The 72,089-nt window shown below is 39.4% G+C and overlaps 1 protein-coding gene and 1 long non-coding RNA gene across 2 annotated transcripts; one reads left to right on the forward strand and one right to left on the reverse strand.

The window, feature by feature from the left end:
- The first annotated feature begins 7,008 nt into the window (after positions 1 to 7,008).
- On the forward strand, positions 7,009 to 29,167 carry LOC132145675 (delta-type opioid receptor-like). The gene is made up of 3 exons (XM_059556858.1): positions 7,009 to 7,484; positions 27,500 to 27,855; positions 28,013 to 29,167. Exons 1-3 carry the CDS (start codon positions 7,246 to 7,248, stop codon positions 28,540 to 28,542), a joined length of 1,125 nt encoding a protein of 374 aa, XP_059412841.1. The 5' UTR covers positions 7,009 to 7,245; the 3' UTR covers positions 28,543 to 29,167.
- Positions 29,168 to 36,780: 7,613 nt separating this feature from the next.
- Positions 36,781 to 38,888, reverse strand: LOC132144795 (uncharacterized). Its single transcript, XR_009434406.1, has 3 exons — positions 38,638 to 38,888; positions 37,829 to 37,912; positions 36,781 to 37,244 (listed from the first exon to the last, which is right to left on the reverse strand). It is a non-coding gene; the product is annotated as an uncharacterized LOC132144795 (long non-coding RNA).
- Positions 38,889 to 72,089: the final 33,201 nt, after the last annotated feature.

A 72,089-nucleotide genomic window follows, 5' to 3' on the forward strand; every position in this document is an offset into this window, starting at 1 on the left:
CACCGACTATCTTCATGGGCAAAGGCAAGTCACCATTGATCTTCATGAACAAATGCAAGTCACCATTGATCTTCATGAGCAGAGTCAGGTCACCAATGATCTTCATGAGCAGAGTCAAGGCACCAATGATCTTCATGAGCAGAGTCAAGTCATCATTGATCTTCCTGAATACAGTCTTAACACCACGGAATTACCAGAGCCTCCCCACGTCTCTGCGTAACTACCAGAGCCTCCCCACGTCTCTGCTGAACTACCAGAGCATCTCCACGTCTCTTCTGAACTACCAGAGCCTCTCCTTGTCTCGGCTGAACTACCAGAGCCTCGTTACGCCTCAGCCGAACTCTCTGAGCGCTCGACTGATCCTGTTGTGGCCATGGAGGCCACCCTTAACTTGTTCATGTTCTCTGTTTCAGACTTGCCTAACCAGACTTGCTCTCCTGTGTCATCGATCCCACTGTGGTGGTCTTCTGCGCCGCCTGGCTGGGCTTCTGTCTCGACCACACGGATGTGGAGGTCTTCTTCGCCGCCCTGGTGGGCTTCTGTCTCGACCGCACGGAGGTGGTGGTCTTCTGCACCGCCCGGGTGGGCTTCTGTCCCGACCGCACGGATGTGGTGGTCTTCTGCGCCGCTCTGGTGGGCTTCTGTCTCGACTGCACGGTTGTGGTGGTCTTCTGCGCCGCCCTGGTGGGCTTCTGTCTCGACTGCACAGATGTGGTGGTCTTCTGTGCCCCCTTGTGGGCTTCTGTCTCGACCGCACGGATGTGGTGGTCTTCTGCGCCGCCCTGGTGGGCTTCTGTCTCGACCGCACGGATGTGGTGGTCTTCTGCACCACCTTGGTGGGTTTCTGTCTCGACCGCATGGCTCCAATTCCACCTTACTCCACCCTGGATTTCTGCCCTGTCGGTTAGGCCCTTGGCCACTGAACGTTATATTCCTTCCTGGACTTGTGTTTTGTTGTTGTTTTGTTTTGTTTTTTTGTTTTTTTGTTTGCTCTTCTTCTCTCTGTTTCCATCTATCGACCTAGCCCTCCATCCCTCCCCCTGATCCTCCGCCGGTCCACCTCCCTCCTGGGCTCCTTGTTTTTTTTTTCTCTCTGTTTCCCTCTATGGACCTGGCACTCCGTCCCTCCCACTAATCCTCCGCCGGTCCACCTCCCTCCTGGTCTCCTTGTTTTTGTTTTTTGCACTTCTTGTCTCTGTTTCCCCATTTTACCTGGCCCTCTGTCCCTCCCCCTGGTCCTCCGCCACTCCACCTCCCTCCTGGTCTCTGTGTTCCTTGGTCTCCTGGTGTCCTGGTGTCCGGGTGGAGCATCAGATAGCTTCTCCGTGGAGGAGGGGGTAATGTCACGCTGTCTGGTCTCTGTTTCCCTGAGTCTCCACTAGTGGTCTTACTTCCCCATAGGCACCTCACCGTAGGCACTACAATTCCTACAAAGCCTTGTCCCTTCATCACAGTAATTGCACTCATGGTAATTGCACTCAGGTGTCTTCACTTGATAGTCATTACCCTGCCTATATTAACCTGTCTTTTTCTGTTTGTCTTCATGGAGTCGTTTCATTCCGTCACCCAGTTTCCTCGCCTTCCGAGTTTCCTGTTCCAGTTTCTATTCCCATTCCTGTTCCTATCTCTGTTGTTTGTTTTGGATTGATTTCTGGTTTTGACCCCTGCTTGTTTGATTTCTGATTTGGATCACCCATTAAATACCACACTGCGGTTGGATCTCTCGTCTCCTGTGTTTCTCTGGGTTCCGATCCTAACAAATGTATGAAATAGCCTAACCTAAAAGAATGACTTGTGGATTGATGTGAACACCAACAAGTGGGAATAACACTCAGAATGCTTGTGGAATAAACATCTCCGATGACGTTCTCCATGGATTGATTTTTTCGGGTTACAAGAAAAGGTAGGATATAAAATGAACTGCGAATGGTTATAGGCTACTGATTTTATTATTGATCATGCTAGCTACAGCATTCGAGTCCACACGCGTCCAACTAGAGGTTATAGACTGGTGAATAATCTGCATCACAAAAAGAAAGAAAACAAATCTTTAAAGGTTATTTACGCTTGCGTATTGCTGCCAAGGTATCTGATAATCAGATAATCAGAAACCTGAAAAAGTTTCCAGTAGGCAGAGATAACAGCACATGCTTCAACATCACAAGCCAAAATCTCTGGTTTGGTTATCTTCACGATAACACTGCAACCAGAGTTTTTGAAAATCTTCAACCTGGCAGGAGTTTTCAAAAAAATAGTTTCAGTGACCTGGCGCTGCATTTGCATGTGGACGAATGGCCAACAGCGTAGAAAAAAGCTGGGGTTCATGTGAATAGGGTCTGCACGGTAATAACCATGAGCTGGAGTCGAGTTACCAAAGTCCTAGTCAAACTTTAAAAAGTTTTAATAGTTGGTGATTTTAATATCCATGTTGATAATGAAAACGATGCATTGGGATCAGCATTTATAGACATTCTGAACTCTATTGGTGTTAGACAACACGTTTCAGGACCTACTCATTGTCGAAATCATACTCTAGATTTAATACTGTCACATGGAATTGATGTTGATGGTGTTGAAATTATTCAGCCAAGTGATGATATCTCAGATCATTATTTAGTTCTTTGCAAAATTCATATAGCCAAAATTGTAAATTCTACTTCTTGTTACAAGTATGGAAGAACCATCACTTCTAACACAAAAGACTGCTTTTTAAGTTATCTTCCTGATGTATCCAAATTCCTTAGCATATCCAAAACCTCAGAACAACTTGATGATGTAACAGAAACTATGGACTCTCTCTTTTCTAGCACTTTAAATAAAGTTGCTCCTTTACGCTTAAGGAAGGTTAAGGAAAACAGTTTGACACCATGGTATAATGAGCATACTCGCACCCTAAAGAGAGCAGCCCGAAAAATGGAGCGCAGCTGGAGGAAAACAAAACTAGAGGTATTTCGTATTGCTTGGCGGGAAAGTAACATATCCTACAGAAAAGCATTAAAAACTGCTAGATCCGATTACTTTTCTTCTCTTTTAGAAGAAAACAAACATAACCCCAGGTATTTATTCAATACAGTGGCTAAATTAACGAAAAATAAAGCCTCAACAAGTGTTGACATTTCCCAACACCACAGCAGTAATGAGTTTATGAACTACTTTACTTCTAAAATCGATACTATTAGAGATAAAATTGCAACCATTCAGCCGTCAGCTACAGTATCACATCAGACAGTGCACTATAGACCCCCTGAGGAACTCACTCATTCTCTACCATAGGAGAGGAAGAATTGTATAAACTTGTTAAATCATCTAAACCAACAACATGTATGTTAGACCCTATACCATCTAAGCTCCTGAAAGAGGTGCTTCCAGAAGTCATAGATCCTATTCTGACTATTATTAATTCCTCATTGTCATTAGGACATGTCCCCAAAACCTTCAAACTGGCTGTTATTAAGCCTCTCATCAAAAAACCACAACTTGACCCCAAAGAACTAGTTAATTATAAACCAATCTCGAATCTCCCTTTTCTGTCCAAGATACTAGAAAAGGTGGTATCCACACAATTATATTCCTTCTTAGAGAAATATGGTATATGTGAGGATTTCCAGTCAGGATTTAGACCGTATCATAGTACTGAGACTGCTCTTCTTAGAGTTACAAATGATCTGCTCTTATCATCTGATCGTGGGTGTATCTCTCTATTAGTTTTATTGGATCTTAGTGCTGCGTTTGACACAATTGACCACAACATTCTTTTGCATAGACTTGAATACTTTGTTGGCATCAGTGGAAGTGCATTAGCATGGTTTAAATCGTACTTATATGACCGCCATCAGTTCGTAGCAGTGAATGAAGATGTATCCTATCGATCACAAGTGCAGTATGGAGTACCTCAAGGCTCAGTACTAGGGCCGCTACTCTTCACGCTTTATATGTTACCCTTGGGAGATATAATCAGGAAACATGGTGTTAGCTTTCACTGTTATGCTGATGATACTCAGCTCTATATTTCTTCGCAGCCCGGTGAAACACACCAATTTGAAAAACTAATGGAATGCATAGTCGATATAAAAAACTGGATGACGAGTAATTTCTTACTGCTAAATTCTGAAAAAACAGAGGTGTTAATTATAGGACCTAAAAACTCTGCTTGTAATAACCTAGAACACTGTCTTAGACTTGATGGTTGCTCTGTAAATTCTTCGTCATCAGTTAGGAACCTAGGTGTGCTACTTGATCGCAATCTTTCCTTAGAAAGCCACGTTTCTAGCATTTGTAAAACTGCATTTTTCCATCTCAAAAATTATTCTAAATTATGGCCTATGCTCTCAATGTCAAATGCAGAAATGTTAATCCATGCATTTATGACCTCAAGGTTAGATTATTGTAATGCTTTATTGGGTGGTGGTTCTGCACGCTTAGTAAACAAACTACAGCTAGTCCAAAATGCAGCAGCAAGAGTTCTTACTAGAACCAGGAAGTATGACCATATTAGCCCGGTCCTGTCAACACTGCACTGGCTCCCTATCAAGCATTGCATAGATTTTAAAATATTGCTTATTACTTATAAAGCCCTGAATGGTTTAGCACCTCAGTATTTGAATGAGCTCCTTTTACATTATAATCCTCTACGTCCGCTACGTTCTCAAAACTCAGGCAATTTGATAATACCTAGAATATCAAAATCAACTGCAGGCGGCAGATCCTTTTCCTATTTGGCGCCCAAACTCTGGAATAACCTACCTAACATTGTTCGGGAGGCAGACACACTCTTGCAGTTTAAATCTAGATTAAAGACCCATCTCTTTAACCTGGCATACACATAACATACTAATATGCTTTTATTATCCAAATCCGTTAAAGGATTTTTAGGCTGCATTAATTAGGTAAACCGGAACCGGAAACACTTCCCATAACAACCTATGTACTTGCTACATCATTAGAAGAATGGCATCTACGCTAATATTTGTCTGTTTCTCTCTTGTTCCGAGGTCACCGTGGCCACCAGATCCAGTCTGTGTCCAGATCAGAGGGTCACTGCAGTCACCCGGATCCAGTACGTATCCAGACCAGATGCTGGATCAGCACCTAGAAAGGACCTCTACATCCCTGAAAGACAGCGGAGACCAGGACAACTAGAGCCCCAGATACAGATCCCCTGTAAAGACCTTGTCTCAAGAGGAGCACCAGGACAAGACCACAGGAAACAGATGATTCTTCTGCACAATCTGACTTTGCTGCAGCCTGGAATTGAACTACTGGTTTCGTCTGGTCAGAGGAGAACTGGCCCCCCAACTGAGCCTGGTTTCTCCCAAGGTTTTTTTTCTCCATTCTGTCACCGATGGAGTTTCGGTTCCTTGCCGCTGTCGCCTCTGGCTTGCTTAGTTGGGGACACTTCATCTACAGCGATATCGTTGACTTGATTGCAAATAAATGCACAGACACTATTTAACTGAACAGAGATGACATAACTGAATCCAATGATGAACTGCCTTTAACTATCATTTTTGCATTATTGACACTGTTTTCCTAATGAATGTTGTTCAGTTGCTTTGACGCAATGTATTTTGTTTAAAGCGCTATATAAATAAAGGTGACATTGACATTAAAGGTGACTTCTGCAGGCTTAATTGCAAGCTCATAGTCATGATACCACACCCTGCATCAAATAACTTACTAAATGTAAACTTGTTAGAAAAATAAACACTAAAACAAAGATCAGCACAAGAACAATTACCTAAAATGATGGATTTTAGGCACACCTGGTTTATTCAATGAATATAGAATGCTAACAACAGACTGGAGAAATAAATCTCTGAACATTACATGGAAATGTTAGTCTAATCTTCCAAATTTGCTGAACTAATCACTGTCATGGCTGAAATGACAATGATTCTGTTACTGTTCATTCAAGCCAATGATGATAAAGGACATGACATTTATCATCTGACTAAAATGATTAAGATAGTAACAATGTTGTTAACAGTGAAATTAAATTCAAGATTTAGTCAGAACACAGTCTTGAATTAAAGGCTAAAATCAAGGATGTTATCATTAGCCTACTTGACAGTGAATACTGGGGTGCAGTTAGATTTTGTACTTGCGTCCTGTTTGCACTGGTTTGCATTAATTCGTAAGCCAGTCAAGGAGATACAAACTTCATTTATTTGCTTTTGCGGGTCTTAAAATCCAGAATTTTTTCAGTCAGAAAGCCTTTCAGACATTGGCAATCTAAGTGTTAGGGAGTCATTTTAGTAAAATGTTTTTGGATGAAAAAGGTAAAGAAGAAAATAAAACATTACAGTGAAAAGGGATCTGAGCATAACAGCATAACCAGACTTGGCTACTCTTTTGACTTTGTCAAACTGGCACCCATACAGTAAACACTTACCCCAACATCTGCCTAGCAATGCATTAGCAACCATCCAGAACATCCTAGCAACCACACACTCAGAAAACCCCTGCAACTACAGTAGCCTACATTGCAACCCACTTGAAAATACCAACAAGACCCCTAGCCTACATTGTGGCAGTGTATTTTGTGTATTAATTATATGATTTGCTTGATGGTCCCCACAAAGACTTTAATACCAATAAACATTGACCTTGTGGGGACATGCATTTATTTATGTATTTAGTCCCCATAAGGAAAAAGCTTATGATTCATAAATAAAACATATAAGTTACTGTTGATACTAAAATGAGAGATGTGCGAATCGCAAAGTATCCTAAGCAATAAAAAGCATATACTAGCATAAGCTAGGTTTTATGCTATAGGTTTTACATATTTACAGACCACAAATGCAACCGTTTTTTCGACTGCTATTTAGTGTCACGAAGGCTAAACGTGTTTTTATGCTTAAGTTCTCTGCTTGTTCTGTGGCTGCTGTTAAATATGCCATGTCGGTCATAAATCTCACGGGTCGTTTAATTATGTGTCGGGAATCCGAATAATGCAGGTTGACGTAGTGAAGCTCAACTTCTACTCGCCTCCCTCACATAAAAAAGCGCAAGTTTGAGGCTGAGATCAGATCCGTTCAGAGAGCAGAGCGCATCTCACACCTGTAGACGAGAGAAACTTTCATTCCTGCTGTCTCTAACCCCGGCTGGACGCGAGTTTATACTGACCGCTTACGATTCCTGCACAAACCGAGCTCATATTAGCCTATAGCTTCTCATACATTTTCCCGGTTTCAGATCGAGTTCAAACAGTGAAGCGCAACTTTGGGCAGCGACGCTGAAGCGATGGAGCCGTCCGTCATCCCCGGCGCCGACATGTCCGATCTCTACTCCATTAACCCGTTTAATGTCTCTTTCCCCGACGAGGTGATGGGCTTCGTTCCCGACGGGAGGAACTACACCGAGCCTAACCCGGTAAAGAGCCCCGCGGGAATCATCATCGCCATTTCCATCACTGCTCTGTACTCCGTTATCTGCGTGGTGGGACTCTTGGGAAACATCCTCGTGATGTATGGAGTGGTCAGGTAAGAGAGACAAAACATAAACGCGTGTGGAATCTATCTATCTATCTATCTATCTATCTATCTATCTATCTATCTATCTATCTATCTATCTATCTATCTATCTAGAGTCTATTCAGTTTCAACTGAACCATTTTCCACAGTTAGCTATTGCCTTGAAACAATACAGTTTATTAAATACACACTGATCTTTTATGACATTTTAGTGATGCAAGTATATGTGTGACACTGGAACACAAAACCAGTAATAATGATCATCATCATCATCTGAAAGCGTTATAAATAAGCCTTCCATTGATGCATGGTTTGTTAGGATGGGATAATATTCGGCTGAGATACAACTATTGGAAAATCTGGAATCTGAGGGTGCAAAATAACAAAACAAACAATTTTCTAAATAATGAAAACAATCACCTTTAAAGTTGTCCAAATTAATTTCTTAGCAGTGCATATTATTACTCAATAATTAAGTTTTGATATATTTACGGTAGGAAATTTACAACATATCGTCATGGAACATTATCTTTACTTAATTTCCTAATGATTTTTAGCAAAATCTTGAGAACAGTTATTTCTGTTAAATCATCAATATATAGTTGACTCTTGTTTGACCGTTTAGGTTTACCATGTTTACTTGTTTACATAAAAGCGGTTATAAAACTATGATGAATTATGAAATATAAGAACATATTCAAAGTAGGTGCCTGATATAAAAACCACTGCTAGAGAAAACAAGCATGTGTGAAATTGGTCTTTGTGACAACTTGCCCCGGTCACCTCTTTTTCACTTTATGTGTTGGTTTTGGGTAAATTAATGTGTGAATCAGATATCCGGCTTAAAGGAGCAAATGCACAATGTGAAAAATGATTCATTAGAGCAAACTCCTCACCATTTGTGAACACACAGCGTGCAAGTCATGTATTAATGTACATCTGTAATTAGTTTCATGCCTTAGACCCTGGGGATCAGCAATCTTAGATGATTGTCATAGGGTTTTTTTTTTGGTTTTTTTTTCTCAGGTTGCAATGAGTAGTGTGGACGAACACAAAAACATGTTATCAGGTATTGATTGGTGGTGCTGTCCCTGATTGTAATATATGTGCATCTCCCCCCCATGTTAATTGGGCTGCTGACGGGTGGCTGTGCTAGAGCTCTGCTTATTTATCAGGTGTCAAGTCTTGAGAGAGGAGATGCTCACTGCTGTGCTCCTGCCCAAACTATCAGTTAGGAGAGCTAGGACAGGAAACGACCTAATTTCAGGACCATCTGATGGAAATAGCATTATGGGCACAACCATAGCTATCTCAAGAGGCATCTAGTGTGCACTCTGATCCATTTTATTCCAGAGTGTGGCATTCAGATGCGATAAATATCTCTCTATGAGGTAATATACGCTCTCGGTGAGTAGAGGCGAAGAGGTAACTGACATATCTAACCTTACCCATTTAAACTAAAGATCTATCAAACACCACTGTGGGCCTTGACTCATCATTTTAATAGCCTTTCATTATTTTCAAAAAGCTTTTTGTGTGTGTGTGTGTGTGTGCAAAGCAGAATATCTTTTTAATTTATCAGCTTGAAGTTGACAGCCACAGCGAGAGTCTTGAAGTCGCCGGGATGTCTGGAAAATGACTGTAAAAAGGAGCCGCCGCAGCTGTGGGTCGTCACAATGACAGTAATTGTTCTATTCTCCTGATACTGAGGTGCTTCTACACAGACAGCTTTAATCAACATAATAATTGAGTGCTAATTCTTCTCTGCCTCAGAGTACAGTAGAGCTTAGCTTTAACATGAGGTGCTTTCACTTTGAATAATTAGACAATTGTAAGTTGCACACTGATAAAGATATATTAAGTGTGCAGTGGAAACATAAGCAAAAATTATTATGATTGGCAGTTTATGATTAACTGATTTTTTTTTCATAATTAGATTAAAAGGTACTAAGATATGGATGGATCTTTTTTTTTCCTAGCAATGATAAATGATTGTTAAAAAAAAAGAAAGTAAAATAAATTAAACAAAATTTAAGTAAATAAATAAGCATCAAATAAAAGTTTGTGTTTACATGATATTTGTGTGTTTACAGTGTGTGTGTGTGTGTGTGTATGTATACATATACATACACACACACACACACATATATAGATAGATAGATAGATAGATAGAGAACAACATAGATAGATAGATAGATAGATAGATAGATAGATAGATAGATAGATAGATAGATAGATAGATAGATAGATAGAGAACAACATAGATAGATAGATAGATAGATAGATAGATAGATAGATAGATAGATAGATAGCTTCTATATTCGTTGTTGAATACAAGTGTGCACATATAAAAATACACACTGAACACATATTATGAAACAAAATTCTTTATTTTGAATATGAGGAATATTGACAAAATAAATAAATGTGTTAATTTAAATATGAATTTAAGGAAATAGAATTAAAACATAATTTATATGTATTTATGCACATTATTGCAATTTAAAAGAACCCTTTTCTGTTTGAATATAATTAAAAATGTAATTTATTCCCTGTGATGCAAAGTAGAATTTTCAGAAAGCCTTCAGAAATTATTCTAAATTAGAATAAAAATAAATATTTACAAATTTTAATGATTTCAAATAATGTAATAATCATTATAATATTTATTTATTTATTTACTTACTTTTATTTTCCATGGTGTAAAATCTGTTCTTGGTAAATCTGCTTTTATTTGATTGGTAACATTTATCTTTAGAGGGAAACTCATTGCTTTTTTTTATTTTTTTTATTTTTTTTTTTATTGCAATTACATAAATTCCTCTTTTTGAATTCAAATTCCAATTCAGCATCATTTCATTTATGGTGTAACAAATTGAGTTTCTGAGAGCCTTATATTATACTCAACCCTGCATCAAAATATTTTCAAGGTTTGGAAGCTCTTCTCTGACACAAGATAAGATAAGAAAGAAATATACAGTCATTTAGCAGCAGCGGTCACCAGCAACTCGGAGTAGACCAATTGTACTGAATTTGCAGCAGTAAAAATTCAATCCTCTTAGCATTATTTTATGAGCAAGCCTGTAAACAGGAAATGATAGACTGAACAAGAAGCAAGAAAGACACAAAATGAGTTCATTTTGGAATGAAGGCAAAGAAAAATCTGTTGAAATACAACCAGGTTTTACCCTCGTGCAGGCGGACATCAGAAGATGGTGGGAGTCTGTGCCGTATGACTGATAATGATGGCGGCTCACACAATTGAGTTAAAGCTGAAGGCACTTGTCAGTCGTCTGTCTGAGGGTCTTTTCATCACCCGTCACTGAGACCTCTGTGACTGAGGAGACCTGCAAATGATTATTAAGGCTGCACTAGAAAGCCTGTAGTGCTGGTACATTCTTTAAAACAACAACATCATTATTCTGCAAATGAGTCTCTATGGTAAAAGTGCAGCATCACTACACAGGTTATGGGTAGCAGGTGGATCGGGTGGAGAGGAAGGCTTTGTGATGGAAAATGTTTGACTGCAATTGGCGTTCAGTTTATGTATGTCTGTAATTGCCTTGTCTTTTTGTTCTACTGTATAGTGGTGGCCATTAAGTATAGACATACCCACAGGCAGATGTAATACATCTATGTCCAAAAAATATATTAATGGTGTGGAATTTTGCTGGAAACCTAATAATGGCTGATATTTTTTGAAGGAATAATTCTGTTGTTATTTAATCTCCCTCATGTTGTTCCAAACCCAACCCAGACTCATTGGAAAAATATGCCTGTGGCAGCATTTCTGCAAAGAGATATTATGTTCCTTATTGCACATTTCAGGGTACTTTCAAAGTGAAAAGTTCTGTGAGTGGCATAAAAAGTGTTCAATTTTATCCAGAACAGATGAATGTGAATGTGGCATCTTTTATTACGCTGGTTGTGGCAGTTTGGAAAAAAAAATGTCTGCTAAAAGGTTAATGCTCTATTGTGTTTGAAAATAACATACCACCTACGCAAAACCTGACCCTAAACCCAGACAGTGTTAACAAAAGCAAACATGAGATAAAAACACATTTGCAGAAGCAACCGTGCCATTTTAGCTGTGTGGTTTTTTATCGTAACTCATGTTTCACAGGACTCATAGCTAAATGTTTTGCGTCGCAGATGCAGTACTGTACCGGGTGAGCGAATGAACAAGTTTACTATGACAGAAAAGCCATAAATGGAGCTATGGAGTTATGTGATGCAAAATGTATTAGTTTACAGTTCATGCACTGTAGAAAAATTATTTCAAGGTCACATTATAGACCTCAAGTAATTGATAATCTGCCCCTACAATCATAATTAGTTTGAAAAATAATAAATGTCATTGGTGCTTTACTACCACTAGTGTTCATTGCGAACTGAATTCTATAGTTATGTGTTTGCAGTTGTGAAGGCAAGTATAGAAGGATGTTCCCTTATCAAAAGCTACTCTCGATGCTGCGCTCAATAGCGCCAATGAGAACATTCTTTGTTCGACCGGTTGTGAAGCACGTGTGTCAAACATGCCAAGAATTGGCTTAAATAACCTCGGTAGGTGACGTCACATATTACACGCACCTGAAGATTATAAATAGATGTGACACGGAAACACCCTCAGGTTTCTTTGTCTTCAAGGATCACATTGTGTGTGTGCGTGTGTTAGAGTCGAGTAAATTGGAAAATAAATAGAAAGAAAAAAAGGGGGAAAATATAAATAAAACACTGCGTTGCAGTAAAATATTAAAAGACAAAAAACAGACAGAATCAAATAAGAGATGCGTGCCTCCATGTCAGAGGCTCATCTCAAAGGATGATCCTCACAGATTCTGTTTTGAGTGTTTGGGGGAAGAGCACGCTGCCCTCAGGCTCGAGGGAGAATGCGAGCACTGTGACATGTTATCTATTAAAGTGGTTCGCGCGCGGCTCGCATTTTTCCAAAATTACGAGCCGGCAGATTCTCCCTCATTAAGATCCTGGGGGTCGATCTGGCTGAGGCGCGTGGCATGACTCCGCCCCTTTCTCTCGCGCTCTCACCAGATCATGAAGCCCTCGCGTCCGTTTCTCAAGCGCGCCCCGGCGCTTCTTCTGAACGGCCCGAGGAGACTTCATCTATTGCCTCTGTTGAGATGGAAAGTGCCACCTCAGAGCGCTCCTCCCGCGATGATAAAGCGTATGAGGAGCTACTCAAGGTGGTAACTCGTGCAGTCGATCGTTTAAAGCTAGACTGACCATAGGAGCAAGAGACCCCCAAATGCTCAAAATTAGACGACAGATTTCTGTCGGGTGGCCAATTTTTTCGGTGATCTCCACGATGAGCTAGTACGGTCGTGGAGTAAGCCGTATTCGTCCTGTGTCTTCATGCCGTCAATGTCGATTTATTCAACTATCGTCAATGCAAAGGCATGGGGCTATGATGATGCCTCAGGTGGAAGAGATGCTTGCGGGCTATCTCTCCCCTGGGACTTCATCGTCCCTTAAAAAGCCTACACTCCCCACCAAGCCGTGCAAAATGACATCTTCGCTGGTGGGGAAAGCTTTTCAGGCCGCGGGTCCGACTGGTGCTGCCCTGCACACCATGGCGGTTCTGCAGGCATATCAGGCTGACCTGCTAAAAGACATGAGCACAGGCGGGTCCATCGATGAAGAGGCGTTTTTAGAACTTCGCCGAGCCACAGATCTGTCTCTGCATGCGACTAAGCAGACGGGCTGTGCCATCGGCCGTTCTATGGCTGCTATGGTCTCCACGGAGAGACATATGTGGCTGAACCTCACGGCATCAAGGAGAGGGATTGAGCTTTCATTCGGAATGCCCCTGTCTCGCCTTTCGGCCTCTTTGGCGATGTCGTCAACACTGTTGCCACTAGGTTTCGGGAGATGAAGCGCTATGAGGAAGCGTTTGTGAGGTTCCTCCCCCGCCTTGCTCAAGCGTCGGGACTGGGGTTAAATGCTCGTTTGCCTCCTGCCATGTTTCAGGACACCGGACATCTAACATCCCCCAACAAAACCAAGTGTCAAAATTAGTGCCCCTTTCGGAGAAGCTGGCAGCGTGGATGCTACTGCCAAATGTCTCCCCATGGGTAGAAAGGACTGTAGAGAAAGGCTACAGGATTCAGTTTGCGTATCGTCCTCCGCGTTTCAACGGCGTGGTCTCCACTTCCGTGAAATTGGAACGAGCGCATTTGTTGACACAGGATTTGCAAACTCGAAAATGGGGCCATAGAACATGTTCCCCTGCCAGACAGGCAGTCAGGCTATTACAGCCAGTATTTTCTTGTTCCCAAGAAAGATGGGGGGTTGCGTCCGATTTTAGATCTTCACGGGTTGAACCGCTACCTCAGAACATACCTCAGAAGTTCAAAGTGGTGACAATCAAGATGATTGTGTCTCAGATCCAGTCAGGCGATTGGTTTGGACTATCAATCTCAAGAACGCTTATTTTCACAGCGAGATCTTGCCACAACACAGGAAGTTCCTGAGGTTCACTTTCAGGGGCAAAGCTTACCAGTATCGGGTTCTTCCCTTCGGCCTAGCTTTGTCACCCCGCACGTACACGAAATATATGGATGCAGCTCTGGCTCCTCTATGACTCCCAAGGCAGCCGCATTTTGTGTTATATAGATGACTGGCTGATTCTGGCTCAGTCTCAGGAGCTAGCGCTTCGACATCGGGATGTCGTTCTTGCTCATCTCGAATCTCTGGGGTTGAGGCTCAACGTCAAGAAAAGCATTCTCTCACCTGCCCAGAGGACCACGTATTTGGGGGTGGTATGAGACTCGTCGCAATGCAGGCACAGCTTTCTCCTGCACATGTCGAATCCATTCCAAACACCCTAAAGAACATAAAGCTAGGCCAGAAAGTCACAGTTCATCACTTTCAGAAAGTTTTAGGTCTCATGGCAGCTGCATCCATGGTGATACCTTTGGGCCTCCTGCACATGAGATTGTTTCAGTTGTGGCTTAGAGCCAGGGGATTTCATCCAAGGGCCAATCCCCAGAGGCAAATAAGGGTTACGCGCCAGGGGCTTCGTACCCTATCTATGTGGTTCAGACCCCGGTTTCTGACTTTTGGTCCCACTCTAGGTCCATGTTGTCGTCGCAAGATGCTAACGACAGATGCTTCCCTCACGGGCTGGGGAGTGGTCTTAAATGGCCATCCAGCCCAAGGGATCTGGAGAGATCATTTTCTTGAATGGCATATCAATTGCCTCGAAATGAAGGCTGTATATCTGGCCCTGAAATACTTCCTCCAGCAGTTGAGAGGCTATTATGTCCTAGTGCGGGAGGACAACACATCTGTAGTCTCTTACATAAATCGCCAGGGTGTACTGCGTTCGCGCCGCTTGAACAAGTTAGCGCAGCAGGTTCTGCTTTGGGCACAGGACAAGTTCCTGTCCCTCAGGGTGATTTACATTCCTGGGCATATGAATGTTGGAGCAGATTTGCTGTCCAGACAAGCTGTGACACACGGGGAATGGAAACTCCACCCCAAAGTAGTGAGTCAAATCTGGAAAAGATTTTACGAAGCAGAGGTGGACCTCTTTGTTACACAGGAGTAACACAATGTCCACTCTACTTCTCTCTGACTCATCCAGCTCCCCTGGGTCTGGACGCATTGGCCCATGCGTGGCCCAGACTGCGTCTTTACGCCTTTCCTCCGATTGCTCTGCTCCCGGGAGTCCTGGCCAACAGGGGTCTCGCCTCTTACTGATAGCGCGCCGACCAGAGTCTGGTTCTCAGATCTAATATCCCTCCTCGACGGCTCGCCGTGGGCGATTCCGATCAGGAGAGATCTTCTCTCTCAGGCGCAGGGGACAGTATTTCATCCCCGGGCCCGAGCTCTGGAACCTTCACGTCTGGCCCCTGAGAGGGACCAACTAAGAGATGCTGGCCTTTCTTCAAGTGAGTTGCGGGGCAAACCGAAAATCCAGCACATCTCCTTCACTACTGATACTGCGACTATTCTTGTTTGTACATGTTCATTTACTGGCATTTTTCACATTTCTTTTTTTCTCCCTTAAAAACAAATTTGTCCATTCTGATGCTCAATTTTTCCTTAACTAATGGCTGTTGATGACTACTTGAATTGAATTCTGCCAAAGTGCGCGCTTGTGTTCGTAATGTTATGTGAGTAGGTCTGCTCATGTCTGAAAATGATATATGAAAAACAAAATAATTTCACATAAAAACATTAGGATATAGCTTATATTTCATTAGTAGCCTAAATGTTTTAATTAATGTAAAAAATAAAATTAATTGTAAAACTGAACGTTTTTTTTTTATTTTTTTTATTCAGCATATGGCGGGCCGCATTTGAATTCGTGACGGGCCGCGGGTTGAGAACCACTGCACTAGAGCTACGGTCCCTTCATGGGATTTAGCCATAGTGCTTGAAGGGTTGGCTGGCCCCCCATTCGAACCATTAGAATCAGCGCCTGACAGGCTTCTGGCTTTAGAAATGTTTTTTCTCATGGCCATTACCTATTTAAAGAGAATTGGGGATTTACAGGCTTTGTCAGTACTGCCATCCTACTTAGATTTTGCCCCTGGGCGAGTCAAAGTTATTTTACATCCTCACCCAAATTATCTTCCGAAAGTTCCTTTCTCGACCATACATCCAGTCATTCTCTAAGCCTTCTGTCCTCCGCCATTCACGACACCGGATCAGGAAAGACTTCACTTACTGTGTCCAGTACGTGCTCTTCAGATTTACGTCCACCGAACCAGCCAGTGGCGTAAGTCAGAGCAACTTTTCATATGCAATGGGGGCCGCAACCGGGGAGCGGCTACCACCAGGCAAACAATTTCACATTGGGCGAGGGATGCTATTGCCCTAGCCTATGAGGCGCGTGGTCAAACTTCGCCTCTAGGAGTTAGGGCTCATTCAACCAGGGGGATGGCATCTTCAATGGCTTTAGCAAGAGGTGCACATTTGTCAGATTCTATAGCTTGGATGTCCATTCAACTCCAGGCTCACATGTCCTTGAGTCCACATCCCAGAGACATGTCTGAGACCTCTTCGATGTTTGTGCGCACACACTACACAACCCTGGGGGTCCAGACACTTACAGTGCGGCGGCGTTGGTATTCTCGTTCCCATTAGTGCTATTGAGCGCAGCATCGAGAGTAGCTTTTGATAAGGGAACGTCTCGGGTTACTTGACTGTAACCCTGTTCCCTGAAAAAGCGGGAACGAGATGCTTCGCCTCAATGCCGCACTGTAAATGTGCCCGGACGTCTTTTCAGACAAATATTAACCTGAGGGTGTTTCCGTGTCACGTTTATTTATAACCTTCAGGTGCATGTAATATGTGACGTCACCTACCAAGGTTATTTATGCCAATTCTTGGCATGTTTGACACACGTGCTTCACAACCAGTCGAAACAAAGAATTTTCTCATTAGCGCTATTGAGCGCAGCATCTCGTTCCCGCTTTTTCAGGGAACAGGGTTACAGTCAAGTAACCCAAGACGTTTTTTCCAATGTTGCCCAAACCTACTATATGCTTGTTTTTTTTTTTCTGAGTGGAACACAAAAGGTAATTTTGGTCTACAATCATCTTTGTTATAATCTTACCCTCCACTGAAGTGCACAAAGTCACTTCTGATATGGCCCTTTAGATTTGCTGTGCCTGGTCTCATGTTACTGAAACCTAGTTCTTGGTTCTTGTGTGCTGCAACCACATGTAGAATTACAATTAAACCTTGAGAGGTAAGATTTTCATGTAACAGATTTTCAGTAACCTTCAATACGTTAAGACTGAATATGGCTTCAGAATATCTTAAATACAACCCATGAGTGATATGAATTATTTAAATGGTACTTTTTGCTTATTTTTGTTTTTTTATTGATTGGAGCTTGACAGCAATGGAAAAAGGAGGAGCAAGCACACTCTTCTAAATTTCTCCTTTCGGGTTCTTCAGAAATCAACCCATCAAAAAAGAAATAAGATTGGCAAATTTGGAACAACATAGGCTGAGATTTTATTGAAGATTTTTTAAAAATCAAACTATTGTACCTCTGTAGGAACATGTTTTTGGATGTTTTGTTTTCCTTGGTTGGATATGTTGCAGAAATAATCCTACATATGAGACAAGACAAATATTGTAGATGCAGAATATTTGTGTTTATATGCAGCTGAGATATACATAATGTCTTCATTATACATATTTGTGTGTGAGTGCTTCAGTCTGACTCACCGCAGCATGCTTCCCTCTTAGCACAGTTCTGTGTGTGTGAGTTGTAGATCAGCCGACAGGGCAGATGGTCCAAACTTAACATCCTGCTTGTGACGTCAAAATCATCCACAAAAACAGCATATATGCCAGAGATATTGTTCTCTGTTGCTCACTCTATTAGAAAAATGGAACCAACATGAATATATTGTATATATGTGATTAAACCAATTGTTAGTGGACTACAAAGCATCATAATCATGCGTCAGTGTTTCTTAGCAGATTTAGAGAGATCAGCATATGGCAATGTGTCACTAATTATCAACTGTTTTTGTGTGAGTCATAATGAGTGTAATGAAAGGGGCTTGTCTACATGTCTCTTTGACAAATACCAGCAGATGCTGTCAGTGTGTACTAAAACATTTATCAGTACACAATGAAGTCAGGTTACAGGTTAAGGTTAAGTCCTCCAAAAACATACTTGCAATTACAGTACATATGTCAGGTTGTCAGTAAAATAATTAGATTTTTATGAACACTTTGAGAAAAAGCCCTATTGGGAATTTAATTTAGCAATTTCATGAGCCTGTTAATTGTTTAGCTGATTGAATAATTTCTTGGAATCAGCAAGAATTATCAAGGCTAGAAATGCTTTAATGCAAAGGGAGGTTGTTCTCCTAGAAAAACATAATGTACCGATGCTTAAAATGGATATATCAGCATTTCAGTTGCACAGTGTTCAGAATCGAGCACAGCAAATGGCCATGAGCCAGAGCTCCTGTTTTGAGAGCCAATAGTCATATACTATATTACTGTGGACATACCAGAATTAATTGGATTCGTTTTGTAGGCAGAAAATAAAATAGATGGAAGAGATGAACACAAAATGAACAAATATAAGAAACTGTACTGAACCAGCCTGAGCTTGACATTGAGCTAATTGCATTGTTACTGCTTATATACTGGAAACCAGAATTCTTTTAAAAAGAAGAATCTTCTTCAGACTTAAAGGGGTCATCGGATGCAAAATTCACTTTTACATGTAGTTTGAACTGAAACGTGTGTTGGCAGTGTGGTACACAACCACCCTATAATGATAAAAATCCACCCATTGTTGTTTTTATTTATTTATTTATTTATTTATTTTTTAATCCAGATAAATAATATCCACTTTTTCAAATCAAGCCACTCTCAGATTTTTGGCTGTGTGATGTCACACGGACCCAGGCCCCTCCCACAGGAACATTTTATTTTATTGCTCTTTATAAGCTCAGGAGACTTAGTTATGATTCTCGTGTATTTCTCATTTTACTCTCAACAGTGTCTCAGATGTTTCTCCTAAATAAAAGTAGACACAACTGAGACATGACGAATGTCTGAAAGAAAGGAATCCAAAATGACAATACGAGAGAAACGTGTGAGATCTCATTGTTGTCTTGCTGTAATCTCATGCAAGACTCCATTATAAAAACGTTTTACTGCTCAGAGCTTGCTGTTGCTTTTTTATTATTGCAATGAGGTTTTTCACCTTTAATGGTCAGGACAGTAGCAGTAGAGACAGGAAACAATCTGATCGTAATGGGGTAGATACATGACATTGAAGCTAACCAGAGGGAAGAAAAATAAAATAAAAAAGAGATCTCTTCACCATCTCAATTATTTATCCTAGACAGAAATAATTACCTGAAGATTGAAAGGAAACTTTTGCTTGACTCTCCTGCTTCTTAAACTTGTCTCATGAGAAAAAACTCTTAACACTCTCACAATGGTCTTCTTTAAAGGTTTAGAAGAGATCTTGACAACTTTACACAAATGTGAGACCACCAGAGTCTTTAGCTAGGGAGAAATACCTGAGCACAGTGTGTGATGTTGTTGAGATCTCTTTTAAAGCTTTAAAGGAGACCGTTGTGAGAGTGTTAGAGTTTTTGTCTCAGGAGACAAGTTTAAGATTCAGGAGCCTCAAGCAAAATCGCCATTCAATCTTAAGTAACCTAATTTCTGTCTAGGAGAAATATTTGAGATGTAAAAATGATCTCACTTTTGATTTCTCTTCCCCATGGGCTCCCACGATTGTTGATTGAAACTGGTGTGACTTGGATTTTATAATACTTTTGTCATTTTTGCGCTGCTCTGATATTCAGAAAACTCCTTTATTGTCCCACTGTAAACAAAATCAATCTAAGTGCTGATTAAGTGATGACAGAATTTCCATTCGTTTTAACATTTTAAAGGTTAGCCTTGGGTAAAGTGATGGAATCCTCTTGGGATGTGTGATTCATCCCTGTCGGGCATCAAAGACAGCCTCTTTTGAGTAGATGAGACTGACTTATTTTTATTTTATTATTATTATTATTATTTTTTTTTTTAAGTTAGGATTAATGTAGTTCAGAAAAAAAAGTTCTATCCATTAGAAAGGTCATCTGACTCAAACCAGATTCCTTCTTGCTGTGAGGCAGCTGTGCTACCTTTAAACCATTTGCCATTTCATTAAGAAATGCATATGACCTTTACAGGTTAAATCAAAATCTTACTTTTATGATGTATTGTAAGCACAAATCTTTCCCATGCTGTCAGGTTTTGTTCTCATACTCTGTGATAATAATACAGGAGTCTGTGTTTGTGTGGTAATTAACTCTATATATGCAGATGGATATGTTCATGGGAACAAACCTCACGTTGAGTTAATTCTGAACAAAACCCCTTTTTATAATTAATCTTCCCACACTCAGCATGAACAGACATCAGGAGGCATTTTCATCTGACGCTGTGCTGATGGGGCTAAAATACAAAGATTGTTTGCTAAGGGATTGTTTGCTAATCCAAAAAACTTGGAAGCCCATGATTATTAATCCACATTACTGTTCTTTTTCATGCACAAAACACTTGTAAGGCAGTTTATTTGATACAACATGCAAATTATACAAGAAATCATGGAAATCTTGGAAGCAGAAGGGAATTCACAGAGAATGAATTGTGCTCTCTGATCAAGTTGTTAATTTGCATGCGCAGTTAGCGTTTATTGACCACCTGATTCACAAATATTATTTATTTGTGAATCATGCCCAATAAATAAGTGCTGAACACAAATCGCTTGCGTAGTTCTCCATGTTGCAAGCTTGTACAGAATGGCAGGTTACGAAAGGCGTAGCAAATGACTTGACATACTTTACTGAAAAGCGCTTTTTAAAGCAACTGCATGTAAGTTTCACTTGGAAGATGGCTCACTGGCTTGCAATAAGTTGATTGGCTTCTGTTTCAGTCACACTCTCTACCCAAACATCTGTTCTGGGAGTATGTAAGTTTGGTGAGTGGCTATGAAATTACAAGAAAAGGACAAAATTCTTTAAGGCACCAAAAAAAAAATGCTTGTGTACAATGATCCACTGTAGTTATTACAGTGGCATATTTAACACTTAACAGCTCCAAAGTCGTAAAAATACACTTAACTATATCTAAAATTACTGACAAAATATAAAATGTACACACACACACACTTCTTTCAGCTAACATTGCATTTACCACATGCTTTCCACAGGCAGAAAAAAATGCAACATTGTGCCAGGAAAATAGCGCTATAGAGTTATATACAGTCAGACTAGAGTTGAATAAGATGCTATGTAGAGAAATCCTAATTATATAAAAGAGTTAAAGAAAAGTGTGTCTGTGCAGATACACATATCCAGGGCTGTCAGTTATATTGGATTGTGGGTGGTTAGTGAATGAAGGTGTGATCAAATTAGCCAAATTCTGGTAAAATTTTGAGAGCAAATGGGGGTTCACTCTCCATTGTCAGAAATATAACGATGTAAGAAACACAGCTCACAGAAGTCCCTTTCAAACCAAGCAGGTTTCAACTTGGCAAATCAAATTAGTAGTTGCAAAGTTACTTGTAGTTAGTAGAAGGTCTAAAGTGGACTATCAAAATAATGTGTTGCCAAAATATAAGGGAGCCTTTCATCCTCATGCTACATTCCATGGGTCCTCATTGAAATATCTAGGTTTGAAAATTTGCCGAACAAAATTAAATGTGAGTGCACATCACAACACAGTTTTTTTTTTTTGTCCTCAGTCCACAGGCCATCCAAATCTCTCAATCCTACGGGTGTTTAGAGGAACTGCTCAGCTGAATCTCAGCTGAATGTTGAGACGTCTAGAGATGAATGCTTTCTTGACAGTGGCTTAACACACTTGACTGCTGGGTAGGCTGAGTGAGGACGATTTCAGCTGTTATTAGTGATTTAACAAGAGAAAACACAATAGAACACATACTGTTCAGCTTTGACTTTGAAAAGATAAAGGTGTATGTTTTTAAAAATATTGCGGCATACCTTTTCAATAATAATAATAATAATAAAAACATTTATGCAAGATAATATCTGATGTGATGTTTCAAGTATAAAAGTCTTAATAAATGTGAGAAAGAATAGAACGATATATGAAGAATAAAGAATATGCATAATTCAGTCATAATTAAATGGATGAACTTACATTCACCATATACAGTTTATTCTAGCAAAGCAGCTTATTCTACACACATTAGGAATAAAAACATACAATACATTGAACATCACCTTCAATGCAAATTAAGTGATATTTTTATTTTTCAGCCAAAGCCAGCTCATGCCTTTTTCTCATGCTCTTCTCCTTCCAGATACCTTCAATACTGCAAATGCTTTAAATCTCACTGAGCAATGAGCAGGCTTGTGTTGATAGCTACAGATGAAGATAAAAAAGTGGAGAATGCAAGAGCCCATATTGCACTGCCAATTGTTCTGGACGATTGCTCTGGGAATAGGCATGAGATGAGATGGAGCTTTAGAGCTCTCTCTGCGGACTAAATGTGATTCATAGACATTTACATAACTGCCAATTACCTGGGAAAAACGGAGATCAAATTGTTTGCCTTTGGGGATGACTAAAATTTATTTTAAATGAGTTTTTTTCAATTTTTTTCTGAATTGCATTTTAAAGTATTCTTTTGTTCTTGGGTAAAAGGAAGAATTTAGTCCAATGATGATACCATACTTGTGTGACCTGTCCGATTAACAAACACAAAAAACCATGCAAATACAACCTCAGATACCATGTATGGTTAAAAGACTTACCTGGGGTCTTAATCTGCAGTGGTTTTGAGGTTGAGCTTCATGCCAACCTGACATACTGACAACTGGGAGTAATAAATGGAGCTGTAATAAGTGTAGTCTGTGAAAACGCTCCTCTCCTTTGGGAAATCACATCTCTCCAGCATTTCACTAAAACACCTCCACCCACAACCTGTGGTTTGTAGCACAATTCAACGTATGATCAGCAAGATATGAGATCTGCACTTGCATAACTATTATATAATACCAGCTGTGTTGGTGTTAATAAATGTAGCTGTTATGTTATGCCTCATTGCTTAGGCCTAGGTTGTATGATTGAAGTTTTAAGATGAAACATTTCTTTGCTGTGTTTTGAGTCCTATGTAAATTGTATACTATACATTGCATTTAAAAAAACAAAACAACAATACCTAAATATTTGGAGCTTTATTTTTCATTGCATGGTTTTGCTTATTTTGTTTATTCATTCCATCTCATATACACACAATACAGAAATGTTGATAGAGTGCTTTTAAGGCTTTGACATTAGTCCAAAAAGCATGAACAATTTATATTTACTGTTATGCTCTTAGCGAAGCATTCTAATTAATCTGATTTATTAAGACCGAATTGTTGTGCTACCTTAATAAACATTTGGAATAAAAAAATGTTTTCACTTGTTGCATAACATTAAGTGTTTCTTCCATGATGTTGCCTCAGGGTAAACTAATTTTTCACTTTACAAGCACATGATGCATGCAAGATGACAGCAAAATGGTTGATAATGAAGAGATGTAGGAGGGGAATGTCTTATGTCTCCATAACCATGCATTTTTAGACATACATTTACATAAATTTTAGCAGATTTAGCAGATCATTTTACTTATTTAAAAGGAATGTTAAGATTGGAAGAATGCATAATAATAATAATCACCACAAGGAGATGTGCTTTGCAGTTCGTTGATGGATAAGTGGATAGTAAATTATCAATAGACACTATGCAATAAAATAAACTGCACACTTTTCACATATGTACTATATGAACAGGAGTGCAATCACACAACTGTGTGTTTGATACTCCTTTTGTGGAAACTGTATGATGGAACAAGTATGTACAAGTAAATAAATAAGGAAAAAACAAAGTACTCTGAAAACTCTTTCAGTCAGTCAGTCACCTTTATTTATATAGCGCTTTACACAAAATACATTGCGTCAAAGCAACTGAACAACATTCATTAGGAAAACAGTGTGTCAATAATGCAAAATGATAGTTAAAGGCAGTTCATCATTGAATTCAGTGATGTCATCTCTGTTCAGTTAAATAGTGTTGATTTATTTGCAATCAAGTCAACGATATCGCTGTAGATGAAGTGACACCAACTAAGTAAGCCAGAGGCGACAGCGGCAAGGAACCGAAACTCCATCGGTGACAGAATGGAGAAAAAAACCTTGGGAGAAACCAGGCTCAGTTGGGGGACCAGTTCTCCTCTGACCAGATGAAACCAGTAGTTCAATTCCAGGCTGCAGCAAAGTCAGATTGTGCAGAAGAATCATCTGTTTCCTGTGGTCTTGTCCTGGTGGTCCTCTGAGACAAGGTCTTTACAGGGGATCTGTATCTTGGGCTCTAGTTGTCCTGGTCTCCGCTGTCTTTCAGGGCAGTAGAGGTCCTTTCTAGGTGCTGATCCACCATCTGGTCTGGATACGTACTGGATCCGGGTGACTGCAGTGGCCCTCTGATCTGGATACAGACTGGATCTGGTGGCTACGGTGACCTCAGAATAAGAGAGAAACAGACAAATATTAGCGTAGATGCCATTCTTCTAATGATGTAGCAAGTACATAGGGTGTTATGTGAAGTGTTCCCGGTTCCGGTTTACCTAATTAATGCAGCCTAAAAATCCTTTAACGGATTTGGATATTAAAAGCATATTAGTATGTTATGTGTAACTAAGCCAGGTTAAAGAGATGGGTCTTTAATCTAGATTTAAACTGCAAGAGTGTGTCTGCCTCCCGAACAATGTTAGGTAGGTTATTCCAGAGTTTAGGTGCCAAATAGGAAAAGGATCTGCCACCCACAGTTGATTTTGATATTCTAGGTATTATTAAATTGCCTGAGTTTTGAGAAGGTAGCGGATGTAGAGGATTATAATGTAAAAGGAGCTCATTCAAATACTGAGGTGCTAAACCATTCAGGGCTTTATAAGTAATAAGCAATATTTTAAAATCTATACGATGTTTGATAGGGAGCCAGTGCAGTGTTGACAGGACCGGGCTAATATGGTCATACTTCCTGGTTCTAGTAAGAACTCTTGCTGCTGCATTTTGGACTAGCTGTAGTTTGTTTACTAAGCATGCAGAACAACCACCCAATAAAGCATTACAATAATCTAACCTTGAGGTCATAAATGCATGGATTAACATTTCTTCATTTGACATTGAGAGCATAGGCCGTAATTTAGATATATTTTTGAGATGGAAAAATGCAGTTTTACAAATGCTAGAAACGTGGCTTTCTAAGGAAAGATTGCGATCAAATAGCACACCTAGGTTCCTAACTGATGACGAAGAATTGACAGAGCAACCATCAAGAATAAGACAGTGTTCTAGGTTATTACAAGCAGAGTTTTTAGGTCCTATAATTAACACCTGTGTTTTTTCAGAATTTAGCAGAAAGAAATTACTTGTCATTCAGTTTTTTATATCGACTATGCATTCCATTAGTTTTTCAAATTGGTGTGTTTCACCGGGCTGCGAAGAAATATAGAGCTGAGTATCATCAGCATAACAGTGAAAGCTAACACCATGTTTCCTGATGATATCTCCCAAGGGTAACATATAAAGCGTGAAGAGTAGCGGCCCTAGTACTGAGCCTTTGGGTACTCCATACTGCACTTGTGATCGATATGATACATCTTCATTCACTGCCACGAACTGATGGCGGTCATATAAGTACGATTTAAACCATGCTAATGCACTTCATATTAATGCCAACAAAGTGTTCAAGTCTATGCAAAAGAATGTTGTGGTCAATTGTGTCAAACGCAGCACTAAGATCCAATAAAACTAATAGAGAAATACACCCACGATCAGATGATAAGAGAAGATCATTTGTAACTCTAAGGAGAGCAGTCTCAGTACTATGATACGGTCTAAATCCTGACTGGAAATCCTCACATATACCATTTTTCTCTAAAAAGGAATATAATTGTGAGAATACCACCTTTTCTAGTATCTTGGACAGAAAAGGGAGATTCGAGATCGGTCTATAATTAACTAGTTCTTTTGGGTCAAGTTGTGGTTTTTTTATTAGAGGCTTAATAACAGCTCTTGTGTGTGAAAACACCTTTTTTCATCACAGATTCCAAAAAAACAGCAACAACAGTATTTACAGTTATAAAGTGTTTTGTAAAATAGAGAATTGGAAAGATCCACTGAGCATGCATGTTTTCCTGGATCTGATGAGCTTTCATTCTTTGCTGTGTTCAATGAGGAAATCAATATCTTTGTCATAGTATCCTTTCAATGACTAAGGTGATTCCACAAGATTGATATCAGCACTGGCCAGTGCAAAAATAAAATATTTTTCATCCTTGTTCTCAATGAAGTGAAGAACCAATTTGGTTCCTGTTGTTTGGTTCCCAGTGTTTCATTACTGAATGAATTGGTGTTATTGAGCAAATTTGTTGAATAGGTGTATGGTGACTGCTGACTCAATCCTTTTCACTCAATGATGCGAGACTTGACTAGACTTGCACAAACTCGACAATAATTAATCAACTGCTCACGGAGCATTGATTAGAGATGCACACTGCAGTTGGCAACCATTTTTGATACCATACCTAGGGAGCAATTGGGGGTTAGATGCCTCCGTTTTGGGTAACAATTTCATGATGTGCATGACAAGAAAAATTGGACCAAAGTCCTTAAGGGTTCTCAGACACTGGTTTGGCACCAGAACCAAAGGTTTTCTGATTTTACTCAGTACAATGATAGAGAACAGACATGCAAAATGTGTACTATGTGTACTTGTCTGGTTGATGCTTCCAGGGATCGAATCACAATAGTAAAAAGAGGTAGTAAAGAAAGAAAACTGATCAAATGCCAGCTTAAAAATCAGCTGGAAAAAAAAATATTCAGCTCACTAACCTTTGGTTCCTGCCAGATGAAAATGTCATTAGTGTTCTGAATAGTGAGAACAGAATGAGCCATGCACTGATCTTTGAGGTACCCCATGGTTAGCTGATGTTATCTCCTCTTCTGTAAAATAAGTTGGACCTATCCTAAAACCTACCTAAAAGTGTGGTTCCTGTTATGATGAGTTTATAGACAGTGTACAGAAGGGTCTGGTGTTTAAAAGGCAGCAGGCCTTCCAAAATAATAAAGAAGTGGAGACAGGTCACTTGGATGCCATTAAATTTACCTCACTTCTAACTTTTGACTACTAAATGTTTTTGAGGTAAAAACTAGTGCTACCACATTTAGCTGCTTTCTATTCTCTGCAGGCCAGTGAGGGAAACCAGAGCACCTGTTGATTTGACACAGATGTGCAAGTTCTCCTCACAGACAAAGGGAAAACATACAACTCCTCACAGAAAGATTTCCTAGCTCAGCTGGTTTCTGAACCATTTCTTGTGTGGGGCGAAAGTTTTACCCAATAAACCACTGTGCTACACCAATTTTATAAACTGCAAAGTGTAAGACCACATTAGCCATCCCATACACATGTCCTAACAAACTGCTCTTTTGTTTCTGTGTCTGCAGATACACAAAGCTGAAAACTGCCACCAACATCTACATCTTCAATTTGGCACTGGCAGATGCTCTGGCCACTAGTACACTTCCATTCCAGAGCGCCAAGTATCTAATGAACACCTGGCCTTTTGGTGAGCTTCTATGTAAAATCATCATAGCTATTGACTACTATAACATGTTTACCAGTATCTTCACCCTAACTATGATGAGTGTGGACCGTTACATTGCCGTGTGCCACCCTGTGAGAGCACTGGAGTTCCGTACCCCAATCAAGGCCAAAATCATCAATGTGTGCATCTGGATTCTCTCCTCTGCCGTTGGAGTGCCAATCATGATAATGGCAGTTACCAGAGTGACAAATCAAGGTGGGTACATATTTAAGAGTAAGATTTTTAGAAAGCAAGTTGTATTTGTTGGAAGATGTGTCTTGATAAAATCAAGCAATTAAAAGTTAACCTTCTTTAAAATCTAATTAGAATTCTGATTCTGATTCTAGAACCATTTCAATTTATTCCATAACAGGTGCAACTGTCTGCATGCTGAAGTTCCCTGATCCAGACTGGTACTGGGATACAGTGACAAAGATTTGTGTGTTTATCTTTGCATTTGTGGTACCAGTGCTAGTCATCACAATCTGCTATGGTCTAATGATCCTACGTTTGAGAAGTGTCCGTCTTCTCTCAGGCTCTAAGCAGAAGGACAGAAACATGCGTAGAATCACTCGAATGGTCTTGGTGGTTGTAGCTGCCTTCATTATCTGCTGGACACCTATCCACATCTTCATCATTGTGAAAACACTTGTAGACATCAACCAGAAGAACCCATTTGTGATTGCCAGCTGGCACCTGTGTATTGCACTCGGCTATACCAACAGCAGCCTCAATCCTGTCCTCTATGCTTTCCTGGATGAGAATTTCAAGAGATGCTTCCGAGACTTCTGCCTACCCTTCCGAACCAGAGCTGACCAGAATAGCCTTAGCCAAGCAAGGAATGCCACAAGGGAGCCAGTGTCAGTTTGTGCACCTTCGGAGACAGGAAAGAAGCCAGTATGACTAGGCCTGGAGAGGATCCCACGGGGGTCCCAGACTAGAAGAGTCCAGCAGGACCTGCAATCTGAGGTCACTCAAATCTCCACTACTGAATTCTAGGAAATAAATGGAAGAGCCACTTCCTACATTTTGAAAAGCATACTCAACACTGTCTCAAGTTGTGCATATTCAGAAGATAACCAGAGAAACTGAGTTAAGCAGCTCCTCTCCTGCACCTTTTTTTTTGCACTTTATATCTTTCAAAAGAAATGCTAACACAGTGATGAGCCTCTTCTGAGCCCAATGTCCAAAACAGGGTAAACGATCAGACTTTCGAGGTCCAGTCGATTTTCAGGGTCTGAAATCTTACTGGTTTTGAGGACCAAAAATCTGAATGAAGGACCATTCACAGAAAGTCTGCAAACAATGGATGAAATCCGAAAATGAAATTCGAGACAGGCTACGATAGCAAATCGTGAAGATGGGTTCCATTTGGAGGGAACTGCCTCAAAAAAAAAAAAACAAAAAAAAGTATTTTCAGCAGTTTATATATTTCATTTCTTCTATCTCTCAGATATTGGACTGGTAGAGGACAAGCTGTGGGTAAATAGAAAAACTCAAACAAACATGGGAAACAAATGTAAAAACTCTGATGGTAAAATATGTCTTGCTACAGAACAGATTGCTGTCTGATTGGAGAAATGTGAAGAAAGGTGATATTTTATGACATACAGACCAGAGAGTATATGGTTTGAACCATAATTTAGTGGAAGAAAAAAATAATAATATAGAAAAATTCATATTGATGGATTATTTGCCATTATTGCTGAAGACAGGCTCATGATACCAAACTCTGAATCAACTGTGGCTTCCTCTCAAACTTACTCCATTACTGTAGCCCTTGAACAAACTTATTTTCTAATGTTGTCGTTCTTTGTTCAGTTACAGTGAAGGGGTGTACAAACAGACTGAAATCCACCATTTCAAGGACATTCCCAATAAGGTATACTTAAAACAGAAAGCAAATCCTACTGAAGAAACACAAATTATCATTTAAGAGTGTTGGAATAATGATCCATTAAAGGGGTCATATGATTTTGCTACAAAAAACAGTATTTTGTGCATTTGTTGTAATGAAATGTGTTTATGCGGTTTAAGGTTGACAAAATATAGTATTATTTTCCACATACTGCACATTATTGTTTCTTTATGCCCCACATTTCTGAAACGTGTAAGTTTTTACAAAGCTCATCGGTCTAAAAAAACATTACAAACAAGGCATTTGTAGCATCAAGTGGGGACATAATTACGGATTATAATGACTTATACTGTCTTTTTATGCATTGCATTCCATTGTTCTGCATAAACATAAAACCATGTCTGCATTTGTGATGAGAGAAACAACTAACAACAAGTGCTACTTTACACTCGCGTTTGAAACATCAGTGGCAAATTATTTAAATATTTAAACGTACTTACAGACTGTGAGTCAGAACAGCCGGCATTGTAGTCTACTCTCCCAGGATCAGGAAACAGTCCTCCATAAAATGCACTGTACACATCTGAATATTTGGGTTGAACTATTCTGGAATAGTGTTGTTCCTTACAACTTAACCACTGATTTCTAATTGTGTCCTCTTTTGGAAGGCCAAAAAGTAGTTTCACTTTCACATCGAAACACTGCGTCTCCACCACATGGTGGCTGCAATGTTACGCCAGCAATGTTACGCCTTTTTTCTTTGCGTGAACATATGGGTGGTGAAAATCTTCCCACATTCTAACGTAGACATGTGGGGGCATGTTTAAATGAGGCCTTTTAGGAGGGCGTGGACCAGTCTTAATTTTTATAAAGAATATCTCTTTGGGTTTAAGACTTTAGTCTTTGCAACTTTAGAGATCTTATTTATTCACGAACAGCTTGTAACACTCCAAAGAGAAAGGAAAACTTGAAATCACATCATATGACCCCTTTAAATGTCGTATCAAATTGCATAAAAAGTGGCTTGGCTATGCCTTTACAAGAAATATTGATTGGGTCCAGAAGCAAGGTCAAAATTCACAAGAAGCTTTTCTCTGGAGTTCCTTTATACATATATATTGAGATAAATATTATATATACTGACTTTGTGTATTAGTTGAACGTAACATTGCAGTTCTTTGACCCTACAATCATTTCTGAATGTCTTGATTTTGATCTGTAATGAATGCAATTTGATCAGCTTTATATCTTATATTCCTACCAAAACAGCAAGTGTGACATATATATATATATATATATATATATATATATATATATATATATATATATATATATATATATATATATATATCACTGTGCTTTTACAGTCAAGTCAGAAGTGTAGCAAAAGATATGTACATTTTATCCATAGATATGTACATTTTGTTGTTCCATTGTGGTTGGCAGCTCCATTTTGTTACATTCCATTTAAAATCTCTAGAGATGATTTTGCCATTTAAGAGGTGAATTGAACATTCCTCCTAAGTGCTTGGTGAATTTTAATTGCACTATGTCATTTGTGTCAATTAACTGGATTGATTTTGGTCTAACCAAAAATAGCAAAGGCCTACTAGATGACTCACAACACAAGAATAAGTGTTTTGATGCATTGCCTCTGGATATTTTCTAATTGTACTAGCTCACCATGTCAATTGTTTTATTGTTATGATACTGACAAATGTATTTAGCTGTAATTTTGCTGATGATAAGTGATTTTAGTAAACTTGTGTTTGTGTTGCTTTTTAAAGAAATATTTAAAAAGGTGTTTATAAGAAACTACAAGAGAGAAAAACCTGCAAAAATATAATCTGATTTGTACATGGTCAAATTATATACATGGTCTTGTTTAGGCATCAGTTTGTGGCTCCATGATTAACAGAACAGACATCCATGTTTTGTTCTACAACAAGGCTGTTCAACCCGGCTCCTGGAGGGGTGTCCTGCAGAGTTTAGTTCCAACCCTAAATAAACACACCTGACCAAGCTAATCAAAGTATTCAGTTTAGAAATGATGAACAGGTGTGTTGGATAAGGGGTGGAAGTAAACTATGCATACACTGGCCCTCCAAGACCAGACTAGCCCTGTTCTACAACATAATTGTTTTTTATAGTCATATATCTTAAAACAGAGTTCCTCCATTATAAATTTCCATGCTCCATTAACTGTGCTGGGTCCCATGTTCACTTGGCACAATACATTCATTTGGACAACCCTGCAAAATAATCATACACAGACAAAAAAATCAGTAGTAGGTACATTATGATGACATATACCTTTGTAAATAACAAAGAGACATTTAAAAAAGCACCAGGACCGGAATGGATACCGTTATTTTAAAATATTATGCATTAAAGGGACAGGTTACACAAAAATTTTAAACTGCATTTTGTGCAAATTTACATTTTTGGGTGAACTATCCCTTTTTTAAAAACATATGCATGTATAAATCAATGCTAAATGTCTTATTTTGGACTACAAGCTGAAATGCTCTTTACACTCCATGAAACCAATAAGGACTGCACATTCTGTGTTGAAAGAGTTCTGAATTGATGCTGTATTTGAAATCATGGTACCTGCCAGTTATCAGAATATTCAGTCTAATTTCTGGATTTGTTAAGGATTTGATTTAAAGCTTCTACATTTTTGTGGAGTGATCTGTACAGTTATTTTTTTTCCCTTACTTTTTTATTATTTATTATTGATCAAATGTGTCTTAATCCTGTTATCTTTGCTGGTTGTTAATATTTGGCAGAACTGAAGGTATATTTATGTTGTTTGCATATCTAGACCAGTTGTGCTGCAGTGCACATTGTATAATTGTGTCAGTCCACAGGCCATAATTGTAGAATTTCTCATTAGCTTGCACAAGATCTGCTTATGTTGTATAAATCATTGAAAAGAAAAACGGATTATTAAAACAAATAAAAGCATATACTATTGTATCAGTTGACTAATAATTGACAGCAAAGCTTTGTGTGTAAATGTTGACTACGGAAATATATGAACCCCCAGTTGATTGAACATTGCTTACCTGCTTCTGTCTTAGTAAGCCACTATGAATACTTGAGCTCAGTTTTAGATTGTCCATTTACTCTGACTAATAGCCAAGTCTTCAGATCTGAATTCTGGAGTACACCTAGTTGAACTTATTACGTCTTGTACTTTTGGTTGGTTGCATTCATTTTGTAGTGTCAAGCCTCAAAAGCACAGAACATGAAGGCCTTTGTGTAATGACACCATAATGATTTAATTTTTTATTGAGAGGGCCACTTTCTCGTATCACTTTCAAATTGCTGCTAGCTTATTAATTATGCCGTTCCGCCATTTTGTGGAGGACAATCTAAAGGGAATAAGGATATTTTACACAGAGGATTTAGCTGAATGGATTCAAGAAACACTAGAACATTCTCTTTAAGCAACAAGTCTCTTGATAAAGCAATCACAGGTACAACATCATCAGCATCATCCAAATAAATGGGGCATGTTTTGGAAAGAGTAAGCAATGTGCACTCCACATTCTGACAGTAGGCATATATTTCCTCATTCTGTTGAATGACATGCAGTAGAAATCCTAGTTAAGATAAATGAGCTCAACATGCCACCTAATGAACAGTATTAGCAACCTGCAGCTATGTTCATAATCCAGTAACACACGTCTCACTGATCCAAGTGAGGGCAGATCATTAAACAGAATGTAAATGAGACATCCTTATGATGAAATATAGATAATGAAATTCTCAGATTCTTAAAAGTCCACGAACAAAAGAAAAGAAAAAAGCTTGAGGCTGAGTAGGATGCAATAAAAAAGCAGGGATGGCTAGACGAAGACGATAAAAAAAAGGGAATATATCATTAATACAGAGTTGTCATGTATATTTATGCTTATTCTTCTATGTCAGAAAACATATTCAGTAAGCCACTGGTTAAATCCTTTCAGTAAGCCATTGTTCTCCTCAGAAATGAGTACACTACTATAGTGTCAAGTACTGATGCAACACCTTCAATAAAAAAAAAAAATATATATATATATATATATATATATATATATATATATATATATATATATATATATATGTATAATGGTCTATTGATGCTGCATTGAACTTTTTCTCTACCTGCAAATGTCCTGTTAAATATCCTTCACAGAACTGTGACAAGGAAGATACTTTGAAAATCTATCCTGTATAGTGCTACCAGCTACACAGAATTTAAAGTGATGTAGTCAGCCAGTCATTATCACAAAAAAACCCCAAAGTTATTCAAGACCCCGCCCTTGCTTTGCGTAAATAAAAACATATAAAAACCCTAACCCTTGCACAATACTATGTTATAACCAGCTTCATATGAATGACTTTTCTGACATACTAAACGTCCTCGGTAGCTGACATGGTACAACAATGCACTTGTGATGTAAAGTCCTGTTATAGACTTGTAAAAGCAAGCTAAAATGGCATAGTTGCCAAATGTGTTTTTTATATACATACATATACATATATATATAAAATATAAATACATACATACATACAAAAGGGCCAACAAGTGCTAAGCATCTCTCGGGGAACTCCTTCAAGACCATTTCAGGTGACTACCTCTTGAAGCTCATCAAGAGAAAGCCAAGAGTGTGCAAAGCAGTAATCAAAGCAAAAGGTGGCTACTTTGAAGAACCTACAATATGACATATTTTCAGTTGTTTCACACTTTTTTTGTTATGTATATAATTCCATATATAACTCCACATGTGTTAATTCAGAGTTTTGATGCCTTCAGTGTGACTCTACAATTTTCATAGTCATGAAAATAAAGAAAACTCTTTGAATGAGAATATATATATTGTGACGAGTCAGCTGCCTCCTCCCTAATTGTCACCGGCACCCCGTCCTAAATTGCCACCCTTCACGAGGCTCCCGACTGGAGTGGGTGTGTGAGAGGAGGGGCGCTGGAAGAGTCAGGGCTGGCGGCGTGTGATGGGGCACACCTGAAGGAAATGGAGCCGCATCACCGCCGCTGTTTCAAAGCCCAACGCGCCTCTCCTCGGGAGACCGGTCTCTTCCCCGTGCATGCACACTGGTGTCCTCGTGGGTCCAGGAAGGGTGCGGTGAGGGACTCGCACGCCACTGGAGATGTGAGCTGCCGGACCCGCGATCCGGATTGGAACCGCACCTGTTTGCACGGCCGACGGGCCAGGATGCCGGGCCGTCCATCCCCTACCAGCGCCGCGGCCAACGAGAGAGATGCGGCCGCTAGAGGAAGCCGCCGCCCCTCGCGCCCCGGACCAAGGAGGGGAGCGCGTGCGGCCGCCGGACTCCGCCCCTTACCTGGACCCTTCCTCCACGAACACTGCCCGACCCACACGAACCCCGCAGCACGACGAGGACACCAGATTCCCTGTTGCTTTCAAGTAGGTATCGCTGCAACCCGGAGACCTCCAAGTGGGAGGAGCTTTTGCCGCAAGTGGGCTGGACTTCACGGAAACCTCCAAGTGGGAGGAACTTTTGCCGCTAGTGGGCGGGACTTTACAAATGGGCGGAGTTTAAGCGGAAATTTCACATTGCGTCATTGCCGGGGTGCGCGCGAATGAGGATGGCATAAAGTAGCGATACTAATGAAAAACAGATTTATTGTTTTTCATTGTAGTTTAAATTTTATTAACAAGAGGTTGTTATATAATTTTGTGACAACTGCAAACATCAAATATATTAAATTATATTAATTTTATAATATATCAGTATCAAGAAAATGAATGAGTAATTTAGAGCAGTGGTTCCCAAACTTTTCCATTCCACGACCCACCTAGACAAGTGTAATATATTTCACGACCCACCAAAATATTAAAAAAAAAAAAAAAACAACGAGTGAAATTACTTTAAACCTAATCTTACTTAAAATTTTTATGACAGAAATTAAGTATTTAAGAAAAATAACCATTTTATTTTAGAGTACAACTGAAAATTTCACTACAAATTTACAAGTTTTAATTTTTGTTTACTGGCGTTAAAATATGTAGTGTCCATAAAAACGTGAAGCAGGCTCACTCCAGTGAAGTGTGATCTGCGCTGCTGTGTTTTGTTGCATTCATGATCCTTCCGTGTGTGTCGGCGAGAACGGAGCACAATCCAACACTTTTTTAGAAAAGCATAAGAAGCAAAGCAGAACTATCTAAAACAGTTTGGAGATTAAAATAATTGTGAAATAGGTAAAAAAAGACCGATTGAACCTTTTAATGACATTGCTCTGAGACCTTCAAAACACGCAACGCACACGGACTTAATTGCAATTTGAAAATCACACTAAGGATATTGCAGTTCATTATTAATGTTGGTGGGCTATATCGTTGTGATGAGTGGGTTCCCAGTTCCCGCCTCCTTCTTCCTGTGATTGTGAAGATTTTAATGTTTTACACTGGTGCCGAAGCCAGGGAGGAAGGAGGGGCGCGCTGCCGAAGATCCTTCGCCGCTGGGGTGAATCCGCAGTGCCATCGAGCAGGGCGAAGGAGTCTGCCGCCGAGGGTGCTCGATGTGGTGGGCTGGAGTGAGTTGCCGGGGGGGGGGGGCGAACTCACTCCAGCCCACCGCCTCGATGACTCCTTCGTGGAAAGAGGTGGGAACCGGCGGACAATCAAACAAAGTTTTAATAACCAAATAAACACAAAACAGCGCGACAGCCCCTCTCGGATGACTGCCGTGCACAAATAAAAAACAAACACAAAATAAAACCCAGGCCTGGTCCTCTCTCGTCCTTCACTGTCATCGCTCCTCTTTTGTATCTTTCCGATCTCCTCCGTGGTTCTTGAGACCGGTGAGTGTTGCTCATTTCCCAATCACTCCACCGGCCTAGCTCTGTTCCCATGGCACTAGGCCCCGCCCCACTCGTCACATTCGTGCAGCCCTAGACTGAACTGTGTTAGTGTCTGTGTGTCATTGAAACGCAAAATTAGCTGCAGCCAAGTGACTTTGTGCGACCCACCTTGTTCCATTCCGTGACCCACGAGTGGGTCGCGACCCACAGTTTGAAAACCCCTGATTTAGAGCAATAAAATGTTTACTGTATTTCAAGTTTTATTTGATATATGACATGCACAAAGCAGTCAAATGTAGGTCTGGCATACTCTTTTTAGACTGTGCAAAAAAATAAGAGAAAATTAAATACAAATAATGAAACAACAGGAAAAAAATAAAAAAAAATTTTGGGAGATAATTAAATACAAAAAATGAAATATACACAATATACTGTATTAAACTACTACACCAATGATTTGTAGAGATGCTACACAGATGATGTGCAGAGATGTAAACAATGTGCAGTGAGGATGAGTTGCATAGTTAGGTTGTCAAAAAAGTGCAGTGTGCAGAGAGTTATTGGGTAGCCCTAAACAACCAGTCTATAAAGTGCAGTGTGTTTAATGTCCATGTTTAGTAGTCTGATAACATGAGGGAAGAAACTCCTCCTGAGCCTCTCCGTCTTTGCCATCAGACTGCAGAAGCGTCTGCCTGACTGTAGCAGATGAAACAGTGGATTTCCAGGCTGGGTGAGGTCTTTAAGGATCTTAACAGTCCTAGATTTACATCTCCTGGTGTGGATGTCTTGCAGAGAGAGGAGAGATGTTCTGGAGATGTGCTCAGCTACTCTTTACAGGGCATCTGGAGGTATCTGAAGCTGCTCACTCTCTCCACTGGGGTCCCGTTGATGATGATTGGGGTAGATCCACTGCTGCCTCAAATAGAAAAGAGTTATTGTAAAATATTATTACAATTTACAATATGACTGTTTCTACTGCATTTCTGAACAAATAAATGAAGGCCTGGTGAGCATCAGACTTCAAAACCATTCAAAACCCCAAACTATCCTGTAGAACAGATATTTAAGGAACCTGAGGTTTTAACCTGCTTGATTTTTATCAGCATTGGAACACTTTGCTGCTGCTTTCACGCCAAGGCTATGGATTATATTTTTACTGGAATGAAGTGTCATTAGTCACTAAACATTCAGTCCAATGACATCCTAAAATAATTCACTGTTGACAAGTTAACATTAACTAAAGTACAATGCACATTTATGTGAGACGCCCACAGAATGTAATGTCATTTACATTCCATCATTTGTCATTTAGGACAGTCTCTGACCATACCCCTGGAGCAATTTTAGGGACAAGCACTGTTGCAAATGTCCACCTTTAAAGTATGAACATAATTTATCCATACAAAGACCCACACACACACACACACACACACATTAGTCTAAAATCTTCAGAAAAAATAAATTACACATCTTGATGCATAGAAAAAAAAGCTTACAGGAAAGTGATCCTTTGTGTTTGCAGAGAGAGGCGGTAACCAGGTCACTGAAATGTAACTTTTGGCCACCCAGACTTGAACTTTCTGTAACACAAAGTTTACACATAATGTTTTTGTTTGTTTGTGTTTCCTACAATGACAAAATTAATTCTACACCTTATACTGTTGATATGTAATGCATGGTAGTGGACACTGCAGTTATCCTCATATATCCACTGTTATGATTATTAAATAGAAAAATGAATTTGGTAATTAAACCAAATGTTTCAATTGCATTACATTATTTGGATTAACGTTACACGTAAAAATAGATAACATTTTAAAAAATATACAGTAACAGCAGGTTTTTGAAGTTAGGAGTTGTAACTAAGACTCATTCTTATGGAACACTGTACTAAATCTATTAATAGTTATTGATCGCTTAAATATCAGTGCAGTTATAATACATAGGCCTAACTTACATATTTTACGTAACGTTAGTCACAATACCTGCTTATGGTCTTCAGTTTCCGTAATCTGCAGCGTAAATCCTATATATGTATTGCAGAAATATTTAGCACAAAAGGGTAACAGACACAATAAAGATGTAATTTATCTGTGCTGCTAATGCTGTCTTAACATGCTCTCGGAATAATCGTAAATATGAGTTTTGAAGGTCAAATTCAACATGATTGTCCTCCCATTTTCTAACTTGGATGCAATGAGCTTGTAATAATGATTTAACTAGCCTACGTCAAGACTAAAACATCAACCGCCAAGATACTGCACTTTTTCACAACTTGTAATACGTTGTACAAGTCTAAACTTACCCCTTCAAACTCCTCTTTCTTGACGCTGAAAAGCCTATGGAAGTTGACGTCTTCTTTTCTTTTTTTTTTTTCTTTTTGGCGGTGGGGGGGGGGGATTCGCAGCGTGCATTAACCCCATGATATTAAATAAACCAATCAAAAGACTCTGGAGGTTTGTACAGCCCACTTGGAGCTGAAGTCCCACCCATTTGGAGGTGACCCGCCCATTTGGAGCTGGCTCCGACCTCCGTTTATACCCATCTCGTTGCTTTGGACACTCTTCCCCTTTGGCCCCCTTTGATCCCTTGTTTCATTTGATTTCTGTTAATAAAAGCCTCTCCGAGGCCTGACGCCACGCCCACTGTGTCTGTCTTGTGCTCCTCCCGTGACTATATATATATATATATATATATATATATATATATATGGCTGGGCAATTTAACACGTTATCATCACGTTAATGCATTAATTGATTAACACCTATAATTATTTTATCGCGCCGCAAGGATCGGCTGCTACCTGTCAAAAGCAAATCACTCTGGTTAGAACATTTGTCCATCTTTTATGGGCGCTGCAGCCGCCTTACATTCACATGTGCCATCAAAGTGCTGCTAGAGCAAAACAAGACCATCCGCCTAGGTCAAGACACACTTTATTCTCATTGGTCAGATTCTGCGATGACAAGCACATCATGTTGCGTGCTTATTCTAACAATTCAATTCCAATAATTCTCACACATCTGGGTTTTCATAACAGTAAAAGCATTTTTAGTGAAGTCATACTGTTATATTGAACCACGTTTATCAATAAAACACTGAAAAAAACACATATACCCCCATTTTATTGGCATTTAAATAGTATATGTTAATGTTGAACTTAATTCATGAACAGCTATATTAAGCAGTATAGATATGCTGGTATTCGGTAATGCGATATATCACAGTTATCGTGGGCATCTTTAAATACCGTGAATAATTATATATTACAAATTATTCTGAATGTAAATGTAAACAATGATGTAAACGAGCACACGGGGGAACACGTGAGAGACGCGCTGAATGAAAGCACATTCACTCTCTGACAGCAGATGGCGCTAAACTGCAGAAAATGCAGCCCTTACCCTGGAAACCCCTTGAATAAAGCAGCTGCACTACTTTCTAAAATATATATATTTTTAATAGATTTAAATATCCATTCAGATTTTTGGATTTGCTATAATGTTCATCACAGCGCCAAATTCTTAAATATTTAGACTTAATAGGCTATTCATTAAAAAAAAAAAAAAAATTAAATAATTAATTAATTTTAACTACAACATGACCTAGATATTGTTTGAAAGTGTTTTGATTCTTTATTGTTCATTCACACTTTACATTAGGGCTTCATTAGTTATCATAAGTTAATTCATTAGTTATCATAAACTGCCAATGAAAAAGTCTTTTGAACATTCATTAATCTTAGCTACTCCAATATTTAATAACATGTTGTTTAAATCAAAAGTTGCAACTGTGTTATTCAATGAGCGAACATGAACTAAGACTTATTTTTTAACAAAGATTAATAACTTCTGTAGCAAATGTAGCTATTGCTCATTGTGAAAGTTAATGGTTAACTAACAGATCTTACTGTAAAGTGAAACCTATTAGTCTTTATAGTTATTTTGCGCTTTAATCTGTGAAAAACGTTCAACTTGATATATTTTTTCCGTATTATTTTACTGTATTACATTTTTTTCTAAGAAAAAAGTTATTTAAGCTGTTATACTGTATTATGACAACTTTTTTGCAACTAAATTTCAATATCGTGTTAATACCGTATACCGTGATAAAAGCATTAGCAATTAACCACAACATGAAAATTTGATACCGGCGTATCACTAAAGCAGTATATAAAAAGTGTTTCTGTTGCTCATGAAAACATTTCTGAAACTGTCTGTGTATTTGACAAATATTGCATTTAATTCACTTAATCTGTGATAGAGTATGCAAACACTGCGAGAGCATCATTACCAGGAGCAGAAAGTGTCCGACATGACTCTTAATACTGCCCCATCTGCAAGCGGCTACTCTCGCCAGTCAGTTTTTTTTTAATTTAACCTTTATTTAACCAGAAAAAGCTCTCTGAGATTAAAAATCTCTTTCACAGGAGTGTCCTGGCCAAAATGTGCAGTAGTACAATCAATTACATCACAGATAAACATCACACAAACAGATTAAAAACACTTAAAAGCAGTTGCATATAGTTAGATCAACTTCCATTTGCCGGATAACTGATTTGAAATGGTCTAGAGTCAGCAGATTTTCTAATTTTAATTTAGATTGGAGGAAATTCCAATCAAACGGCGCTGCATACATAAAAGACTTCTTAGTTCAGTTCGAGTAAAAGGAACAGAAAAAGTATAAAAGTTTTGCGAACTAAGAAAATAATTCTTGATAATTTTCTGTTGCATAAAACAACAAAGATAAGAAGGCAACAACCCCAAGATGGCTTTGTAAATAATTAAGTACCAGTGCATTTTTCTTCTGGTAGACAGAGAAGGCCAACCTACTCTGTGGTACAAGGTGCAATGATGAGTTGAAGATTTACAATTTGATATAAACCTTAGAGCACCATGATAAACGGCATCTAAGGAAGAAAGAAGATAAGAAGGTGCAAACTGATATACAACATCACCGTAATCAAGGACAGGGAGAAAAGTAGCAGAGACTAATTTCTTTTTTACATTAAAAGAGAAGCAAAACTTGTTCCTGAAATAAAACCCAAGCTTGATTTTCAGTTTATTCTTCAGTTGAGTGATATGAGAGCTAAAAGATAGGGCATCATCAACAATGAAGAGATACTAAATTAATTTCAAGTTTTTTTGATTTGGAAAATAACATATACTTGGTTTTATCAGTATTCAGAACAAGTTTTAAACTGTGAAGCCTTAACTGAATAATATTAAAGGCTGACTGGAGCTTAGACAAGGCTTGCTGTCCAGAGGAAGCGCTGCTATACACGACAGAATCATCGGCATAAAAATGAAGGTTGGCATCCTGAATGTCATAATCAAGGCTATTTATATAAATGGTGAATAAAAGGGGCCCCAGCACCGATCCTTGGGGAACACCTTTGGAAATCTCTAATGAATCAGATTGTTTACCTTCGGCTTGAACACACTGGGTTCTTCCACTCAGATAGTTTTTAAACCAAGGAATAACGTGACTTGAAAAACCAACAACCTTCAGTCTGTGCAGCAATATTCCATGATCCACTGTATCGAAAGCCTTTGATAAATCAATAAAAAGCGAGGCACAAAATTCACCATTATCCATTGACCCTACAATATCATTTAAAACTTTCAAAATAGCCGTTGTAGTACTGTGTTTTTTGCGGAACCCAGATTGATTGATAGACAACACTCTGTTTGCATTCAAATAGAATGTCAACTGTTCACTAATAAGCCTTTCTAATATCTTTGATAAAACTCAGAGCTTTGAGATTGGTCTGTAATTATTCATTATAGTGGGATCCCCCCCTTTTAATAAAGGAACAACAAATGCTGATTTCCAAATTTCTGGAATAACACCAGTATTTAAAGAAAGATTAAAAATATAAGTTAAAGCAGATATAATATAATCTGCTGCTAGTTTCAGATACACAGGCTCCACACAATCAGGACCTGAGGATTTGTTTATGTCAAGTGCTTTATAAACGTCAGTGCTCTTAATTTGTTTAAATCTAAACTCTTCCTTTTCTAGATGACTTTCTATATTAATAAAATCAGAATCAGAGCCTGTAAAATTTAGTGATTCAAATAGAAACCCAGAGGCAACAAAATGCTTATTAAAGCAATTGAGCATATGTTCTTTATCTGATATGCTAGTGGAATCCATTTTTATACATGAGGGAAAGCTAGACTTGTTTTTACTACCTGATATCAGTTTTATATTCTGCCAAAATTTCTTGGGATTATTTGAGTTAATAATAGTATTTTCAATAAAATAATCAGCCTTGGCTTTTCTAATAGCGACCGTGCATTTATTCCGGAGCTGCCTAAAACGGATCCAATCAAAGCCAACATCAGATTGTCTAGCTTTTGCCCAAGCAACATCCCGCTCACGAATTTGAACAGAAAGGGCTTCAGAAAACCAGGGATTATCCCTACCTTTAACAAGGAATTTTTTAAAAGGTGCATGCCTGTTGATGATTGATAAGAATCCATCATAAAAGTATTTCCAGGCAGACTCAACATCGGGAATAAGAAAAATCCTGTCCCAATCATAGCGTGCTACATCAAAAAGAAAGGCTTGTTCATTAAAGTGTCGTGTACATCGTCTAGTGATAATACGTGGTTTATGCTTGGGTAATTTGGTATCTCTGACTATGGCTACGACGCAGTGATCACTAACATCATTAGCATATACAGAGGCCAAAGAGTACTTATGAGGCAAATTGCTAAAAATAAGATCAATTAATATGGACTTTTTGTAATCCTTCAAGTTTGGTCTAGTAGGTGTCTCAACTAGCTGAAAGAGATTTAAAGAGTCACAAATTGCTTTGAAACAATCAGATACTGATTGTAGCCAGCTCACATTAAAATCACAGAGAAGAACAAGCTCCTTGTAGTTCAAAGAAGTCACTGAGTGCATCAGAGAGGAAATGGCATCAGTACTAGCTGATGGGGGTCTGTAGCAACCAACTACAGTAAGAGGTAAAGTCTTGGAAACGATAAGATTTAAAGCTAATAATTCATACTTTTAAACTACTGACTCAGAGAGCAACACAGTAACTTCTAAACTGTCCTTAACATAAATTGCTACCCCCCCCCCCCCCCTCCCCTTTTTGGTCTATCAGTCCTATAAACAGTATAACCATCAATATCTATGGCATTATCTAAAACTGTTTTTTTAAGCCATGTTTCGGATATTACTATAACATCAGCACTGGTATTTTTTGCCCAGATACGCACCAAGTCCAACTTAGGAAGTAGGCTTCTCACATTCATATGAATAAAACCTAGTCCTGATCTAGATTTAAAATCAGCAGGAACTTTAAACGTTAGGGAAGTGTCATTAAAAGGACCAGGATTTGGTAATACATTTCCTGATATCAGTAACATAAGAACTATAATACTTTGACTCCTTACTGTTTCACTTACATTTCCAACAGAAAAATTCAAACAAGTGGAACAGTTGAAGATAGAGTCCTCGTACACAAAGTTTGAAAGCAGTGACTTCAAACGGCAGTCCGAGAGAACGTTAAAGTTTGTATATATACCAATCCCCGTCCAATTTGTCCATTTTAAAGTTAAAAAAATATCGTTATATGACGAAAAGTCTGAGTCATACCTGTAGCCACACAGTGGCTGGCTAGTGTGGTGCATCTCGAACGAGCCTATTGTCTTCCATCGAGTAATGTCCCTGTACCTCTGTTGGTAAACTCTTGTTTTCGTCTGTTAAGTCTGTTCATGTCAAGTCAAGTCTTTATTTGAATATCTTTTGGATTTTGGGTTCTTAATCGCTCGCTTCAAGTGGACTCATTAGAGGGGAATAAAGATAAATGTATTACCGTATGACTTTCGAAAACCCTCCACCTAAAAGGATTTTTACCACTGCACCAAAATGTATTACTGATACCAAAACCTCACAGATTGCATAATCTTCAAAATCAAAGCAAATATAGCAAATCTTGGCTGGTTCAACCAATTGTTTACTTGCTTCCTTGCGATGTATTTATAGTGGCATATAGCCAACATGGCGATGAAGTACATCTGAAGTACATAATTTCAGAAAATCCACTACCAAGGCATTCACTGAGACAAACCTGGGCCTGTATGAATAAAACTTCTCAGAAATTCTCTTAAGAATAGTCCTAAGCCTCAAATTCTTAGTAAAAAGTTAGACTTTTCTAAGAGTAGGAGACTTTCAAAATGAAGCTAAAAGCAACTTTCAGTAAAGTCCAAAACTGATTCTTAAGTGTTGACTGAGAAGGCACTGAAGTGTGGTGTATGGTTTATCTGTCAGTTGGAAAGTCAATAAACTGTCATATATTAGTGGCCATAAGTGATGTCTGGCCGAGGAAATTTGACAACTTCATAAAAAAACATAATTAAATTTTTTTTTAAATTAATAATAATAAGATTTTGTAAGCAAATTGCATGGTTGCTTAGAGTCAGTTTTATTTGTGATAATAATGCGATGAAATATGCCATAATTTTTGGCCATGCTGTCATACAAAGAAATTATGAACACATGCAAAAACAAGAGGACCAATGAAATATTAATAACTTATGCTGTAGTCAGTGTGACAATTTAGTGATTTTCACACCATATTTCATGACTTCCTCACCCCTTTAGTGACTTTTTTTTTCAAAAGCCTAACAACAAAATCTATTTCTTGGACAAACCTTATCTACATGACGTCATAAAGGTGAGTTCATTGATCTATATAAATATAAATGAATGACCAGTTTTAGTTACTTTCAATTGAAAGCAGTTGGCAACACTGGTCAGCGATTTTTTATTTTTTTAAATAATAATAATAATAAAGAAAATCCACACATCACTTTTGGCCACTGTTGTGTTTGTTGGGGTTAGCGCCACAAGACCCTGCTTTCTGTGCCATCACCGGTGCACTGCTGCATTTTTAACATTTTCCAGCAAAAATAAATAAATAAAAGGAATTTATAATGATTACTACTTTCATTTCTGCACTTAGAGTATTGACTTGTAGAGTGGAAGATGTTATTAAATGTATTACTTTGTCAATATATTCAATTTGTTTTTGTAACTGACAATCAAGTTTGTTTCATTTTATCAACTCCATATCATCATATAACTCCAATATGTCACATCTGTTTGTCTCCTCTTTGCTGCCATCTTGTTACTCCTAGGTTAGGAGAACTCTCCAGCTCTCCTAAATAATTTAGAGTCTTAACACAGAAACCTGTATGAATCACTCTTATTCTTAATTATAGGAATAAAAGTAAAAATATGTCATTATAATTTTGACACACTTAAGACTAAAATGTTACTCTGAGTGGCTTTATACATATACGCCCCCTGTACGGTTCATTCCCTCGACCATCAAGCCCTTTTAGTGATGCTGCATGCTCCATTAAGTGTTTTTTTCTCCCAAGGTCCACACAGACCCTACCAGCCTATTACATGACTATTACATTAAGACCACTATATTCAGAGCTTCAGTACACAAATATTGAATAACTGATTTGCCATTGTGTGCTGAAAATCGTTTTTGCTCTAAGAGCATTTGCAGTAAGCATATAATATTGCATGTACTGTAGGAAGTATTGGATATGGCACTTATGTTGTTGGATGCGCTGGAGCTGAAGTGCGTAATAATTATTTTGATTGCATATTGATATACACAAAAATTACACAACATATTTTGGTGTTACTATGTAAGCGTGGATATTTTGGAAGGCCCTAAAGGCTCTAACAAGAGGGCTTTTTGGTTATGAAAACCTGTTTGTATTTACCTCTATATTGATTTTTTTCTGCTCCCCTTCTTTGTGTCGCTTCCTGCCTTGTGTCCCTGATAATTTTCTTTTTTCACTCCTTTTTTAGAAAATGATACTTTAAGAGCACATAAATGGCAAAACTATTCTAACTGTGTGCACCATGCATAATCAATGTGTTATGATGATGTATGTAGCACTGTGCACTCTTTGTTTTATTGTGATTTACAATGGAAAGTAGTAGTAAACAAGAAAATTTACTACAGCATTGCGTACAGTATATCCTATTTATTTCTGATGCAGATGATCTCTCCAGGCTCTAACATATCTAACATATTATGATATAATTGGATATAATTAAATTACTGGCTGGTGTTCTGTTGCATGAGAATGCACCGCTCCTCATTTGAGTGGCTTCTTCATTCTTCATCCCTGGACACATATGACACATATTAGTCTGTTCGCTATGTAACCTAGAGACACACTCCTCTACACTTGTGTGCTGTCTGCAGAGCTGGGAAGACCAGGCTTCACCATGGTAACAAAAATGTACTGAGGAAGACCTGTGCACTGTAAGATAAACAGTGTGACATGATTGTATTAAAATGTTGTTTTGCATAACAAAACAAACGGATCTTTTGTGTGTGTGTGTGTGTGTGTGTGTGTGTGTGTGTACGCACATTTTTTTATGTATTTTATTTATTATAATATAATATATTTACAGGTCATGACCCAGAAAGGGTTTAAATTAGTCCAACATGACATGTTGTCATATCTTATTTTTCACTGATGTCAATTTTATTTTATTCTAACATTATTTTAATCTGATGAACGATCAGTACTAAAATTATGTAAACTGTCAGAAATTATTTGCTTAAAGGGATGATTTTACCCCCATGTCATTCCAAACCCGTAAAAGCTTCATTCGTCTTCGAAACACAATTTAAGATACTTTGGATGACTGGGAGGTGTGTGACTGTCCCATAGACTGTCAAGTAAGTTACACTGTCAAAGTCCAGAAAAGTATGAAAAGCATCGTCAGAGAAGTCCATCTGCCATCAGTGGATCAATGGTAACGTTATGAAGCGACAAGAATACTGTTTGTAGATGAAGAAAACAAAAATAATGACTTCATTTAACAACTCTTTTGTCAACAGTGTCTCTCCACATCACTCAAATTGCCAACGTTTAAAAATATATATATATATATTGTAAACTGCATTTATACACAAACTGCCCATCAGCTGCATTTTCTGACACTTTTTCTCCTCCAGGTCAGCTGTTTGGACACTTTCTTCTTTTTACTTGATCACTTTAGGTGACAAATATACTTAATTCAGGTTCTTTTAGAGTCTCATTTTTGAGTGGACGATCCATCATCACATGACACAATACCGCCTGCGCTCCCTATATGCAGAGTACACAGTTTGCGTAGGGCACCAACCCCCAGGGGGCGCCATCCCAGTTGCTCAACAAAATGATTTAATTTTAAGATATCCGTATACGGAAATAATCATGTAAACATGAACATACATACATAATTATAAAAAATTTGTTTTACGGTGAAGACAGTAGACAGGCGAAGCACACGTGACGTGCCATTTATTTATTTATTGTAACTACATATTAACCATGGCTTTGATGCCTACGCTTCAAATAATAATTTACGAAGTATTCAGATAATATGTTTGAGGTAATAAAAACAGACCTAAGCGAACAACAAGCTTTAAAATGCCATAAAATGCATTATATAAAAACAATGAGGCAATAATGATTGGTTAATTAATAATAATCATATGGTTTCATTGAAAAACACTGTTAAAATACATAATGTAATACAGAATAAACTATTTATGTATATTACATAGGCTATTATTACAAATGACTGCAAAGGGTACCAAAGGCCTGTTACAGGATAATCAAATCCTTGTTTAATATTGAACAAAAATTTAAATTTAAATATCTACTTAATCTTACATTTTTGGCCACCTTTTTGCGATAGAAATGCTAGCCTCTGTAATTTCTTCAACAAAAACGTGGATATCACAACCCTTACAAAAACTAATCATTGGTTTTATTGAAGTATAATTGTCTTGTTTGTCATTTCTGAATGTTTGAGACTATAAAATCAATCAGACAACTCTATTAGTAAAATCATAGCCATAGGCGACTGTCTGGCTACAGTTGTAATTTGTAAATAATAACATTTAATTGCAATGTAGTTATTTACTTTTATATTTTATTAAAATTCTATTTTTACCTATTTTTTTTTTTTACTTTTTACAATTCTGCTTGGGGCACCCATTTGGCCAGCAGTGGCTCTGACATGACACATGGACACTTTCATGTTACTCTAGTTCAGCGATTCTCAATACCAGACCTTGTGCCCCCTTCTCGGCACATTTTGTATGTTTCTCTTATCATTTCAGATGTTAGTTCTATTCGAATGTAAGTGCCCTGCGAAGTGAACATCACAGGATATTCCACAATGATTCCAGTTCGAAGAGAATGTATATGTTCCATTCAAAGTGCATTGAAGTGTGCGTGAACTTAAATTGTATTTATTTACCAAGATGATGTCACTCTTGTCTGTCTGTGAAGACGTTGCGCAGTGCAAATCCGTGAATGAATGTTCTGGAGTGAAGTAACCTTCAACAAATTTCCCCTGCTAAGGGAGTACAAATCCATCATTAGCCATTTTAACTTTAAAACATCACTTCAAATCTACTTAAAGGCTTCTCGCTTCTTAAAGCAAGAGACAGATAGCAATCTTTCCTTAGAAAGCCACATTTCTAGCATTTGTAAAACTGCATTTTTCCATCTCAAAAATATATCTAAATTACGGCTTATGCTCTCAATGTCAAATGCAGAAATGTTAATCCATGCATTTATGACCTCAAGGATAGATTATTGTAATGCTTTATTGGGTGGTGGTTCTGCACGCTTAGTAAACAAACTACAGCTAGTCCAAAATGCAGCAGCAAGAGTTCTTACTAGAACCAGGAAGTATGACCATATTAGCCCGGTCCTGTTAACACTGCACTGGCTCCCTATCAAACATCGTATAGATTTTAAAATATTGCTTATTACTTATAAAGCCCTGAATGGTTTAGCACCTCAGTATTTGAATGAGCTCCTTACATTATAATCCTCTACGTCCGCTACGTTCTCAAAACTCAGGCAATTTAATAATACCTAGAATATCAAAATCAACTGCGGGCGGCAGATCCTTTTGTTTGGCGCCTAAACTCTGGAATAACCTACCTAACATTGTTCGAGAGGCAGACACACTCTTGCAGTTTAAATCTAGATTAAAGACCCATCACTTTAACCTGGCTTACACATAACATACTAATATGCTTTTAATATCCGAATCCGTTAAAGGATTTTTAGGCTGCATTAATTAGGTAAACCAGAACCAGGAACACTTCACATAACATAATGTACTTGCTACATCATTAGAAGAATGGCATCTACGCTAATATTTGTCTGTTTCTCTCTTGTTCCGAGGTCACCGTAGCCACCAGATCCAGTCTGTGTCCAGATCAGAGGGTCACTGCAGTCACCCGGATCCAGTACGTATCCAGACCAGATGGTGGATCAGCACCTAGAAAGGACCTCTACATCCCTGAAAGACAGCGGAGACCAGGACAACTAGAGCCCCAGATACAGATCCCCTGTAAAGACCTTGTCTGAGAGGACCACCAGGACAAGACCACAGGAAACAGATGATTCTTCTGCACAATCTGACTTTGCTGCAGCCTGGAATTGAACTACTGGTTTCGTCTGGTCAGAGGAGAACTGGCCCCCCAACTGAGCCTGGTTTCTCCCAAGGTTTTTTTCTCCATTCTGTCACCGATGGAGTTTCGGTTCCTTGCCACTGTCGCCTCTGGCTTGCTTAGTTGGGGACACTTCATCTACAGCGATATCGTTGACTTGATTGCAAATAACTGCACAGACACTATTTAAACTTAACAGAGATGACATCACTGAATTCAATGATGAACTCCTTTAACTGTTATTTTGCATTATTGACACTGTTTTCCTAATGAATGTTGTTCAGTTGCTTTGACACAATGTATTTTGTTTAAAGCACTATATAAATAAAGGTGACTGGACTTGGCAGTTGTAACACTCTTTTCTACTTCTCTAAGTTTTTGTGTTTGATAGCTTTTACAACTGTGCTGTGTAGATCACTGAGAAATTATAGTCTTTCACTAATGACAAATTACATGGATAAAAATGTAGTTAATAATGCCTCTATCATATTACACATTTTAGGTAATGTGAGTTGTTTTTGACTACTTTAAGATTACTATAATTGTGTGGCAATTTTTCCCCAAATGCAGAGGCATGGATTCTCAAATTTAAAAATATAAAGAGAGTTTTCCCCATAAATCAAATACTCAATTATGTTTGAATAATGGGAGAGTCTAAAATTATAAATAGGCAATTTTGGCATTACAAAAGGCATTTATCTCTTTAACGTACAAGATATGTTAACAAAAATGCATTTCAAAGAACAGTATTTTACATTGTAAGAAAGAAATTACATTTTTTTTTTTTTTAGCATTTTAACATGTCGGGGGCGGGGGGGGGGGGGCTTTAAAAATATATTAGTAATGTATGGTTAAATGACTCACTGAGTGATAATTCACATTAAAATGTGTTCATAAGGAGTTGATATGCAACACTGAAAAAAAACTAACAAAGATTCCTACAAATCTTCAGGAAATGTAGAGTAAACTAAGTATGTTAAAGCATTATAAGTTTACAGTTACTTAATTTTTGGATTCTGATGTAATCCAGATAACATGTAATTAGTTACTACCCAGCACTGTGCACTCTTTGTTTTATTGTGATTTATAAGGGAAAGTAGTAGTAAACAACAAGAAACTTGACTACTGCATGTACTGTATATCATGTTTATTTCTGATGTAGATGATCTCTTCAGGCTCTAACATATTGTCCATGAATATTTGTGGAAATATTTGGATATAAATCATTATTATATAATTGGATATAATTAAATTACTGGCTGGTGTTCTGTTGCATGAGAATGTACCGCTCCTCATTTGAGTGGCTTCTTCATTCTTCATCCCTGGACACATATGACACATTTTAGTCTGTTCTCTATGTAACCTAAAAACACACTCCTCTACACTTGTGTGCTGTCTGCAGAGCTGGGAAGACCAGGCTTCACCATGGTAACAAAAAAGTACTGAGGAAGACCTGTGCACTGTAAGATTAACAATGTGACATGACACATTTTTTTATTTATTTATTATAATATAATAATATATTTTCACACTCACCAGTCACTTTATTACATACAAATGTTTAATTGCTTGGTAACACAAATTGCTAATCAGCCAATCACATGGCAGCAACTCAATGCATTTATGCATCTAGATGTGCTGAAGATGACTCGCTGAAGTTCAAACCGAGCATCAGAATGGAGAAGAAAGGGGATTTAAGTGACTTTGAACCTGGAATGGTTGTTGGTGCCAGACAAACTGGTCTGAGTATTTCAAAAACTGCTGATCTACTGGGATTTTCACGCATAACCATCTCTAGAGTTTACAGAGAATGGTTGGAAAAAGAGAAAATATCCAGTGAGCAGCAGTTTCTGTGGACGAAAATGTCTTGTTGAGGTCAGAGGTCAGAAGAGAATGGGCAGACTGGTTAGAGATGATAGAAAGGCACACACAACACATCGAACCCTGAAGCAGATGGACTACAGCAGCAGAAGACCACACCGGGTGCCGCTCCTGATGGCTAAGAACAGGAAATGGAGGAAACAAAATTGGACAACAGAAGATTGGAAAAACGTTGCTTGGTCTGATGAGTCTCGATTTCTACTGGTTCTAAGTGGCTGAAACATTGCAGGTAGTCTCATGTCATGCTTGTTATAACACAGACCAAATTTGATCTCAATGTGCCAAACCGTTGAGGGGATATAGCCTCACATCCATGTTTTGCATGCTTTTCGTAGAATACTGCAAGTTTGGACAAGTGGTGGCGCTACAGAGTTTGAGTTAGAGACTCCAAATTTACTGTGGTTAATGTTGGGAGTGTGCTCTATCTATGTGCCAAATTTCATAACTTTTCCGCAAGCGGTTCTATGGGCTGCCATGGGCTTCCAGAGCAGAAGAAGAAGAAGATGACGAAGAAAAAGAATGCCAATGGACACAAAAGGTGCCTTCACACCTTCAGTGCTTGAACCCTAATAATATATTATTATTATTATTATTATTATTATTATTATTTTTAATTAAGTTTAAAAGGTATCTTATAAAAATACCAACCAATCGTGCAGTCAAACATTACATTACCATTAACACTGCCATTTTATTTTTTTTATAGGCCTATAACTATAAGCCTAATTAATAACCATATGCATTAATATTTAATTCCCCAAAGCTTAAGAAAAAACATTCAGTATATACAAATGGAAACAAGAAGCATGAAAGCAGCTCTTCCTGATGACTAGGTGTGTTAACATCGCACTGCTGGATCCACGACATGTCTCTTATCAGAAGTCAGCAGGCTGCATCATTCATGAGAGTTATGCAGCTTCAGAAGACACAAGGGAGAAAGAGAGTATGAAAGGCAAGAAATGTTGAGCTGGGATAAGGAGACCAAAACAAAACATGTCACACTCCAAAACTGGTGCATACACATGCATTTCAAACCAAATTTGAAAGACAGAAAGAGTAAGGAATGTATCCTCAAAGACATAAAATGGGTAGTTTGTCTCAAATTAAACGTATTTATCAGGAGAACGACAGGCACATATTCATGAAAAATTTGTGTTCTCAACAGTCAGCACCTGCTCTGATTGATGGACAGTCACGTTTATAAGCTTGTGCCAAAGTCCCAAAAGATGTTCATATGTACAATAGACTGTAGTATAAGATATTTTATACATATTAAGATTAATTTATATAATTAAAAAAAAAAAACTGTTATTCATGCCTATGCATCAATAAGTAAATTCTGTAACAAAGAATTTCCCTATGAGCAATTCAAGCTTGAAATCCACCTTTCATGTTTTGATGAGCTCAAAGTAAATGCAGCTCCAAAGCTTGCCAACCACACCACAACAGAGGATGAATGAGTAATGAGATGAGTAGTTCACACAGTCAAGTCAAGTCACCTTTATTTATATAGCGCTTTAAACAAAATACATTGCGTCAAAGCAACTGAACAACATTCATTTCACACTTTTCACATATGTACTATATGAACAGGAGTGCAATCACACAACTGTGTGTTTGATACTGCTTTTGTGGAGACTGTATGATGGAACAAGTATGTACAAGTAAATAAATAAGGAAAAAACAAAGAGAGTCTTAAAAACTCTTTCAGTCAGTCAGTCACCTTTATTTATATAGCGCTTTACACAAAATACATTGCGTCAAAGCAACTGAACAACATTCATTAGGAAAACAGTGTGTCAATAATGCAAAATGATAGTTAAAGGCAGTTCATCATTGAATTCAGTGATGTCATCTCTGTTCAGTTAAATAGTCTCTGCATTTATTTGCAATCAAGTCAACGATATCGCTGTAGATAAAGTGACCCCAACTAAGTAAGCCAGAGGCGACAGCGGCAAGGAACCGAAACTCCATCGGTGACAGAATGGAGAAAAAAACCCTGGGAGAAACCAGGCTCAGTTGGGGGGAAAGTTCTCCTCTGACCAGACGAAACCAGTAGTTCAATTCCAGGCTGCAGCAAAGTCAGATTGTGCAGAAGAATCATCTGTTTCCTGTGGTCTTGTCCTGGTGCTCCTCTGAGACAAGGTCTTTACAGGGGACCTGTATCTGGGACTCTAGTTGGTCTCCTGGTCTCCACTGTCTTTCAGGGCAGTAGAGGTCCTTTCTAGGTGCTGATCCACCATCTGGTCTGGATACGTACTGGATCCGGGTGACTGCAGTGACCCTCTGATCTGGACACAGACTGGATCTGGTGGCCACGGTGACCTCGGAACAAGAGAGAAACAGACAAATATTAGCGTAGATGCCATTTTTCTAATGATATAGCAAGTACATAGGGTGTTATGTGAAGTGTTCCCGGTTCCGGTTTACCTAATTAATGCAGCCTAAAAATCCTTTAACGGATTTGGATATTAAAAGCATATTAGTATGTTATGTGTAAGCCAGGTTAAAGTGATGGGTCTTTAATCTAGATTTAAACTGCAAGAGTGTGTCTGCCTCCCGAACAATGTTAGGTAGGTTATTCCAGAGTTTAGGCGCCAAATAGGAAAAGGATCTGCCACCCGCAGTTGATTTTGAGGAGCTCATTCAAATACTGAGGTGCTAAACCATTCAGGGCTTTATAAGTAATAAGCAATATTTTAAAATCTATACAATGTTTGATAGGGAGCCAGGCTGTGTTGACAGGACCGGGCTAATATGGTCATACTTTCTGGTTCTAGTAATAACTCTTGCTGCTGCATTTTGGACTAGCTGTAGTTTGTTTACTAAGCGTGCAGAACAACCACCCAACAAAGCATTACAATAATCTATCCTTGAGGTCATAAATGCATGGATTAACATTTCTGCATTTGACATTGAGAGCATAGGCCGTAATTTAGATATATTTTTGAGATGGAAAAATGCAGTTTTACAAATGCTAGAAACGTGTCTTTCTAAGGAAAGATTGCGATCAAATAGCACACCTAGGTTCCTAACTGATGACGAAGAATTGACAGAGCAACCATCAAGTCTAAGACAGTGTTCTAGGTTATTACAAGCATAGTTTTTAGGTCCTATAATTAACACCTCAGTTTTTTCAGAATTTAGCAGTAAAAAATTACTCATCATCCAGTTTTTTATATCGACTATGCATTCCATTAGTTTTTCAAATTGGTGTGTTTCACCGGGCCGTGAAGAAATATAGAGCTGAGTATCATCAGCATAACAGTGAAAGCTAACACCATGTTTCCTGATGATATTTCCCAAGGGTAACATATAAAGCGTGAAGAGTAGTGGCCGTAGTACTGAGGCTTGCGATACTCCATACTGCACTTGTGATCGATATGATACATCTTCATTCACTGCTACGAACTGATGGCGGTCATATAAGTACGATTTAAACCATGCTATTGCACTTCCATTAATGCCAACAAAGTGTTCAAGTCTATGCAAAAGAATGTTGTGGTCAATTGTGTCAAACGCAGCACTAAGATCCAATAAAACTAATAGAGAAATACACCCACGATTAGATGATAAGAGTAGATCATTTGTAACTCTAAGGAGAGCAGTCTCAGTACTATGATACGGTCTAAATCCTGACTGGAAACCCTCACATATACCATTTTTCTCTAAGAAGGAATATAATTGTGAGAATACCACCTTTTCTAGTATCTTGGACAGAAAAGGGAGATTCGAGATCGGTCTATAATTAACTAGTTCTTTGGGGTCAAGTTGTGTTTTTTTGATGAGAGGCTTAATAACGGCCAGTTTGAAGGTTTTGGGGACATATCCTAATGACAATGAGGAATTAATAATAGTCAGAAGAGGATCTATGACTTCCGGAAGCACCTCTTTTAGGAGCTTAGATGGTATAGGGTCTAACACACATGTTGTTGGTTTAGATGATTTAACAAGTTTATACAATTCTTCCTCTCCTATAGTAGAGAATGAGTGGAACTGTTCCTCAGGGGGTCTATAGTGCACTGTCTGATGCGCTACTGTAGCTGACGGCTGAATGGTTGCAATTGTATCTCTAATAGTATCGATTTTAGAAGTAAAGTAGTTCATAAAGTCATTACTGCTGTGGTGTTGGGAAATGTCAACACTTGTTGAGGCTTTACTTGTCGTTAATTTAGCCACTGTAGTGAATAAATACCTGGGGTTATGTTTGTTTTCTTCTAAAAGAGAAGAAAAGTAATCGGATCTAGCAGTGTTTAATGCTTTTCTGTAGGATAGGTTACTTTCCGCCAAGCAAATACCTCTAGTTTTGTTTTCCTCCAGCTGCGCTCCATTTTTCGGGCTGCTCTGTTTAGGGTGCGAGTATGCTCATTATACCATGGTGTCAAACTGTTTTCCTTAAGCGTAAAGGAGCAACTGTATTTAAAGTGCTAGAAAAGAGAGAGTCCATTGTTTCTGTTACATCATCAAGTTGTTCTGAGGTTTTGGATATGCTAAGGAATTTGGATACATCAGGAAGATAACTTAAAAAGCAGTCTTTTGTGGTAGAAGTGATGGTTCTTCCATACTTGTAACAAGAAGTAGTATTCTGCCCTCGTAAAAGAGTTCCCCTTCTTCAACTAGACAGATAGATGACTCCTTCCACAAGACAGTTGAACTGAAGCATGGATTTATTGACACCACCACTTCAAATGCAAGTGGAACAGAGTAAAACTGTAATACAGAAAAAAGGAAAAAGTAGTTTTCCAAAGACTGTACATTAATAATTGTAACAGTTCGCTTAAGGTATAACTGAACATAATATATAACGTTACAATAATAATCTAGATGCATGTAACATCGTACTGAAAAGTCTCTATTAATATCAGTTTCATCCTTAAATTACTGGCACTAATTCCAACAAAAGATGAAAAAACAAGCTTCTAATAAACACATTAATACTTACAGACAAAGCTTCTATAAATGTTTGCAAGGATGATGAAGAGATTGAGCTGCTTTAACCGTGTGATTATCAGAATCAACTGAGTAAAACAAGATGACTGCAATTTAGGTCAGAGGTTACTCTCTCTGACAACATCAATAAACATAAATGGACTAGCACCATCTAGTGGCTCTAAAAATAAACTACACTAAGAACAGTACACTCCCCGTCTGGTATCTGTAAGATGCCATCATTAAACATAATTAAGCTTGTCTATTCAGTCTCAGGAGACAACAGTAAGACAACATCTGATATAGGTCGCAGAAACACCTTAGATGATCCCTCTTTGACCACCTTGACCTCAACTTTCCTCACTCGCCCATCTCTCCCAGGAAATGTCTTCAATACCATTCCCATGGGCCAGTCATTCCTTTTGGCTTGACTGTTTTTCAATAGCACAACGTCTCCCACTTGAAGATTGCCGCTCTCATTCTGCCATTTTCTTCGGCCTTGTAAGGTTGCAAGATATTCCTTTCTCCAGCGATGCCAGAATGTAGTGGCCAAGCCTTGGACTTGCCTCCACTGACGACTGAAGAGGTCCTTTTCTCCAAATTCACCTGATGGAGAAGGTACTACAGAAGTCTTTTGAGTGAGTAGAGTTGCTGGGGACAGAATAAATGGAGCGTCTGGATCTGTGGATACAGGTACCAGGGGACGAGCATTTACTATGGCTGTGACTTCAGCCATGAAGGTTGTCAAAACCTCATGGGACAACTTTGATGGTCCAAAACCTTGTAGCATGGATTCAAGGATCCGCCTTGAGACTCCGATCATACGTTCCCAACTTCCACCCATGTGAGATGAGTGGGGAGGGTTGAACACCCAAGTACATCCAATGTCACTCAGATACTCTTGTACCCTTCTGTCTTCTGTGACTGACTCCATCTTCAACTCCTTGCATGCTCCAACAAAGTTGGTGCCACAGTCCGACCGCAACTGCTTTGCTGGACCTCGAACAGCGAAGAATCTGCGGAGAGCATTTATAAAGCTGGAGCTATCCATCGACTCTATGACTTCGATATGTATGGCCCTAGTGCTCATACATGTAAACAGCACTGCCCAGCGTTTGGAGTTCGCTTGTCCTCCTCTAGTTCGACGTGAGGTGACCATCCAAGGCCCGAAAACATCCAACCCTACAAAGGAGAATGGAGGGTCCATACTGAGCCGTTCAGGAGGTAGGTCAGACATCTTCTGAATCAAAATCTTTCCCCGCAGTCTGCGACACTGAACACATTGAAAGATCATACTACTGATGCGTCTCTTACCACCTATGATCCAGAAACCAGCCTCTCTCACTGCACCCTCAGTGAAGACGCGTCCCTGATGTTCGACCTGTTTATGATAATGTTGAATGAGTAGTGATGTGATGTGACAACGACCAGGGAGAATTAGAGGACACACTTCATCTCTCCTAAGGTTTGCTTCTGAAAGGCGTCCGCCAACCCTGAGTACGCCAAAACTGTCAATGTAGGGGGATAGTTTAAAGAGAGGGCTTTGATTGGAAATCGCTGTGCCTGTTTGAAGGCATTTCAATTCCTCAGAGAAGGCTTCTGTTTGCACGCTGTGGATGATAACAGACTTGGCCTTTTCTAGATCTTGAACTGAGCAGGGTTTGTCACATATATGCCAGCCCCTGCAAGTACTCTTGTTACTATCCTGCTTGAAGGAGTGAGTTATGTGCACAAGTCTTGCTATTGCATGAGTCAGTGATCGCCAGCTTGAGAATCTTTCGAACCGTTTGGGGTTTAACTCCTTTCTTGAAGTATGTGTAGCGCAAGAAGTGACTTGAGGACGTACTTCAATGTCTACTTCTGGGTCGATCATACTGAAGAGACCCATGTGAGTTTCAGGCTGTGTTGATTTAGTCAAGAATGTTGGACCAGTCAGCCACATGCTACGGGGAAGGTCAGCTGCCTTAACTGATCTTGTGGCATGGTCGGCAGGGTTTTGATCGGTAGGTACGTATTTCCACTGTTCAGGGCGTGTAGATTTCCGTATCCTTTGCACTCTATTGTTGACATACACATAGAATTTCCTGGATTCATTACAAATGTAGCCTAAGACGACCTTACTGTCAGAATAGAATGTTACAGCATCCAGCTTGGTGTCAATCTCATCTTCAATGATTTCAGCTATTTCCACAGCTAGAACAGCTGCACACAGCTCAAGTCTGGGGACAGAGATCTCAAGTAGGGGAGCTAGTTTAGCCTTACCAAAGATGAAGCCAACTTCTACATTTCCGCTCATATCGGTAACCCTGATGTAAGCAACAGCTGCAATAGCATTTGTGGATGCATCACAGAAGACGCACATCTCTTTGCCTTGTGTTTGACTGAGAGAGATAGTGGCATATGTGCGGGGAATTTTGACACACTCAAGCTCCTTTAATGAATCTCTCCAAACCTTCCATTCCTTATATTTCTCATCAGGCAGAGGTGCATCCCAGTCACAAGACCCTGTGGTAAGCGCTCTGAGCAGGAGTCTTCCCTGAAGGACGACAGGTGCAGCAAACCCAAGTGGGTCAAACAAACTGTTAATCGTAGACAGAACCCCACGTCTGGTGTAAGGTTTCACCTGGTCTGCAACCTGGAAAATGAACATATCCTCAGACAAATTCCAGCTCACCCCCAAACTTCTGTGAACTGGAGGGAGGCCAGTGCTCAGATCCAGATTCTTAATCTCCTTTGCAAGGTCCTCTGCAGGAAATGCTTTCATGACCTCCACTTCATTGGAGGCAATCTTGTGAAGATGAAGATTAGACAGAGCCAGCATTTCCTGGGTGGCTTTGAGCAGCTTGATGGCTTTCTCTTCTGTGGGGAGGGAAGTAAGTCCATCATCCACATAAAAGTTCCTTTCCACAAAGTGTCTTGCCTCTGGTCCATAGTCTTTTCCACCTGAGAGGGCAGCTCTCCTGAGCCCATATATGGCAACTGCTGGTGACGGGCTATTACCAAAAACATGAACTCGCATCTGGTACTCCAATACCTTGTTGTTTAAGTCATTGTTGTCATACCAAAGGAAGCGTAGAAAGTTCCGATGCTCTTTTGTGACCACAAAGGAATGGAACATTTGCTGGATATCAGCCATCACTGCCACACGTTCCTTCCTGAACCGCAGTAGAACTCCCAAAAGACTATTGTTTACATTAGGGCCAGTAAGGAGGACATCATTTAATGATACACCTTCATGTCGAGCACTAGAGTCGAACACTACTCTTATCTGGCCAGGCTTCTTTGGATGGTACACCCCGAACATTGGCAGATACCAGCACTCTTCATCATTCTGTAATCGTGGTGCCAACTCTGCATGCCCATTCTCAAGTATCTTTTGCATAAAATCAACAAAGTGCTCCTTTACCTCAGGGTGTTTTTCAAGCTTACGAGTCAGAAAAGTGAGCCGTTTGCTGGCCTGAATCTTGTTATTAGGGAGGTGTTGCCGTGGGCTACGGAACGGAAGTGGGGCAACCCAGCTATTTGACTCATCCTGATGGAACTCTCTTTCCATAATGTTCAGGAAGGCAAGGTCATCCATAGAGGGAGCTGGTTTGTCGTCATTCTTAGTGTTGCAGAAAACTGATTCGCCTATGGGACATTCATCATGTATGGGCAAGCTTCTCTGTTTAAGGTTCAGGGCAGAGGATATCTGAGGCTCATTATGACGGTTGAAATGGTCTTTCACATGCATACTGTTTGGACATGGACTCATGTAGCTGGGACGCCCATTTCCTAGTATATGAGTTTTGAAAACATCCACTGACGAAGGCTTGTGAGCTCCATTGAGGCATACATCTCCAACTATCACCCACCCAAGGGCCAACCTCTGAGCGAAGGGAGCATGTTGTGGTCCGTTGCATTGTTCCAGCACCTTGTGCGCCTGAATGAGGTCTCTTCCGAGAAGAAGCAGAATTTTGGCCTTGGGATCTAGACATGGAATTTTGGAGGCTACTGATCTTAGGTGGTTGTGGTATTGTGCTGCGTCTGGAGTAGGAATCTCTGCTCTGTTATTTGGGATGAGGTTGCATTCAATGAGGGATGGAAGAGCAAGGCATGTCTTTCCATCAAAGGACTCCACCATAAATCCTTCCGCTCTACGCCCTTCAGCCTCCGTGACACCGGCACACGTCCTGAGTGTGTAAGGTGATGCATTGTCTGCAACATTAAACATCTCAAAGAAGGCAGATCTCGCCAGGGATCGATTACTCTGATCATCTATGATTGCATAAACCCTTTGTTTGTTCTGAGGCTCACCTTCCAGGTACACATTTACCAGGCAGATCTTTGAGCAGGATTTTCCACTGTTGTGATCTCCACACACTTCTGTGCAGGTGGATGTAGCGATTGGGGAGGGAGGCAACTCTTCTTGCTCCCCGCCATAGCTTGTAGAGGGGCTGTTATCTTCCTTTTTTGACCAGGGGGCTGGGCCATAGTGAAGTGCAGCTATATGCTTGTCGCTATTGCATTCAGAGCACTGGATTAACACTGTACAGTCCTTTGCCTGGTGTGTAGTTGAGGAGCAGCATCTAAAGCATATGGAATTCTCTCGGAGGTAAGCTTTCCGTTCCTGCAAGGTCTTTTCCCTAAAACCTCTACACTTTCTGAGGGGATGTGGCTTTTTATGTATAGGACATTGTCTGTTGAGGTTGTCACTTGTCTTGTTAAATTCGTCCTTTTGTGTGGCATTGTCTATTTCTGTCTTATGAACTGTAACAGGAGCTCTGATTGTCTTTGAGAAGAATCTCTCACCTTTAGATGGTGCAACAGTGTGCATACTCATGTTAAAGCTATGATCATTCCTCATGCGGGCCTCACAATGAATAAAATCGCAGAAGAATGAAAAGGGGGGAAAGCTGACACCATTCTCTTGTTTATAACGAGTTCCCTGCAACATCCATTTCTCTTGAAGGCTATATGGGAGTTTTTCTAATATGGAGCTGAGGCCACGTGCAGTATCCAGGAAGGTCAAGCCATGTAGATAACCTTCTGCTTTTGCTGCCTGCAGCTCAAGAAGTAGGTCCCCTAACTCTCTGAGACGTTGAGGGTCCTTGGTAGACAGCTTTGGGAAATGCTCAAGTTTGTTAAAGAGCGCTGCCTCCATGGCTTCGGCAGAGCCGTAACATTCCTCTAGCCGTTTCCAGACCATGCTGAGGCCAACGTCTGGATAATTGATGTGAACCGACCTGATGCGTCTTGCATGCTCAGTAGAATCAGGGCCAAGCCACTTTATGAGCAGGTCGAGTTCTTCACTAGGCTTAAGATCGAGCCCTTCAATAGCATTGCAAAAGCTAGACTTCCATGCCCAATAGTTCTCAGGCTTATCATTAAACCTTGAGAGTCCACCTGTCAAAAGATCACGGCGAGCCAGGAACTTTGCGAGTTCAAATACATTTGAGTGAGCAGTATGGGACTCATTGTGATTTGAGGGTGAGTGGCTTGTCAATTTAATGTTGTGTCTTGGAGCTGAAGCATCATGCAATGTGGATTTAAACTGTGATGTGATCTCGCCTGCATGCTTGACTGATTCAGCTTGAGTATGCATGGGGTGGCAGCTGAGGAGTGTCTCAGAGTGAGTGAGAACACGAGCAGAACGTTGTCTCTCCGGCAAGTCCTGAAAAGGACTATTCTGATTGAAGGAAACAGTCTGTGGCTGATCAACACAGAATGGAGCTAGCGGCTTGTGTACAGTATTAGGAACAGAGTTCTCTGGAAGCCTTGGTATCTGCATCTCTTTATTATATCTATGCTGATCTTCTACATATTTCTTAGTCCTTTCCAATGACTCATGTGAAGAATGGGGCTCTTTGCTTTCAGATTGCTGTTCTATTTCCCCGGTATCTGCAGCTGCCTCAAACACTAATGCCTCAGCTGCAGCAGCTTCTGCTTCGCTTTCATGATGGAGAGCATTCAGTGTAGCATCTAAACGAGTCTCCTCTACTTTAAGCTGAGCTTGCACTTGAGCTTGCTTCACTCTCACTTCTATCTCCTTTTGTGCATATGTGGCTCTAGTCAGTGCTGCTTCTGCCTTTGCACGAGCCTCTAATGCAGCCACGCTTGCTGCTGACTTGCTTGAATGTCTTGATGATCGTGAAGTCACTGATCTGGTTTTCAGACTATGTTTCTCTTTCGATGACATTCTGATATGAAAGCAGGGCTTGAAATCTCAATCACTGATGCAGCAATCACCGTTAAGTGTCTTTTTACTATTCTGCCCTCGTAAAAGAGTTCCCCTTCTTCAACTAGACAGATAGATGACTCCTTCCACAAGACAGTTGAACTGAAGCATGGATTTATTGACACCACCACTTCAAATGCAAGTGGAACAGAGTAAAACTGTAATACAGAAAAAAGGAAAAAGTAGTTTTCCAAAGACTGTACATTAATAATTGTAACAGTTCGCTTAAGGTATAACTGAACATAATATATAACGTTACAATAATAATCTAGATGCATGTAACATCGTACTGAAAAGTCTCTATTAATATCAGTTTCATCCTTAAATTACTGGCACTAATTCCAACAAAAGATGAAAAAACAAGCTTCTAATAAACACATTAATACTTACAGACAAAGCTTCTATAAATGTTTGCAAGGATGATGAAGAGATTGAGCTGCTTTAACCGTGTGATTATCAGAATCAACTGAGTAAAACAAGATGACTGCAATTTAGGTCAGAGGTTACTCTCTCTGACAACATCAATAAACATAAATGGACTAGCACCATCTAGTGGCTCTAAAAATAAACTACACTAAGAACAGTACAAGTAGAATTTACAATTTTGGCTATATGAAGTTTGCACTAAACTAAATAATGATCTGAGATATCATCACTTGGCTGCATAATTTCAACACTATCAACATCAATTCCATGTGACAGTATTAAATCTAGAGAATGATTTCGACAATGACTAGGTCCTGAAACGTGTTGTCTAACACCAATAGAGTTCAGAATGTTCAGAATAAATGCTGATCCCAATGCATCTTTTTCATTATCAACATGGATATTAAAATCACCAACTATTAAAACTTTATCTGCAGCCAGAACTAACTTGGATGTAAAATCACCAAACTCTTTAATAAAGTCTGTATGGTGCCCTGGTGGCCTGTATACAGTAGCCAGTACAAACATAACAGGGGATTAATCATTAACATTTGTTTCTCTGGATAACGTTATATGAAGCACCATTACTTTAAACAAGTTATACTTGAAGCCTGCCCTCTGAGAAATCCTGAAAACGTTGTTATAAATTGAAGCAACACCTCCCCCTTTGCCTTTTAGACGCGGCTCATGTTTATAACAGTAATCTTGGGGGGGGTGGACTCATTTAAAATAATGTAATCATCAGGTTTTAGCCAGGTTTCTGTCAAACAGAGCACATCCATATTATGATCAGTGATCATATTATTTACAAAAAGTGTTTTCGTAGAAAGGGATCTGATATTCAATAAGCCAAGCTTTTTCATTTGTTTATCCATATTGCATATGTTTTTTTATTTGTTGAACCTCAATTAAATTGTTAATCTTAACTTGGTTTGGACGTTTTTTGTAATTTCTAGTTCGGGCAATAGACACAGTCTCTATAGTGTGGTATCTAGGTGAAAAAGTCTCTATGTGCTGAGAATTAGCTGACCTCTGTGACGTGAGGCAGCTAGCAGACAGTCGGTTTAGCCAGTCTGTCTGCTTCCTGACCTGGGCCCCAGTTAGTCAAGTATAAACACTAAGACTATTTGCCATATTTCTAGAGAGAAGAGTGGCGCCACCCCAGGAGGGATGAAGACCATCTCTTTTCAACAGGTCAGGTCTGCCCCAGAAGCTCGTCCAATTGTCTATGAAACCTATGTTATTCTGTGGGCACCACTTGGACATCCAGCCATTGAGTGATGACAATCTGCTATGCATCTCGTCACCACGGTAAGCAGGGAGGGGACCAGAGCATATTACAGTGTCTGACATCGTGCTTGTAAGTTCACACACTAGAATATCAAAATCAACTGCGGGCGGCAGATCCTTTTCCTATTTGACGCCTAAACTCTGGAATAACCTACCTAACATTGTTCGGGAGGCAGACACACTCTTGCAGTTTAAATCTAGATTAAAGACCCATCTCTTTAAACTGGCATACACATAACATACTAATATGCTTTTATTATCCAAATCCGTTAAAGGATTTTTAGGCTGCATTAATTAGGTAAACCGGAACCGAAAACACTTCACATAACACCCTATGTACTTGCTACATCATTAGAAGAATGGCATCTACGCTAATATTAGTCTGTTTCTCTCTTATTCCGAGGTCACCGTAGCCACCAGATCCAGTCTGTATCCAGATCAGAGGGTCACTGCAGTCACTCGGATCCAGAACGTATCCAGACCAGATGGTGGATCAGCACCTAGAAAGGACCTCTACTGCCCTGAAAGACAGCGGAGACCAGGACAACTAGAGCCCCAGATACAGATCCCCTGTAAAGACCTTGTTTTAGAGGAGCACCAGGACAAGACCACAGGAAACAGATGATTCTTCTGCACAATCTGACTTTGCTGCAGCCTGGAATTGAACGATTGGTTTCGTCTGGTCAGAGGAGAACTGGCCCCCCAACTAAGCCTGGTTTCTCCCAAGGTTTTTTTCTCCATTCTGTCACCGATGGAGTTTCGGTTCCTTGCCGCTGTCGCCTTTGGCTTGCTTAGTTGGGGACACTTCATCTACAGCGATATCGTTGACTTGATTGCAAATAAATGCACAGACACTATTTAACTGAACAGAGATGACATAACTGAATCCAATGATGAACTGCCTTTAACTATCATTTTTGCATTATTGACACTGTTTTCCTAATGAATGTTGTTCAGTTGCTTTGACGCAATGTATTTTGTTTAAAGCGCTATATAAATAAAATAAAGGTGACACACCTCTTTAATGTTATTTTTAACATTCAAATTTTCTATGTCAGCCTAACTATTTCCCTGCATTTATCACATGTGAATCCCTCATCTGCGACAGAGATAAACTTTACATGTGGCAAGAGGTGCAAATAACAATAGCAGGAGAAGCCATTACTCACCGTGCTTGATGAAATATTCTTACTGCGGTTGTTTGATGAACTTGTGAAAAACTGGAGCGAGGGAGAGGAGAGGAGAAAAGAAAACTGTGATAGGTTCGAATGAAAACGCTAATGACAAGCTAACGAGTGCTAATGCTTTGCAGGTGTACTGCACTCACGGATATAAAATAAAAGTGAACGATCAAAATTAATCTGATAAGATTGATCGATAATATCAGAAATATGGTGTGAATTAAGTTAGATTTTATCACTTTAAAAAACAGAGAGTGATAGTAAGATAAAGATTCTAGAGAAAATAATAAATGACACAGCACTCGCTCCTACATTAGAAAGCAGCTGCCTGCAGCACAACTGAGTGGAACAGAAACTAACAGCACATGTTATAAAGTTATCTGACACACACTCACAATGACACTGAAATGACCCCTTTAGTCATTGTATCACTTTAGAACCCTTATACAAAAACAATGTATATTGAAAATATACTGAAAATATATATATCTAAATGCAGAGCTTAAGTCAAAAAGCACCAAAGCCATAGCATTCCCTTTTAGTTTCTAGTAAAATATAATTTACAACTTTTAAATTTGTAGTTTCTGTGCTGCGCTGAGACTTAAAACCAGAAAAAATATAATTTGACATAAAATGGGACTGTAGCTGGGTCAACAAAATTTTCTCAGTAATCTTAGAAAGAAGTTTTAAGATTGATATAGGCCTGGAATTATTACTATTCGAAGAATCAAGATTGGGCCTCTTTAGTAATGAAGTTACTTTAGCTGTTTTTAGGCAGTCAGGAACAACCCCAGTAATTAGACTAGTGTTAAAGGTGCCTGTAATGAATTCAACCTTGCTAATCATCGGGAAGAAGGAGGCGGGAGCCGGCGGACAATCAAACAACATTTTAATAAAGCAAAATAAACACAAAACAGCGCACCAGCCCCTCACGGACGACTGGTGCGCGCAAATAAAAACCAAAACACAACTAAAAGCCCAGGCCTGGTCCTCTCTCGTCCTTCACTGTCGTCGCTCCAGTTTTATATCCTTCCATCTCCTCCGTGGGCCTCGAGACCGGTGGGTCGAACAGGTGTAGCTCATCTCCAATCACTCCACCGGCCTCGCTCCCATGTCCCTCGGCCCCGCCCCACTCGTCACATACCCCCATCGCCCCTCGCAGGCCGGGGGGTACTCCCGAGACTGCGCTCTACTCCCCCCCCCTCCCTCCGGGGGGGACCGCTCACGGGGACCTGCGGGAACCTGGGGGAAGGACAGGCGAGGCGAGAGAAAGGAGATGGAAGGAGGAGCGACAGAGACGAGAGAGGGGAGAGAAAAAAAAAAAAAAAAAAAATCCGGTTCCCAGACGCACCGCTGCTCGGCCCTCCACCAGCTGGGTGATCTCCTCCGCGGTGCCTGGCGGTGGCACTGGACGGCCCTCGGCGGACGGCACGACACTCCTCCGCCGCCCGGTGGACGGCGACGGCTCCTCCGGTTTTGGGCAGCCGGCAGGAGTCCCCCGTTCCCTGCTCCTCCCCGTTCCGGCGGATGGCAGCAGGCTCCGGCCACCTGGCGAACGGCACAGACTCCTCCGCTCCCTCACGGATGGCAGCCGCCCCTCCCTATCGTGGGCGGCCGGTAGCGAGCTCGCCCGTCCCCGGCAACTCACTCCAGCCCACCGCCTCGAGCGTCCATGGCGGCACACTCCTCGCCTGCTCGTTGGCACCGCGGATTCACCACAGCGGCGAGGGATCTTCAGCAGCGCGTCCCTCCTTCTCCCGGGTTTCGGCACCACTGTAATGAATTCAACCTTGCTAATCATCGGGAAGAAGGAGGCGGGAACCGGCGGACAATCAAACAACATTTTAATAAAGCAAAATAAACACAAAACAGCGCACCAGCCCCTCACGGACGACTGGTGCGCGCAAATAAAAACCAAAACACAACTAAAAGCCCAGGCCTGGTCCTCTCTCGTCCTTCACTGTCGTCGCTCCAGTTTTATATCCTTCCATCTCCTCCGTGGGCCTCGAGACCGGCGGGTCGAACAGGTGTAGCTCATCTCCAATCACTCCACCGGCCTCGCTCCCATGTCCCTCGGCCCCGCCCCACTCGTCACAGTGCCATGTGCAAAAATTGAGGTAAAAATATACAAAAAATGACCTACAAGCATCAAAAGTATGAGAAGAAATAAGGGCGATGATATCATTAAAAAAATGTCAAGTTATAGTGCTGCAGAGATATCAACCTTAATTAGCAGTAGCATTACTAGCCCCGGCCCGACAGGTGTCGTAATACCAGTTTCGGCCATGGGAGGCGGTATGCGGGCAACATAACCACCAGCCAACCTGCAATACACGAATAACTCGCACGGCTTGTGGGTGTACTTATACCTGATGTCAATCATGTGGAAAGTACAGCCCACTACTTCATTTCAGTTCAGGGAAGAGAGCGGAAGGATGACTTAAGCCCTTGGCAAGAGACCATCACCCGCTACAGGGAAACAACCGCGCTCGGAATCACAAATCAAATCCGATAAGAAAAGGAGCCGAACCAGAGTAAACATCGGCACTGCTTTCAATCGCTGGAGACAACTGATGGACCTGAAAGAAATGAGGTTCGAGACCGAACTTGCAACATTTCTTTTGGATTGGTAAGTTAGATGCTGTTAGTATTTCGCTAGAAGTTTGTTTTATATGTTTGTGTATTTTTTTTCGGGAAGTTATAACATAGAAATGTATCGAAGGCTGTTCTATAAACGTGCTAATGTTAGCGATGGCTAACCGTAGCTGCGTTTGATAATTAGCTAGCTATAACTTACCCATTTTTTTATATCATAAGTAACCTGCTCTAACTAGTCTGTTGGTCTCTGTGTCCTCTTTGCTTCGTGTTTTTTCTTTACGTGAGAAAATTGATGTGTGGCGTGAAAGCGTGTGAAAAGAGTCAATTGCGTGTGTCTCATGGTGAATGCTTGAGAGTTGGCAGCTCTGGTTATGTTGGTTGGCGCTAGCTTGGTCAACATCAGCTGTCTGATGTTGACCAATGATGTTGACAGAATGCTGTCTGTCAAATTAATTTAATTCAAATAATGTGTATATACAACTCAATGTAATATGAACAAAACGAATATGAACATATTCACTGGTAAAGGTGAAGGGGATTAGCTTGAAGATGTCATGTTTCAAAATAACTTGACATCACCCAACGTTCCTCTGGATGCAAAACGTCCTCTTATAGCAGCGGTTCTCAATTCCAGTCCTCGCGCCCCACTGCTCTGCATATTCTGCACGTTTTTCTTTGTTAACACACCTGATTCAGATAATCAGCTCGTTAGAAATGAACTCCGTGCATGAACTGTTTTTCAAATGTTCATTGCTCCCTACTCTCTGAGCAGGGGAAATCTGTTGAAGTTTACCTCACATCGAAACATTCATTCACTGATTTGTGCTGTGCAGCGTCTTTAAACATGGACAACTGTGATATCATATACCTCTGTAAATCAATACAATTTAAATTCACGTCTTGCACACTTCAATGCACTTTGATTGGAACATATAGCTTCGTTCGCTTCGAACTGGAATGGCTGTTTCGAATTCGAAATGGCTGAATATCCTGTGATGTCCACTTCGCAGGGCACTTATGTTCGAATAGAACAAATGTCTAAAGCGCTAAGAGAAACGTTCAAAATGTGAAGAGCAGTGGGGCGCGAGGACTGCAATTGAGAACCGCTGTCTTATAGGCTTCGGCTATGCTCTAGGGTTGTTGTGAAGGTAGGAGCAGAGCATAGAGACTATGCCGTTTCTCGTTTGTTACTCTAGAGTAAACCAATTCACTTTATTGAGGCATACTGCCCCCATCTGGTATGGAATGTGGAGTATGACTTTTTTGCCAGATATGACAGATGGCACCTTTAAAATAGTTAAAAGATAATGTCCAACAGTAATGAAAACCTGTTTTAGAAATCTAGATGGAATGATATCTTGAGAAGATTAAGTTGATCTTAATTCAACGTTCAACAATGCCTTTAAAGGATTCAAATGAAACAGGCTGAAAATCGCTCCACAGCATCGGACCACTTGATCTCTCAGGTTGAACAGAGTTCCCCAAGGGCAGGTTAGATCTTAATTGAATGGTTTTCTCAAAGAATGTACAGAATTGTTCACATAGTGATATGGAAGCATCCGGAAAAATGTTGACGGGGGACTGAGAACAGAATCAGTAACACAGTCATGTCACCATTAAAATCTGATTTTATTTGGACTTGGCGGCATTGACAGCTCTCTGATAAACATATAAGGAATCTCTCCACATTTCATACGAGATCTGTAACTTATCCTTGCATCATTTTCCCTCTGCTCTTCTGCAAGCCTTTTTGAGCAAACGAGTTGAATCATTAAGCTATGGCTGGAGTTAAGTAACAATACGTTTGGGTTTTAATGGAGCAATAAGATTCAGAGTAGACAAACATTTTTAATTGAAGCAATTAAAAAGTCTGTTCACATCACACATGTTTGGAATCAATGTACAGAACAAAGTCCAGCGTGTAACCACGAGCATGAGTAGGCTCTTGCACCCACTGCACAATATCAAATAGTCAATAAGGATTTTAAATTCAGTGGTTTAGTGGGGCAACATAAAAGGATATTAAAATAACCCAACACTAAGGTGTAATCAAACCGGGGAATCAGATCAGTTTTAGTAAATCAGAGAATTCCTTTAGAAAGGCATTGTTAAAACCCCATAACTGTCACTGTCCCACCTGTGGGACACTTGCCACTCTTTTTTGTTGTTGTCTTTTTCTCTGTTGTCTTTTACTAAATCATCATAAATCATATATCATTTGAAAGCTTAGAAGACCAAGATTCATCCTGTGAAATCCATTTTGGAATCGGACATTACTTTACTTTAAATGGTACTTTAAAATCTAATGGCGGTCACCTCCCCCTTAGTGGGCAGGGTCAAGTGTCATAAAACATAATGCATTACGGTATTCAAGAACCAAAACTTATAATCTTGGCAACAAACATATCATTGGAAAGCTCTGAGTCTCAGGATTTCATATTTGGTGGTTATTTTGAGATAGAAGTAAAATTCACAGAGAAATCTAGAGAAAAAATCATTAAGCAAAATTCAAAATAGTTTTGATGACTTCGAGTGGATGTGTGTGGTATGACGCCCTAAATAAAATCTAACATGAACCTAAATATTTTTTTCAAATCAACTTCAAATTTGTAACATAACTTATTATGTTATGTAACATAACACAAGGCTTTAATTTTATACCAATTTTAGAGTACAACCTGTTATGTAAAATATTTATAATAAAATTAATATAGCGCATATTATTTACAGTACATTTAAACTTCTATAACTTTTTGATACTTCAATTTCTTGAAAAAATACCACTTTTTGCAAGAATCTGCTAATTTTCTTCTTTAATAAGCAGTGAGCAAAATATAAAAAAACCGAAAACTGGACGTACCAAAACTATTTGAAGAAGCTGTACCTCAAAGCTCGAATAGACACCAGTTGGAATGGTACATGTAATAAACTTTCATTTAAAAACATCTCCAAGTCCTGCTCCATGTTCATTTTTACTGGGGCAATTATAAAAGGTGCAATTCCGAGTAACAAGTTCAGAAAAGGGACTAAGGTCTCCCTCTTCAACCCACGTTGTCAAATCAAAAATAGAAAATCCAAATCCTTTGAATTGAAAAAGTCTTGCAAATATAAAAGTTTTGTTGACCAGAGAGCGAACGTTAATTAATCCCATTCTGATTGGCATGTACTCGCAAGGTAAAGGATCACCTTACAAATGACTTGCTTCTTGCGTCAGATCAAGGCTGCATTTCATTACTAGTTTTACTTGATCTTATTGCTGAGTTCAACACCGGCATAGATCATGACATACTCATAGATCAATTACAAAACTATACAGGTATTCAAGGGCAGGCTTTAAGATGGATTAAACTGTAACACCGTGTGTCCCAACCAGACGTGATGCGTTAAAAAGTATCTTCTCCATGTAGTTTTTGTTCAATTATATACTTTATTCAATGTTAAAAGTGTCTAATGTGAGTTTTAATATTATTTTGCGTGATCTTTAAAGCCATAGTGAAAGCAACAATAGATATTTTACTCAGATCTTGAAAATAATTTAGGCTAAAGCAAACTTACATTAAAAATGTGAACTCTCTGCGAACCAACATCCATAACAAAGATGGTATCACTCTCTCAAAACTTTTCAGTCCATTCACATTTGAATCATCTATTTTCAGTGTCCATTTTTCTTACCTTCACACTTGCTGTGACATTGTATCTACACTGGATGTGAC

This window comes from Carassius carassius, chromosome 8 (assembly GCF_963082965.1).
Source record: "Carassius carassius chromosome 8, fCarCar2.1, whole genome shotgun sequence".
In the NCBI taxonomy this organism is placed as follows: domain Eukaryota; kingdom Metazoa; phylum Chordata; class Actinopteri; order Cypriniformes; family Cyprinidae; genus Carassius; species Carassius carassius.

Coding starts and splice junctions, on each gene's coding strand:
- LOC132145675 (XM_059556858.1), top strand. CDS start 7,246: ATGGAGCCGTCCGTCATCCCCGGCGCCGACATGTCCGATCTCTACTCC. Junction 7,485..27,499: donor GTGATGTATGGAGTGGTCAG/GTAAGAGAGACA, acceptor CTGTGTCTGCAG/ATACACAAAGCTGAAAACTG. Junction 27,856..28,012: donor TACCAGAGTGACAAATCAAG/GTGGGTACATAT, acceptor ATTCCATAACAG/GTGCAACTGTCTGCATGCTG.